At 37.9% G+C, this 72,089-nt stretch overlaps 2 protein-coding genes and 1 long non-coding RNA gene across 4 annotated transcripts; all 3 read left to right on the top strand.

The window, feature by feature from the left end:
* The first annotated feature begins 13,129 nt into the window (after positions 1 to 13,129).
* Positions 13,130 to 43,532, top strand: LOC114287338 (uncharacterized). 2 transcript variants are annotated; one of them, XR_014363196.1, is made up of 4 exons: positions 13,130 to 13,217; positions 26,593 to 26,611; positions 40,640 to 40,674; positions 43,454 to 43,532. It is a non-coding gene; the product is annotated as an uncharacterized LOC114287338 (long non-coding RNA). The 2 variants fall into 2 exon arrangements; XR_014363195.1 differs by lacking the exon at positions 43,454 to 43,532 and adding an exon at positions 42,228 to 42,258.
* A 3,801-nt stretch (positions 43,533 to 47,333) lies between these two features.
* On the top strand, positions 47,334 to 47,888 carry LOC145821945 (uncharacterized). The gene has a single exon (XM_082918515.1). The coding sequence runs from the start codon at positions 47,334 to 47,336 to the stop codon at positions 47,886 to 47,888; it is 555 nt and encodes a 184-aa protein (XP_082774641.1).
* A 542-nt stretch (positions 47,889 to 48,430) lies between these two features.
* LOC114264602 (uncharacterized) lies at positions 48,431 to 50,038 on the top strand. Its single transcript, XM_082918516.1, has 2 exons — positions 48,431 to 49,150; positions 49,271 to 50,038. Exons 1-2 carry the CDS (start codon positions 48,431 to 48,433, stop codon positions 50,036 to 50,038), a joined length of 1,488 nt encoding a protein of 495 aa, XP_082774642.1.
* Positions 50,039 to 72,089: the final 22,051 nt, after the last annotated feature.

Here is a 72,089-nt window from a genome sequence, read left to right on the forward strand (position 1 = left end):
TATGACGGTGGACATCGGTGGGGGGTATTGACCAGCAATGATGCAGAGTGCTTCAATAGCGTCTTGAAAGGTGCAAGGAACTTACCTATCTCAGCTATGGTTGAATTTACATTTCGGCGGCTCGTAAAATATTTTGACGAGATGGGAGCCCAAGCTGAAATAGATGTACGAAATGAGTTTCAATACCCTAGAGATATGCAAAAAACTATTGAGGATGGCATCGCAAGGGCAAATACTTTCAGGTTGATATCATATGACAGGTTAGTTTGTAATATAAACTAAATTGTTGTTATTATGTTGTCAAGTTAAGTACACCTATAAAAACTTGAACTTGATTAATTTCTATTACAATTTTCTGATAGGCCACGCCGCGTGTTTGAGGTGCAAACATCTTTTCGCCATGGACGAGGTCGCAATACACAAATTGTGCGGATGAATCAACCCACGTGCAGTTGTGGGAAATATGAGATACGACACTATCCATGTTCTCATATGCTCGCTGTAATGTCTGAATACGGTGACAATCCATTCAAGTACGTTGATCTAGTATATAGGCTTCCTGTATACATGAGGGTTTGGGAAACTAAATTCAATCCAATACCGCATCAAGATTATTGGGCTGATCCGCAGTGGACCTTAATGCCTAATGTACTGCGTCTGCGAGAAGTTAAACGGGGTCGTGCATCTATGTCTCGTATTCCGAATGAGATGGACATATCAGATAGGCGTTTGACCGCTCGTTGCAGTCAGTGCCAGCAGACAGGTCATGACAAGCGAACATGTCCGGCACAAGTTGGTCGATGAAGACTATGTATGACTTACATATTGTAATAGATCATTTCTTAATTCTTTATTTGTAATAGATAATTTTCTTTTCTTTTGTAATTCATTATTTGTAAACAGGGTCGTACGTTTAAATAGATAATTTTTTTTATTTGTAATAGATCATTTCTATTTTGTAATTCTTTATATATTGTAATTGTTTGATAGGCCCTCCAAAATTTACAACTAACATACTAAACAAATAAATTAAACTAAATGACAATGCAAAAACATTTAACTATACCACATAGGCCTATGTTTTTTATTCTCTACTTGATTGAAAATGTCTATTACAAAATTTTAGTTAAAATCACATAATTCTTCTACCATTTGAAGATTTTAATAGTTTGACTGATGCGAGCATTTTGTACATTTACAATTTCTGAACTAGATGTACGTAATTTACAAATTGTATACTTTATTGAAAAAAAAAACCTTACAAAATCAATAATGAAGTTTTGTCAAATATGCTATATATGTAATGAAGTTTTGTCAAATATGCCATAAATGTAATGAAGTTTTGTCAAATATGCCAAAATCAATAATGAAGGTTTGGAAAAAAAATTCTCATTCTTGTTGTTCGCAATTATTTACGTACGAAAACTATCGACATGTTACTGGTCGTTATTAAGCTTATGTAACTGAGACCGTAAAATGATTTTGTAAAATATTTCTATATTAGTTATAGCGTACATAACGATAGGTTCTGTTGAATTGGTTATCATATTTAATGGCACATAATATGCAAACTTTAGATTTTAGTGAATTGCTTCCATGTTAATGACACACAAATTGATACTTTTAAAATAATCGACCACACAAATTTGATACTTTTTCAAGTCGTTATGTACTGAATAATTAATTGTTTAATTGTTATAGTTAAATTACATGCTCACGAATACAGTTTTTAAAAATGTATTTGTTTTTCAACTGTACAGGCTTCATGGCACATCTACTTGATGAGGTCCCACTTTTTAGTCATCCACATCGGGCTGACAGTATATGGGAGGACCCGGTATGCAATAACGTTTGTTGGACTTTACGCTTATAATGAAAATATCCTGCATTTTGTTTTATATTACGTGATAATGCTATAATTTAAACTACTTATTCTGTTATGCAGGACCAGGCACACGTCGTGGTAGCATGCCGGCGGGGAGATTCCGGCCTGTGGGACCATCCATTGGACCATAGAGTCTTGCAGTGTCTACTACGCGCGGGATTCTATGGTGTATATCGTATAGGCCATATCAGACTGGACCACCCACTCATTACTGCTCTCGTCGAGAGGTGGCGCACAGAGACGCATACATTTCATTTCCTGACTGGTGAGGCCACCGTCACATTGCAGGACGTATCTGTCCTATACGGTCTACGGATTGATGGCCGAGCAGTTACTAGACCTGACCCATCATTGACGAGGGAGCAGTGGATAGCCCTATGTGCTGAGTTATTGGGAGTAGCACCTACACCTGCAGACTTACAGGCAGGTAGAGTGAGGGTGAGGTAGCTGTCCGAGCAGTTTCAGGGCCATCTTCCAGATCATGCTCCAGATGAGTTAGTATATCAGCATGCACGAGCATATATTCTGTGGCTTATTGGAGGGGGTACTTCTCCCTGATAAGTCACAGAACCTGCTCAAGCTGATGTACTTGCCACTATTGAGAGACATTGACGTGATCGGCCAGTACAGTTGGGGCGCCGCGGCTTTGGCATGCTTATATAGGATGCTATGTCGAGCATCTCAAGTGGGTGCGAATCAGATTGGAGGACCCCTTGTCTTGCTACAGGTTAGTAAGAATTTTGTTACATGTCAATTCATATTGTATGGCATATATTAGTATTGTAATTGCGTTCGAACTATTGCAGATTTGGGCGTGGGAGAGATTGATTTGCATTGCGCCGTGTAGGCGGCAACTGGTTGCTCCTGGTGAGGTTCCCATCGGCGAGGGAGACTTGCAGTTGCCGGCCAGACCTCGAGGTAGCCGGTGGAGGGTTGACATGGGCCACGAGGTCGTATCGACCCACATAGTCGTCGTGTATAGAGACCAGCTTGACCGGATGATAGACGGCGAGGTATCAAATTTAAATACCTAAATTTTAATTGTCATATGGAGTGTATATGTTCATGAGCGATTTTTAATAGACTTGTCGTTATTGTAGTTTATCTGGCAGCCTTATGCTGAGGTCCTCGATACGCTCCCAGACTATTGCCGACTAGGTGAGGAGATATGGATGGCGAGCGTGCCACTCATTTGTTTTGACGTGGTTGAGTGGCATCTCCCTGATCGTGTCCTCCGACAGTTTGGTCGGGTCCAGTCCGTACCGGATCGGTGTGACACCGAGTGGCGGTTGCATGCGACTGACAGACGTGGCCGAGCCAGTACTGACTGGAGTGTGCATCACATGCGATACATACAGTTGTGGGATGCCTGTCGCGACACTATTGTACAGGCTGAGTGGAGCGATGGGGTCCTCCCCTCTCCTGACCCTTACATGTTGTGGTATCGGCGACATACACACCTACTTGTCGGTAATCCGAGCCACCTGTCTGAGGCCGGATATCAGGGAGTTGGGCCTTCTCTCGAGGCATTGGTGAGTATCATAGTATGTATCAGATAATTGTTAATATCATAATTGATTGTTAGCCTAATATATCTGATTTTTTGTTCAGGTGGGTCGACTTGGGAGGTCATATCACTTGGCTGAGGACGCCCTTTTCAGACGTGATGGACAGCTTGGTCTGCAGGCCCTTGCAGAGATCCGAGAGTTATTGTACGAGGCGATCCAGCATGCCCATCGGGTAGATCGTCTGCATTTTGGGGACTGCGGTGTACACAGTGCAGCAGCTGCTCCAGACACATCAGTCCTGTCCACGTCAGTGCCTCCCACAGCAGGTCATTGGACTTTAGTGACCCCACTGCATTATACCCCATACATTTCTCCAGATTCCCCACACGTACATCTTACCCAGTATGCTGACCCTGACCCTAACCCTGATTGGACACCACCCCGGTTCATGCATGATGTTGTTACCTTACCCACCCAGTTACGACCTGCTTTTTTGGGGAGTACTTCGACCGCGCCCCGGTTCATGCATGATGTTGTTACCCCACCCACCCAGTTACCACCTGCTTTTCTGGGGACTATTTCGACTGCGCCCATGAGTACACATGATGCAGTTGTCACTGACATCTCCCACGTTGATGATGAGGCCGATATTGAGCCCTCCCCCAGAGCGCGAGGGAGAGGCCGAGGTTATGGTCGTGGGGGACGTCGCGGCCGAGGTCGGGGTGCGGGCAGAGGCAGAGGTCGAGGTCGAGCTGCAGATCGTGACACAGTTACACCAGATGAGGGAGTTTCACAGCTCACAGCAGTGGCCGATCTGCAGACACAGATAGGATCAGGGGCAGCAGATGTAGGAGAGAGGGGGTCACACGCACAGGCGCCACAGGCAGTCACTGGAGGGCCACATGCAGGGGAGGGAGTGCCAGATATTCAGAGAGTCTACCGCAGGAGACCGAGGAGGGAGGTCCACGGTCGGGGTTGTGGGACTGGGGGCAGGTTAGGGCATTAGCGGTTGTGATATGGACTGTATAGTTTTTCTTTTTTTTTTTGGTAATTGTTATAGTTTTTGTAAATCAAACTTGTACAGCTGATGTAAATGTGTCTTCCTTATTTACTCGCAATTATAATTTCACAATTTTTTTTTCTTACTTATATTGATGTAAATGTGTCTTGCTTATAGTAATTTACGATTTTTCCTCAATTTTACAAATTGAGACAACCATTTATAAAATTGATGTTTAAATAAATTTGAAGAATTAAATTATAAATCCTAAACCCTAAAATAAAAATAAATAAGGTAGCGTTTGGTAACGTTTACGTTTTTGGTTTATGTTTACAAAAAAATTAAAAACTGAATTTTGTTTATTTTTAGAAAATCATAAATTACAATTGTTCAAGCCTAAAAACAATTGAAAAATCTCCCTTCATTGATAAGTCGTGGATAAGAATTACAAATTCATTACAACATAAATGGTTTGGTCATTCATCCAAACAATTTCATTCATTATCATCATCATCTGACATCTCAATATCAGATTCATACATAACTTCCATGCTCCACGCGTAGTACTGGTGTGCATCATCCATTAACCCATCTTCAGCACGCTCATTTGCGGTCTTCATTAGTGAGGGCCTTTGCAAACGTTGGGTCATGCGATTAACTTCGTCGCGGATACGATGCAATGCCCTTTGCAACAACTGTGGAGTGTCAGTTGGCATACGCATGGCTAACCGGCGAGGAAATTTAATATTAACTTCACGACATAACTCAACGAGAACGTTTGCTCGAGTTATGCGAAATTCCCACTCAGCTCTCATGGTATTGACGGTGGCACGTGAGTAACGCAAATTTGGATTTAATGGGTATTGAAATTCATCTCCATCTGCAACCCAATAGCGACCCATTGCTGAGTATAGATCAACCACCGTATATGTCATGATAATATCGCTGGAAATAGCTGTAAAACTTTTGTTGTGGTATGATGCGATATTTATATCATATATACACATGGTAGCTGTATGTATGAAATTATTGTAAACAACTATGACAACTATGTATCAGAGTTGTCACGTCAACTTTGATGACCTGAACAACTATGCATCAACTTGATAGGAGTTGTCACTTCGACTTTTATGAATTGCATGCATGCCACTGACCTTATACAGTGCATTCGGCTGGCAGGACTCCACTTTTGTCAAGTTATGAACTTTGAGGTGGGCCTGTAACATTGGCTATTGTGCCGCAGATGGTGTCAGCCTGGCTACTGTAAAAATGTAACTTTACCTTCAAATGGAAGTTCAAAATTAATAGATTGTTTGGGATGATCAAAATAAGTGTATTTTTTCCTCACCTGACAATCTTTTTCTACAATATATTTTTCTACCCATTGTGCAAACCACTTTTTCTACAATATTTTTTACTTTTATGTATTTATTAATTTGTTATTTTTTAACAAATTTTTTTACTTTTTAGGTGTATTGTAATGGTTATTAATTTATTGTTATTTTGTTCTGACACCCCCTCAAAATTTGTATGAATTGCATAATTCCAATGGGCACAGTAGGTAGGTATGTGGCTTTGTGCAGTGATGCATATGACTTTGTACAGTGACACGGTGATGCATGTGACTTTGTGCTGTGATGCAGTGATGCATGTCACTTTATGCAGTGATGCAGTAATGCATGTGACTTTCTGACTTTGCTATGCTTCCTCAGATTAAGTGATGCATGTGACTTTCTGCAGCGCAACTTACATGCTTTGTTTTTTCGTCACATTTCAGAAGTCATCTAAGTCACATTAAAACGACTGTGAAAAGAAGTAGAAAATGCTATTATGTTGGTGAAAAAAAACATGATGGATGGTTGTATAACAACAATGAAAATGGGATGACTGTAAAGTTCATTAACTGTAAATAAGATAAAATATAGGCTGCAAAGTTCCAATCGTGTTTACATATGAGGTGACCATTTTATTTGTTTGGTGCAAAAAATAACGATAGTTTTATAGGTCTAACTGAGTTGGACGGTTGTGTATTTACTTGCACTCTGTTTCATAGTTGTTTATGAACAATATTACTTTAAAGCCGTTGTTTTTATTTTTGATTTAATTTATAATTTTTTTAAAACACCTATATGTACTGAAAACGTCAATTCCAAGTGACTACTTACTGTATTACAAAAGTAAGCATGACAAAATAGTTTCATGTGGCGATGTGACAACTCACTGGATTTAGTTTTATTTGACAACTCACTGCTCGAATATGAAGGGATTGCATTGTGATTCTCTGGCCTACAATCCGAGCAGTTTTATCTGACAACCACGTTCGTGACTACATCATAGGTACAATATATTTTTCTACCCATTGTGCAAACTACTTTTTCTACAATATTTTTTACTTTTATGTATTTATTAATTTGTTATTTTTTATTAATTTGTGCAGTGACACGGTGATGCATGTGACTTTGTGCAGTGATGCAGTGATGCATGTCACTTTATGCAGTGATGCAGTGATACATGTGACTTTCTGACTTTGCCATGCTTGTATACGTTGTGACTTTTTTCCTCACATTATATCAGAGCATGTGACTTTATACAGTGATGCAGTAATGCATTGAAGAATTCATCTAAGTCACATTAATACGATTGTGAAAAAAAGTAGAAAATGCTATTATATTGGTAAAATTGCATGAAATGAATAACATAAAATAATATCACGTGTATCACATATTCCATAGTGCCCCAGGATGCATTATCGTCACCAGATCACCTCTAGTTAACCCCCACTATGATGTCTATAAATACCCCAGTATGATGTTTGTTGAAGTCATAACAATAGTAACATATCTACAATTACTATTATTATTAACTTTTTTATTTTTTGAACAATGTCTTCAAGAGGTGCAGGAAGTTCACGCCGGCAAAGAAATCCAAAAGTGTGGCTGCTACCTCCATTTACGTATGACTACAAGAGCAAAAAGTACTCAAGTCCGAAGGACTATTATGCTGGTATCTGAGTAGAATGGGCGTTCAGGGTAACGGAGCAAGAAGGATTGTATAATGATCTACGTAAATTTGGGGCACCGGTACCTCATCGTCGTTCATTGACCATGGCTAGACGAAATGTGAGTGACTATGAAATAGCAGTTACCAGAATTAAGAAGGAGAACAACAGAATGTTGATGCGGAGATGTCGACATTTCATGCTTCAGCTAGCCACCGAAATGGCAGAAGCAAGCAACCGAGATTTGACAATGACTGAGCGAAATAGTGTCTTAAATAATGAAAAATATTTCTCTGACTACTACATGTCAGATGAGGAATAAGAAATCAAACACCGTTATCTTCCATATATGTTTGTATGTATGTTGTGTCATATGTTCGTTACTAGAGTGTAAGACAATGTTGTTGTTAATCTAACGTATGGATGTATTTCAAGTATTTGTTTTATGAACCTGAACTTCATGACTTTCTTTATTGAATTGCAATGAGTTAATGAATGTTTTGGATTAATAAATGGATTAATGTATGTTCAATTATGTAAATACTTAAAACACATAAAACATAACAGGTAGCTCGGTCAAAAGCTTCCCTTAACTGGGGCTGGTGAAAAAGGGATTAATTAACAAAGAATTTCAATCTCCATTAGGAAAGAAGAAAGAGTCACCTTCCAATTCCTAAAAGTCCAGTACAAATGATGACTCCGGTAATGAATGAGGGGTTGACAAAAAACTAAACTCGGTGAAACAAACTACTGCCTTCAATAACACATAAAACATAACAGGTAGGTCGGTGAAAAGCTTCCCGTAACTGGGCCTCATCAAATAGGGATCCTCAACGTAAAGAATTTCAATCTCCATCAGGAAAGAAGAAAGAGTCGCATTCCAATTCTTGGAAGTCCAGTAAAAATGATGACTCTGGTAAGGAATGGGGGGTTGATAGAAAACTAAACTTCGGGAGCTGGACAAACAAGCTCAAACCCAAGTGGTTGGTCCAGTTGGGGGACTAAGTTTGTGAAGTCATGTGACCTGGTGCACAGGCTTTGGTTTTCTCGATATTTTGATCGATTTTTTTATTACAGTGACAACTCACCTCTACTTGATATATGTGGGATTCTCAATTCAGAAAGTCACATGACAACAGTGAATTCACTGATTTACCTTACAGTGAGCATGCCCTTATTTTGTCTGTATATGCAGATGGATTATCAAGTCATGTGACTTGGTGCACAGGCTTTCATTTTCTCGATTTTTTGCTCGATTTTTTTATTACAGTGACAACTCATCTCTACTTGATATATTTACGATTCTCAATTCAGAAAGTCACATGGCAACAATGAATTCACTGCTTTACCTTATAGTGAGCATGCCCTTATTTTGTCCGTATATGCAGATGGATTGTCAAGTCATGTATTTTTTTATTACAATGACAACTCATCTTTACTTGATATATGTGGGACTCTCAATTCAGAAATTCACATGGTAACAGTGAATTCACTGATTTACCTTACAGTGAGCATGTCCTTATTTTGTCTGTATATGCAGATGGATTGTCAAGTCATGTGACTTGGTGCACAGGCTTTCGTTTTCTCAATTTTTTGCTCGATTTTTTTATTACAGTGACAACTCATCTCTACTTGATATATTTGGGATTCTGAATTCAAAAAGTCACATGGCAACAGTGAATTCACTGTTTTACCTTATAGTGAGCATGCCCTTTTTTTGTCCGTATATGCAGATGGATTGTCAAGTCATGTATTTTTTTATTACAGTGATAACTCATCTCTTATTGATATATGTGGGATTCTCAATTCAGTAAGTCACATGGCAACAGTGAATTCACTGATTTACCTTACAGTCAGCATGCCCTTATTTTGTCCGTATACGTACATGGATTCTCAACTCACGTGACTTCGTACACAGTATTTGCTTTTCTCTGTTTTTTCAGTCTAGTGACAACTCATACCTTGTTCATATATGTCGGATTGTCATGCAGAGGCATCTTTCTAAAGCCGTTCATAACCAACTATATAAACGAGTAAAGGTGAAGACACAACCTTATAACTCATTTCGCCCTACGAAATTATCATTTATTTGCTTTAAAAATTAGCATGGCTACATGGTTCATGGGAGGGAGTGGGAATCGCAGAGGTGGTAGGAACTTGCAAAGGGGTGACAGTTCACGACGAGGAGGGGGAAAGGGAAGTGGCGATGCTGAAGATGAAACACCATTTGCTTCGTTAGATGCCTCTTGTGCTTATCATGATAGGTTTGGGAAGCGACATTTTGTCATGCCCAAGTACTATCGAGATCCATGTGGTTTGGTGGAGGAACCATCAGATAATCAAACAGGATATGGTTTAGCAAACGCTAGACTTTTGAAGTGGCCCGCACTATTTATAGAGCGAGTCCAAATGGAAAGATTATGTCGGGAAAATCGATTGAAAGTGCCAAAAGCACGTTCTGTTGAGATCCAAAAGGAAGATCCTGAAAATGTTGATCGACTATGTGAAAGACTACAACGTGAGATTTCTCAAATGAACCGTAGGTTAGCCCACGATATGCAGCTATACATAGTTAAGAAGGATGCCTAGAAGAACAAAACAGAACCAAATGATGCGGCTATCAAGGGTATCATGGAGGATCCTCAGCTTGTCTCTGATGCTGAGCTTTCGGATTGTTCAGACTCTGAGCCACCTGCCGATTTAAGCGCGAATTAGGTGTTAATGTCTACACTTCGGCAATATAACAACTTGCATTAATATGTAATGTCTGTGTTAGAGTAAGTATAACTGTTATGTTATATTATGTTTATGTTTAAGTTTATGTTTATGTATTGTGTCTGTCAAATGTTACGGCTATTAATATGCAATATTAGGTCATGAATTAGGTGTTTGTCTGTCTAACTGTTATGTTTATGTATTGTGTGTTCAGTTCAAGGTGTCCAGGATATATGTAATGTGTGTTCAGTTCATGGTGTCCAGAATGTCTTTTTGTGGGAGAATTATGTCTGTACTACCTATGTAACTGGAAACTATTACATTTGCAACTTCAGTTATGTTGTTTTCATGCCTGTACGAGTATTTAGTAAATTAGTGACTTCATATATTATGTATTAAGTATTATTACAAAATTGTTGACAAAATTTATTTTAGGAGCTTTCACTGTGGCCTTCGTCTTCTTGGCCTACTCCGCGGTGGTCTTCGCGTCTCACCCTTCGTCGTTGCTTGTCGAGCTGCACAGTGTGTGGGTGTGCTTCGGACTATAGAGCATGCATATCACATTCTAACCCATAACAAAGATGAAACAAAAAAATAAATTTTCTAAATGAAAACGGGTACAAAACGGCTTTACTAAACTGGTTTACTAAACTGGTTTTCTAAATTACATTCTCACCTTCTAACCCAAAACAAAGACAAAAGAATAAATATATGTGTATGTTTAAATGAAAACGGCTTTCGTAAAGCCAAAATAATTTTCTAAATAACACCTTCTAACTCAAAACAAAGACAAAAGAAAAAAAAAAATTTACATGAAAACGACTTTAGTAAAGCCAAAAAAAAAATTATTAATTACATTATCACCTTCTAACCCAAAACAAATACAAAACAATAAACAAAAAAAAAATTACATGACAACAACTTCAGTAAGACGAAAAAAAATTATTAATTACATTTTCTAAATCAAAACAAAGACAAAATAAAAAATAAAAAATTTAACATGAGAATGGCTTCAGTAAAGCCAAATAAATGAACATGATTGGCTTAATAATATTTAAATGAATATGACTTTAAAATTATATATATGAAAAATAGTATGTAAAATTAATATATGAAAAGAGATTTTTCTCATATTAAGTAAAATTTATTGTAAACCTGCATTCAAAAACAAAACAAAAAAAAAACATATTTTAACATGACAATAGCTTTAGTAAAGCCAATTTCAATTTTATGAATCATATTATCACCAAAACAATGACAACAGACAAAAAAAATAAAAAATAAAAAAATAATCTGCTAATGAGGAAAGAAATGAAAGTTGGGTGCGGTGTACAGTGTAAACGCTATTGGAAATAGCATTTTCTTCAGAATAGTACTGCACACTAAAGGCGCTATTCCGAATAGCGTTTTCGTCACATATACAGTGAAGGCGCTATTTGTAATAGCGTTTTCTTCACAAACCTGTATTCCGAAATTTCGTCACATATACAGTGAAGGCGCTATTTGTAATAGCGTTTTCTTCACAAACCTGCATTCCGAAATGAAACTATATTCATAATAGCGTTTTATTTAGAAGCGCTATTTGCAATAGCGTTTTCTTAATCAAACTCGCGAATTGGAATAGCGATTACACTGTTCATCAAATTTTGACCTCCAAACAGTAAAAGCGCGAATCGGAATGGCGCTTCAGCTTAGTTTGGGAATTTCGTCAGAAGTTGGCCTAGTTTGGGAAATAAAATGCAAAAGAGGCTTATTTTGGGAAAAAGCCCCACCAACCCACTGCACTTACCAGGTAAGGTAGTCATCACATCATTTCTTTGCATCATATGTATCATCTGTATCAATGAAGAAGGAAGAAAGCTCTGAAGAAGGAAGAACAAAGCTACGAAGAAAGCAATCTTCTCCACCATCACCAGGTAAGCTCATCCCGTCATCCCCACCTTCAGTTTATGTCAATTCAAACATTCGGAGGGTTTGTTTTTGAAGTAAAAATGTATTTATCAAACATTTGTTTTTTCAAAAAATATTCTGAAGCATTTGTTTTTTCAAAAACATTTGTTTCTTCAAGCAAAAATTCTGAAGCAAAAATTCTGAAGCAAAACATTTGTTTATGGGTCAAGATGATTTGTTTGTTTTAGATTTGTTTGTATCTCTTCACTTACTCTGCCTCTCTTTTCCATGTTAAGAGATGGATTCATCTCTTTCTTTTATTGCACCCATCATTGATTTCATTGAAATGTGTCTAGATTCTGTGTCTATGTGTCTATGAAATGTGTTTTATTCTGTCATGAACTAGATTTTGTTAAGAGATGTATTTTATTCTATCATGAACTAGATTTTGTTTTAGATTTCATTGAAATGTGTCTATGTATTGAAATGTGTCTGTCGATGTATTTCATTGGGTTAGATTGGGTACTGAATTAGATTTTATTCTGTTATGTTTTTTTAAGATTGTTTAATCTCTTTGATTTGTGTTTTGTGCTAAGATTATGAGACAAAAAAAATTTAACAATTCTATAAGTTTGATAAAAATTTAAAATTGTCCCTCCTCTTTGGAGGAGCCATACGAAGCACCTTTCATTTCTTGCCTCCTCGAGGTATGGACAACATTTTGTGCTTTAATCTAAAAGAACAATGCTCCAGTCTTTCCTTGGCAGTAAGTGGGTATGAATTCTGTTAAGGCTCAGTACCTCTTATGATGTTCTTTAATATCCTTATATTTTCCAGCAAAGTAGAGGCAAATAAATTAGACTTTTTCCACTTTTTGGCAGAACAATTAATCATTATGTTCATTATGTATTTGGTTGTTTATGTGTGACATGGTGGCTTGAAAAAAGTTGTGTTGGGGTTTATTCTGCTACCCACTTGATGACTTATTTTATACCAGAATGAACCATATTGAAAAGCTTTTATGGGGAGTTTGTTATTATGAACTATATTAAATGTTGTGTGTAAATTTTCAGATATCTCATCATGGGATTTGTATCATATTAGTTTTGGTGGTCTTATTCTGCATTTTGATTCAGGGTCCTTATCGATTGGTTGCTGAGAAGGGCAAAGCTAAATGTTCATGGGTGAGCCTCGACGACGTCTCAAATATCTTAGTACGAGGTAGTTTTCTCTCTTACTTCTATTGCTTAGATTATTCTTTGGTCCATTTTTTTAACAATTTAGATTATGAGACAAAAAAATTTAACAATTCTATAAGTTTAACAATTTAGATTATGATTTGTGTTTTGTATAAGTTTGATCAAGTTTGATTAAATTGATCACAAAAACAATTTTGTAGAAAAACAATATCACAAAAATAAAGCTAAATTCGATCAAACAATATCACAAAAACAAACAATATCATTATCAGGTGGGTTGGATATGGGTTTTCAATTCTGATTGCTATTTTTTAGTCTCTTTGGAAGTTTCGGAATGAATGTATTTTTAACGGATAAAAGATATGATCAAATTTAAGTCAGTTAAAAGATATGATCAAATTTAAGTCAGTTAAAAGTGGAAGGACTAAATGTACAAGCAAAAGAATGTAGGGACTATAAGTATAAATTTCCTTTTTTGTTTTCTAAGGTAGAAAGAGAGGATAGAGGAACCTAAGCAAAAACAAGAAGGATAGGAAGAAGCTAACATGCATGAGTTTGTAAAAGGAAAAAAGAAACTCACCAATGGATAGTTGTGTTCCTGGCAGCAAGGTTGGTAACCTTAACCACAACATTATCACCTTCATAGACAGCAATGGTTGGCCCTAGATACTTCCCATTCACTGTTAGAAGTGGCTTTCTATGGCATAACCTGCTCACTTCTGTCCACTCTAGCTGGGAAAAAAAGAAAAAAGAAAAAAGAAAAAAGAAAAAAGAATGTATTTTTAGTCTCTTTGGAAGTTTCGGAATGGGTTGGATATCATTATCAGGTGGGTTGGATATGGGTTTTCAATTTTGATTGCTATTTTTTAGTCTCTTTTTAAGTTTCGGAATGAATGTATTTTTAACGGAGCATGTGTAGAGTGGGTAAAGATGTTGGATTTTATCAAGGTCAAGCTTTGTTTGTGATTGAGGGATGGAGATTGTTTGGAGTTTATTTCAATATCTGACTTTGTTATTAATTTTTAAGAAATATTGAGGGGCTCTGTTCTATAGATGGGGTTGGTGATTGTGGCTTTATTTTTGGATCTTTGGGGTGTTCTCAACTTGATCAAACAGTATCACAAAAAAAAACCCAAAAAAGAAAAAAAAATGATTAAACAAGCTAAATTTTATAAGTTTGATTCACCAAGTGGTATAGCGACCCCGGTCTTTTCCCATTTGATCATTGTATCCAGACTTGGGTTCCGTTTATTCTGTCATTGTATATTTGTTGTTGTCGTCCTTTATTTTCTCATTTGGAGTTATAGGATGCAATGGACAGGTTTGTAGCAGGTTGGTTGAGCTTGGGAGCAAAGAGTTGCTGCCCAGATTTTTGACCCTTCGCTCGAACGAGCAGTTCTTCGCTCGAGCGAGCTCTTTGTTTTGGTCCGTCGCTCGAGCCAGGGTTTCTTCGATCGAACGAGGATTGCGTTTTGAAGTAAGACCTGAGAGCAGAGGTTTTTGGCTCGAGCGAGCTTTTCTTTGCTCGAGCGAGTTAGTTCGTTCTTCGCTCGAGCGAGATTTCCTTCGCTCGAGCGTGTGTCTGGTTACAGACCTGAGGGTTTGAGTTCTTCGCTCGAGCGAGATTTCTTTCGCTCGAGCGAGCTTTTAGGTTGTTGGCCCGAGCAAGGCCTCCTTGGCTCGAGCGTAGATTTTCTGTGTCTGGTCGCTAGAGCGACCAAGTCTTCGCTCGAGCGAGCCTGTCCAGCTTATATACGTAGCAGCGGGTTTTGATCAGTCTTTTTCATCTTCTTTTTGATTCCAAACCCTAGGTCCGACTTCTCTCTCTCCCTACTCACCTTCTCTCTTAGGTTTGATCTATTTAGAGTGTGTTTCTACCCTAGTTGCTTTATTAAAAAGATAGAGGGTTCGAGGGCTTTCATTTAATCTGAACATTTGGCGATTTGGAGCACATTGGTATTTGGGTATTCATCTCTGTCTTCTCCATTTGGGTTGTTTTCTTCGAGGTAGGGATTTCCTACTCTATTTTATAAGTTTTGTTCTAAGTTTTGGTATTTTGATAAATTGGGGTTACTTTGATAATTTTGGGAAAAACCCTAGTTGTTTAAATTAATTAATTTGTATAATTAATTTAAGGGAATTGGGAAATTTGGTTAAATTCATGAAATTGGGAAATTTATTGATTAAATGGTGTAGTTGGATAATGTAAATCACTCGCCCATTGAATTGTTGATATATTTATTTCCAGTCTAGAAATAACTGTTTTGGGCTATCGGTGGAGGATAGTCGTGATTGTTGTAGACATTGCATGTGGATTAGGAATAACTGAAACTAATCACATTGGTTAAGTCATTAATTTTGATTATTGCATTGATACAGAAAATACGTGTATTGATTGAGCATTGCATTTGCATACATTGTTTTGTGTGGGAGGAGATAGGGGATGTACTCCACGGTTTAGGGGAAGATAGGGGATGGACCTCTAAATCGGATTTTGTTTGGGAGGAGATAGGGGATGGACTCCATTAGCATCACTTTTATGTGTGCTTATTTATATAGAAGTGTTTTTATTGATACAGCACTAAAATGTGTATCAATCTGGAAGTATGAAGTGTTTTGATTTGAGCTTGAGTCTCATTTGTTTGTTGATATTGGAAGGATGTGAATATGATATATATATAATTCACTGTTGTAAGTTTGGCCAGGTTCTGAGCCATGTTGATAAAGTTGGAAAGTAAAACGTGTCTTAGACAATAGTGTCATGAGACTGTAAAATGAAGTAATTGATTATCTTGGTTAACCATTTGTTGAATGCTATTGCTTTATTCATTGCTTATATGTGGTTTAGTATATTTCTACTGGGCTGTGGCTCACCCTTTATGGGAACATCATTTTCAGGTTCAGGTGATAAGCTACCTCCAAGGACTTAGCTTGGAAGGACTTGGACTTTGAAGACTATTTCTAGTTATTTGTTTTTTTTTTTTCATTGTTAGTACATGTAAACACTTAAGCCTAGGGCTTTATTTATATTTGAGTTAGAACTCATACTTTTGGTGTCCAAGTGTTGGCTTGGAAAGATGTAAGCCGTTAGGGCATTTAATTTGATGTTACATGTAATGTTTTTGTTTAGTAAGACTCTGATGAATATTATAATGAATTATTTAAGTGTTTTCTTTAAATAATGCATGTCATTGATATATATAATGGGTTAATTTTTGAGGGCGTTACAACTTGGTATCAGAGCGTACCGGGTTTGAATACTTTGGGTACGTGAGAAGTGATTAGTATCACATTGGGTTCGTCTCGTTTGATAGAGACTTAAAGTAATATTATATGCTGACGTGATAACATGTTTATGTGATTATGTGGGTATGGAATGTAGTTTCTAGGATGTTGATTGGACCCTTGAGTTTCTAGTAGTCTTGTTGGAAAGGCACTTGATCACTGCTGCTTCCAACCGGAACTATAGTAACGCATTGGGACTATCATTATCCAGGAATGAAATTCATAGGTGCTTATGTGATTATGTGCTTATGTGGAATGAATTATTGTTGTCCAATGCATTAGGACGCGAGTGTTTAGCTTCAGCACATTTATTAATGTGCTAATGTCTTTGTTTCCTTTAATAGGATGTCAGGACGAGGACGAGGACGCGGTAGGCGTGGTAGGCCGGGTAGGCAGGAGGTGCCTGTGCCAGAGGAGATTCCGGTAGTTCAGGAAGGAATTGGCCAGGCCAATGTGGCCGAGCCAGTAGGCCAGCAGGCTATGGGCGCTCTAGCCCGAGAGATAGCAGGGGCATTCAGGGAGTCAGTAGGCATTCTCAGAGCTGAGAATCAAGCTCGGGATGTTGCTGCAGATGCAGGACCTTCCTTTCTGAAGAGGGAGTTTTTCCGGTCTAATCTGGATGAATTTGTGGGTGATCCTAAAGAGCCGCTTAAGGCAGATGAATGGCTCGAACAGACAACGAAGACGAGGGGTTGAAAGTGACCTTGGCATCTTTTCAGTTGAAGGGGGATGCGGGTCTGTGGTGGAAGTTCACTAAGGGTCGTATAGGAGGTACATGGGAGGCTTTTGTGAATGCTTTCCAGGAGAAGTTTTTATGTCCAGCAGTCAGGGAGAAGCTGCGAGACCAGTTTTGTCAGCTTAAGCAGGCGAGTTCTTCAGTGGCCGAGTTTGTGGCTGCATTTACTAGCTTGTCCAGGTTTGCACCTGAGTTGGTGGCGTCTGAGGAATGCCGTTGTATTGAGTTTGAGAAGAAGTTGAGGCGTGGCCTCAAGCTGAGAGTTGGGGGAACTATGATTCGGGATTATGGGCGTATGATTGATGCTGCAGCCCATATGGAGATCATGATGCAGGAGGAGGAGGAAGGGCAGAAGGGCTTCAAGAGGAGTCAGGATGGTCAGAGTGATGGTAAGAGACAGAAGGGTTTTAATCCTCAGCAGTCTCAGGGTAGCTTTTCTAGATCGACTTTCCCTGTGCCGAGTGCTAGTTCGGGGAAAGGCAGTCAGGGAGACATTACCTGTTTCAAGTGTGGCCAGCTGGGCCACAAGTCTCCAATTTGTCCTCAGAGGGGAGGAGTGCAGAGAGCAGCATCATCTTCGGCTCGATCTCAGAGCCAGAGTCAGGGTAGAGGCCAGCCACTCTCGTGTTATCAGTGTGGTCAGCCAGGGCATATGAAGAGGTATTGCCCTCAGTTGGGTGGCACACCTGGTGCATCTGGTTTGAGGCAGATTCAGGGTCAGCAGCCAGCTCAGTCAGGTCAGGCCTCGAGGGCCAATCAGGGGGCTTCATCGTCCCAGTCAGTGCAGCAATCTTATGCTCCTAGGGGTGAGCAGGTTGATCAGAGGTCGTCTGGGCGCGTGTACGCTGTTACCGCGCAGGATCTTGTACCGGCACCATCAGTTGTGAGAGGCACCTTCTTGTTTTGCAACTCGGTTGCTAATGTTTTGATTGATACGGGTGCATCTCATTCCTTTGTGTCTGCTGCATTTGCATCTATTTTAGAGTTGGAGTTAGCACAGTTAGCATCTCCTATTTGTGTAGTGTCACCTCTTGGGGTGAATTGATCTTGAAACAAGGTGTTAGGGGTTGTGATATAGAGGTTGATTACCATAGAATCCCATTTTCATTTGTAGTTATGCCTATGAGGGGTTTCGATGTTATTTTGGGTATGGACTGGTTATCGTCATACCGGGCAGTTATTGATTGCTACCGCCAGAGGGTCACTTGTTGTACTGTGAGCGGAGAGTATTTTCATTTTCTGGGGGACCGGGTTGGTAATGTGTTGCACCGGGGTATGTTCTGCGAGGACGGAGTGAGCTTAGTGGTCTACTTGCTAACCTTTCGATTAGTGAGGATGATGAATCTCAGATTGTGTTGCCAAGGGTGGTTTGTGAGTACTCGGACGTCTTTCCCGAGGATCTTATTGGTTTGCCACCGCATCGGGAGATTGAGTTCTCTATTGACCTAGTGCCCGGCACGGCGCCGATTTCTATGGCACCTTATCGTTTTGCCCCAGCCGAGTTAGTTGAGTTGAAGATTCAGCTCCAGGAGTTACTAGACAAGGGTTTTATACGTCCTAGTGTTTCGCCGTGGGGAGCACCGGCCCTCTTTGTTAAAAAGAAAGGTGGTGCTTTGAGACTTTGCATAGATTACCGGAAATTGAATCGGGCTACGGTTAAGAATAAGTACCCTATGCCTCGTATAGATGATCTGTTCGATCAGTTGAAGGGTTCCCGTTGTTTCTCGAAGATAGACTTGAGATCGGGTTATCATCAGTTGAGAGTCAGGGAGGAGGATATTTCGAAGACGGCATTCCGTACACGGTATGGCCACTATGAGTTTCTGGTGATGCCATTTGGGCTCACCAATGCACCGGCAGTTTTTATGGATTTGATGAACCGGATATTCCGGGAATTTTTAGATCGTTTTGTAGTCGTCTTCGTGGACGATATCCTTATCTATTCACCTTCTGAGGAGAAGCACAAGGAACACTTGAGAGTGGTGCTTGAGTTACTTAGAGCCCATAAGCTTTATGCTAGGTTTGGGAAGTGTGAGTTCTGGTTAGAAGAGGTCAAGTTCTTAGGCCATGTAGTTTCTGGGGAAGGAGTGTCTGTTGATACATCCAAGACTGAGGCGGTGCAAGATTGGGCACAGCCTAAGAGTGTGTTTGAGATTCGCAGTTTTCTGGGGTTAGCTGGGTATTATCGTCGGTTTGTGAAAGATTTCTCCAGATTAGCTTCGCCTTTGACTAGATTGACTCGGAAGGGAGTCAAATTTGTATGGAGTAAGACTTGTGAAAAGTCGTTCCAGGAGTTGAAAGTTAGATTGACCACTGCTCCAGTCTTGATTTTTCCAGAGAGAGGGTTGGGTTATGCAGTCTATTGTGACACCTCACGAGAGGGTCTGGGTTGTGTATTAATGCAAGAAGGGAAAGTAGTTGCCTATGGCTCACGTCAGTTGAAAATTCACGAGCAGAATTACCCTACTCATGATCTAGAGTTAGCAGCTGTGATTTTTGCCTTGAAGATTTGGAGGCATTATCTTTATGGTGAGAGATTCGAGGTATTCTCGGATCATAAGAGTCTGAAATATTTGTTTACACAGAAAGACTTGAACTTGAGGCAGAGGAGGTGGATGGAGTTTATAGAGGATTATGACTTTGAGTTGCATTATCATCCGGGAAAGGCCAATGTGGTGGCCGATGCCCTTAGCAGGAAACCTGTTGGTGACATAGCTAGTATAGCCATCCGAGAATGGGAGATGTTGGGTGCACTTGGGGAGTTTAATTTACTTCTGGGCGAATCCATTGAGGCTGCGACCATGTTTTCTGTTGTTGTACAGCCTACACTCGTGACTCGAGTGTTAGAGGCTCAGAGGGGTGACCTTGAGGTCGGAACCCTCCGTGAGAAGATTTCTGGTGGGAAGGTTGAGAAGGGTTTGACGGTGTATCCCGACCTGAGTGTGAGATACCGAGACCGTCTGTTTGTGCCGGAGTCTTGTCGAGAGGAGGTACTCCGAGAGTTTCATCATTCACGCCTTGCGGTGCATCCGGGAGGCACTAAGATGTATCGGGATTTGGGTCGCCAGTTCTGGTGGCGGGGTATGAAGAGAGATGTGGCAGTTTTCGTATCTAAGTGCCTTACTTGTCAGCAAGTGAAGGCCTATAGCGATCCCGGGTTTTTACCCTTGTTGTACAGTGATCCGGACATGTGTCCGTGGATGTTGGTAGTGGTTTATTATCTTGTTTGCATCCTCTTTACTTTGTTTATTGAGTTTTAGGATGTGTTGGGTAGGTTCGTTACAGGTTGGTTGTGTTTGGGAGCCTAGTGTTGCTGCCCAGATTTTTGGACCTTCGCTCGAGCGAGGAGTTTGTTGCTCGAGCGAGAGTTGAGTTCATGTCTGGTGGGTCGAGCCAGAGTGGCTTCGCTCGAGCGAGCGCTTGCACCTGGTTCTGGACCTGAGAGTTGTGTTTCTTGGCTCGAGCGAGCTTTTCTTGGCTCGAGCGGTCTGGTTTGTTCTTCGCTCGAGCGAGAGGTCTGTCGCTCGAGCGTGTTGCTGGTTACAGACCTGAGGGTTTGAGTTGTTGGCTCGAGCGATCATTCCTTAGCTCGAGCGCACTTTTGAGTTTTTGGCTCGAGCGAGAGTTTTCTGTGTCTGGTCGCTCGAGCGACCAAGTCTTCGCTCGAGCGAGAGTGTTTTATATCAGCGGACAGTAGCGATTTTGAACTTCACTTTTTCACTTCTTTTTTTTGATCAAACCTAGATCTGAGACTCTCTCTCTCTCTACACTTATATTCTCTCTAAGAATTGATCTCCTTAGAATGTGAATCTAGCCTAGGGCCTTTGTTAAAAAGATAGAGGGCGTTGAGAGCTTTGATTTAATCTGAAAAAGTTTGGATTTGGAGCACGTTGGTCTTCGAGTCTTCATCTCCTTTTTGGCTCAAACTTCGAGGTAGGGATACCCTACTCCTCTCTATGGATTTTGTCTTTAAATTTTGGTATTTTGAGATGTTGGGCTTGCCTTGGTAATTTTGTGAAAGTTTGGGGCTTTTGTGTAATTTTACAAAAGTTGGGGTTTTATTCATAATAAACCTAGATGCATGTTTGGCATAGAGAAATGGAATTGATGTTAAATCATTGATGAAAATGGGACCTAAGGGTTGAAATGGTAATTATGGAAAATGGCCTAATTACATTGTTTGATTAATTGGGATAATTAATGGTGAGAAATGAGGAAATGAAATGTTGATTGAATATCCATTTGTGCATTTATTTTCTGTTTAGAAATAACTGCTTTGGGCTATCGGTGGAGGATAGTCGTGATTGTTGTAGACAATGCATGATGATTAGGCAAACTGAAACTAATCAATGAAATGTGTCATGGAACTTGACGGTTGATAGAATACATTAACTGTATGTATTGGGTGATTGTATACAGAACCAATGTGTTTATATACGTTATGTGTAGAGGAGGAGATGGGGGATGTACTCCGCGGTTTAGGGGAAGATAGGGGATGTACCTCTAAACCGGATAGTGTTGGGAGAAGATAAGGGATGAACTCCGTAGATACAGCTCATATGCTTGTCTAGAGAAGTGAAGATAGAGCTTATATGCTTATCTTGGTAAAGTGTGGATATAGCTTATATGCTTATCTGTGAATATTGTTGTCATACATATCTGTTGTAGAATGTGGATATAGCTCATTTGCTTATCTGTGAATGTGGATATTGTTGTTATATATATCTGTTGAGAATGTGGCTAGTGCTTATATGCCTATCCGTTGAAAAAGGGAAAATGAAAGGTACCTTAGACTCATAAGTTGTATGACATAAATGTGTAATTTATGTGAATGTATCTGTGTTAGCCATCTATCAATTGCTAATCTTTTAGTCATTGTTCATGGTTGGTTTAGTGTATTTCTACTGGGCTGTGGCTCACCCTATATGGGAATATCATTTTCAGGTACAGGTAGCATGCCACCTCCAAGGACATAGCTGGGAGGCTAGAGGCGGACATACTTTTGTCGCTTAACTTTTGATGTATTACATGTAACTTCAAGCCAAGGGCTTAATGTGTAAACGAGTTAGTACTCTTTTGTTGTAACCAAGTGTTAACTTGGAAAGCTGTAAGCCCGTAGGGCATTTTGTTTTGATGTTAACATGTAATACTTATGTAACGGAACTTTAATGAATAAAAGAATGTGGTTAGTTTATATGTAAATGCATGTCTTATCTGATGGGTTTAATGTTGTTATTTTGAGGGCGTTACAAGGCCGAACATCAGAGGCCAGCGGGTTTGTTGCAACCCTTACCTATTGCCGAGTGGAAGTGGGAACACGTCACTATGGACTTCGTTGTGGGTCTTCCGAGGACTCAGCGGGGTAGTGATGCTATTTGGGTAGTTGTGGACCGGTTGACTAAGTCGGCGCACTTCATTCCTATGCGCGTGAGAGATTCAGTCGATCATCTTGCCGACTTGTACATTCGGGACATAGTGAGATTACACGGGGTTCCAGTGACGATCGTCTCAGATAGAGATCCTCGTTTTACTGCCAGGCTGTGGCAGAGTTTGCAGAGTGCCTTAGGCACTAAGTTGACCTTTAGCACGGCTTATCATCCTCAGACTGACGGGCAGTCCGAGCGTACTATTCAGATCCTTGAGGATATGCTTCGGGGTTGTGTTCTAGACTTTCGTGGGTCATGGGAGAGGCACTTGCCGTTGGTGGAGTTTGCCTACAACAACAGTTTCCAGTCTAGTATCGGTATGGCACCGTTTGAGGCCTTGTATGGCCGACCGTGTAGATCTCCTATTTGTTGGGCCGAGGTGGGTGATGCACCTCTGTTGGGTCCGGAGTTGGTGAGGGAAACGACGGAGAAAGTTGAGCTTATCCGTAAGAGACTTGTTACAGCACAGAGTCATCAGAAATCTTATGCCGACCATAGGAGGAGATCTTTGGTGTTTGAGGTGGGTGATCATGTCTTTCTGAAGATATCACCTAGACGGGGTTTGATGAGATTTGGGAAGAGCGGGAAGTTGTCCCCTCGGTTCATTGGTCCTTTTGAGATCCTTGAGAGGATTGGCGAGGCTGCCTATCGTCTAGCTTTGCCACCGCAGTTGTCCGGAGTACATGACGTGTTTCATGTGAGTATGCTTCGGAAGTATGAGCCGGATCCATCACATGTGTTGGATTGGACCGATTTAGTGGTTGATGAGGATGTTTCGTATGAGGAGAGACCGGTTCGGGTCTTAGATAGGCGGGATCAAGTTTTGCGAGGCAAAACCATCCCTTTGGTCAAAGTTTTGTGGAAACATCACGGAGTGGAGGAAGCCACTTGGGAACGTGAATTGGAAGTTCGCCAGAAATACCCGGACATGTTTATTGATTTGTAATCTTGTATTTAGATTTTGTAATATTGTTGAACTTAAGAGCTTTTTATATGTCTTAAGTTGTAAAACATTGAGTATGTTTTGGTAAATGGGTGTATCATAGAAGTTTAGTGTAGCATTGCAGATGTTGATTACATTGTTGAATGTGTTGTATATATCTTGCAATTGAATATGATATGGGAATTGCTAACATTGAAAGGAATAATGCATAATGGTGATGCAGGTTGAAATATATGTTGTTTTATATATTGTGAGATGCCTCTTGATAAAGAGCTGAAGTGACTAGTAATGGGCCAAGTTGTTTATTATTGTTATATAATATCTTTGGGAATTGAGAAAAACCTATTTTCAAAAAACTTATGCTTAATTTCGGGGACAAAATTCTTTTAAGGGGGGGAGGTTATAGCGACCCCGGTCTTTTCCCATTTGATCATTGTATCCAGACTTGGGTTCCGTTTATTCTGTCATTGTATATTTGTTGTTGTCGTCCTTTATTTTCTCATTTGGAGTTATAGGATGCAATGGGCAGGTTTGTAGCAGGTTGGTTGAGCTTGGGAGCAAAGAGTTGCTGCCCAGATTTTTCACCCTTCGCTCGAGCGAGCAGTTCTTCGCTCGAGCGAGCTCTTTGTTTTGGTCCGTCGCTCGAGCCAGGGTTTCTTCGATCGAACGAGGATTGCGTTTTGAAGTAAGACCTGAGAGCAGAAGTTTTTGGCTCGAGCGAGCTTTTCTTCGCTCGAGCGAGTTAGTTCGTTCTTCGCTCGAGCGAGATTTCCTTCGCTCGAGCGTGTGTCTGGTTACAGACCTGAGGGTTTGAGTTCTTCGCTCGAGCGAGATTTCTTTCGCTCGAGCGAGCTTTTGGGTTGTTGGCTCGAGCAAGGCCTCCTTGGCTCGAGCGTAGATTTTCTGTGTCTGGTCGCTCGAGCGACCAAGTCTTCGCTCGAGTGAGCCTGTCCAGTTTATATACGTAGCAGCGGGTTTTGATCAGTCTTTTTCATCTTCTTTTTTATTCCAAACCCTAGGTCCGACTTCTCTCTCTCCCTACTCACCTTCTCTCTTAGGTTTGATCTATTTAGAGTGTGTTTCTACCCTAGTTGCTTTATTAAAAAGATAGAGGGAGTCGAGGGCTTTCATTTAATCTGAACATTTGGCGATTTGGAGCACATTGGTATTTGGGTATTCATCTCTGTCTTCTCCATTTGGGTTGTTTTCTTCGAGGTAGGGATTTCCTACTCTATTTTATAAGTTTTATTCTAAGTTTTGGTATTTTGATAAATTGGGGTTACTTTGATAATTTTGGGAAAAACCCTAGTTGTTTAAATTAATTAATTTGTATAATTAATTTAAGGGAATTGGGAAATTTGGTTAAATTCATGAAATTGGGAAATTTATTGATTAAATGGTGTAGTTGGATAATGTAAATCACTCGCCCATTGAATTGTTGATATATTTATTTCCAGTCTAGAAATAACTGTTTTGGGCTATCGGTAGAGGATAGTCGTGATTGTTGTAGACATTGCATGTGGATTAGGAATAACTGAAACTAATCGCATTGGTTAAGTCATTAATTTTGATTATTGCATTGATACAGAAAATACGTGTATTGATTGAGCATTGCATTTGCATACATTGTTTTGTGTGGGAGGAGATAGGGGATGTACTCCACGGTTTAAGGGAAGATAGGGGATGTACTTCTAAACCGGATTTTGTTTGGGAGGAGATAGGGGATGGACTCCATTAGCATCACTTTTATGTGTGCTTATTTATATAGAAGTGTTTTTATTGATACAGCACTAAAATGTGTATCAATCTGGAAGTATGAAGTGTTTTGATTTGAGCTTGAGTCTCATTTGTTTGTTGATATTGGAAGGATGTGAATATGATATATATATAATTCACTGTTGTAAGTTTGGCCAGGTTCTGTGCCATGTTGATAAAGTTGGAAAGTAAAACGTGTCTTAGACAATAGTGTCGTGAGACTGTAAAATGAAGTAATTGATTATCTTGGTTAACCATTTGTTGAATGCTATTGCTTTATTCATTGCTTATATGTGGTTTAGTATATTTCTACTGGGCTGTGGCTCACCCTTTATGGGAACATCATTTTCAGGTTCAGGTGATAAGCTACCTCCAAGGACTTAGCTTGGAAGGACTTGGACTTTGAAGACTATTTCTAGTTATTTGTTTTTTTTTTTTCATTGTTAGTACATGTAAACACTCAAGCCTAGGGCTTTATTTATATTTGAGTTAGAACTCATACTTTTGGTGTCCAAGTGTTGGCTTGGAAAGATGTAAGCCGTTAGGGCATTTAATTTGATGTTACATGTAATGTTTTTGTTTAGTAAGACTCTGATGAATATTATAATGAATTATTGAAGTGTTTTCTTTAAATAATGCATGTCATTGATATATATAATGGGTTAATTTTTGAGGACGTTACAAGTGGGACCCTGTTTGCACCCTGTTTTATTTATAGCAAAAAGATCTGGTGCCAACAAGAGGGGTTTGCATCCAATTTGCACCATGTTTTATTTATAGGGCTGTTTGCACCCTGTTTTATTTTGTTGCTTAATCAAAAGCCCATTTTATTTTGCACCCTGTTTTTGGTGATAAAAATTCTTATAATCTTTAATAGCAAAAATGTTAAAAAATTCTTATCAAATGTTAAACAAAATAGATTGGGTTTCAACAAATGTTAAAATTTTGTATTGCATTTTTTTCTTTAATAATCAATTGGGTTTCAACACCCACTTCTCTCTCTCTCTCTGTGAAATGGGGGTTAAGGAAAAATGGATTTCATGTTAAGAATCATTTTTATTTCATCTTAGTTAAATGGGTTGAGACTCTCTTTAATTATCAATGGTCATAATTATCAGTAGTCATATTTTTACTCACCAAATATGGGTTGACAAAATGACGGTTTGTCAGAATTTTTTATTTTTGTGATTTTTTTTTTGTTCTTTTTCAATTTTTTGTTTAATTTCTGATTGTGTTTTGTTCTTACTTGCAGATTGTTTCTCGATGCTCTGGTTAGTACTTCGATCTCTGTTTTTTTAGATTCTCTCTCTCTCTCTCTCTTTTAAGTTTGGCAGTTGATTGTTGAGAGAAAGAGGAAAATGAAGTTTGAATCTTATGCATTGTTGTTTGGTATGTGAGAAAAAGAAAGGAAAAGGAAATTGAAAGTTTTAACTTTCTTCACCGTTTCATTGTGTATAAAACATATAATTAAAAATAAATAAATAAATAGAACTTTTGAATGGAAAGTATGGAAAAATTTGTTAATGAAAGATATTTTTGATTAAATAAGCTATTGTGTAGTACTCATGAGAGTAAATAAGCTACTGTGTAGTATAATTTTTATGAGTATTGAAAAAGGCATTTGTAATTATATAGATAAGACAAAAGATATTTTTGTAACTTTTTATCAATTTTTATTGTAGTTTTTTACTTATTTTTTTTCACATTTTAAAATGCAAAATTAGTAATTAAATTTCTATATTGAAGTTTTGCTAAAATTTTATTCATAAGTAGTATAATTTATATTTTTTTATAATTTACTTTTTTTTTTTGTTTTTTTGTTTTTGGTCTGGTATACATTAGTTGTTAGTGCAAAAAGTGGGTAATACAATCCATACGAATTTAACTGTTGTCAATGCAAAATTACTAAATAGAATTAACTGCAAAATCATGTATTGCAATAGTTCTACATTTTGGCTAATAGAGAAAAATGATGAAGATTTCTATGATAGTATTCAAATTTTCTTCTATCCTTTTTAATGTATATTGAAGAGAAAAAAAAAAAATAATTTGCCTTCAATCCTGTAGTAGTTCAATTTCTCCATCTGTGATATTCATGCACATACGAACTTCTTAAAGTAGGTTGTTAACTAAAATATGTTATAAGGTTGTTCATTCTGTGTTAATTAATTTTTCTTTATGGCAATTACTAAATCTCATTCTGCTTTCTTACAGTTATATTTCATGTCAACAATCATTTTTATTTCATCTTAATCAAATGGGTTGAGGTTCTCATCAATCATCAATGGTCATATTCTTACTCATCAAACATAAAAATAGATTTTTATACATTTTTAGTGTTGAGGAGTGCTCTTACTAATTGTGTTTTTTTTTTTTAATCCTTTTGTCTCATATTTCTTTAGTTTTGATTCTCAAGCATCCCTACTTTCTTTCTTGAATTGTAGTGGGTTAATTAATGAACTCTCTCAGATTTCTTTAATGCTTTGGAATTTTCATGTTTGGTCTTGGAATTTCCAATAATTATATTAAACATTAAGCTTTTAATGTTTGGTTTAAAAAAAAATCTAATATAGTGTATATTGTTATGTATCTTAGTATATTGCTGTTCAATTTCTAGAGAATACTTATGTGTCTTTTTTTTTTTATTTAAATAATAGGAATGTATGATAAATTATGTGAATACTTACTCTCTCTTTTTTTTTTTTTAATAATGATATACAAGCTCATTTTTCATACCCACTTTATTTTTTTTGGATTCTCTCTCTCTCTCTCTCTCTCTCTCTAGAGGAAAATGAAATTTGAATCGTATGCATTGTTGTTTGGTATCTAAGAAAAGGAAGGAAAAGGAAATTGAAAGTTTTAACTTTCTTCACTGTTTCACTGCTTCTAAAACATATAATTAAAAGTAAATAAATATAACTTTTGAATGGACAATATGGAAAAATGGGTGAAGGAAATATATTTGTGATTAAATAAGTTACTGTGTCGTGTAACTCATTGGAGTAAATAAGCTACTGTGTAGTATAATTTTTATGAGAGTATTGAAAAAAGCATTTGTAATTGTATAGATAAGGCAAAAGATATTTGTACTTATCCAGTTATAGTGTGGTGAGACTTTTTATAAATTTTTATTGTAGTCTTTTACTCTTCTTTTTTTTTTCACATTTTAAAATGCAAAATTAGTAAATAAATTTCTATATTCAAGTTTTGTTTAAATTTTATTTTGCCTTAGTAGTATAATTTATATTTTTTTATAATTTATTTATTTACTTTTTTTTTGTGGTATATATTAGTTGTTAGTACGAAAAGTGGGCAATACAATCCATAAGAATTTAACTCTTGTCAATGCAAAATTACTATATAGAATCAACCACAAAATCATTTATTGCGATAGTTCTACATTTTAGCCAATAGAGAAAAATGATGAAGATTTCTATGACAATATTTAATTTTTCTAAGATCCTTTCTAATGTATATTAAAGACATTAAAAAATTATAATTTATCTTCTATCCTGTAGTAGTTCAATTTTCCCATCTGTGATATTCATGCTGTAACGCCCTCAAAATTAACCCATTATATATATCATTGACATTCATTATTTAAAGAAGACAATCTATTAATTCATTTATCAGAGTATTACAAAATAAAGCATTACATGTATCATCGAATAAAATGCCCTACAGGCTTACATCTTTCCAAGCCAACACTTGTGTCACGCCCTCAAAACAAACCCATAATAACCATAACATTAACATGCATTTATAAAAGAAACTGAATCATTTGAGTTATTCATCATAGTATTCTTATTGAAAGACATCACATGTAACATCCTGCAACATCAAAATAAATGCCCTAAGGGCTTACATCTTTCCAAGCTAACACTTGGACACAAAAAGGATGAGTACTAACTCATTTGCAAGTTAAGCCCTAGGCTTGAATGTTTACATGAAATCTCAAAAATAACAAAATAAAACATATAACTAAAGACAAGTCTTCAAAATCCAAATCCTTCCAAGCTACGTCCTGGGAGGTAGCTTATCACCTGGACCTGAAAATGATGTTCCCATAAGGGTGAGCCACAGCCCAGTAGAAATATACTAAACCGAATATAAGCATTGAATAAAGCATTAGTATTTAATAGATGGTTAACCAAGATAATCAATTACATTACTATCCAGTCTCATGACACTAATGTCTAAAACACGTTTTACCTTCCAACAATATCAATCTGGCTCATAACCTGGCCAAACTTACAACAGTGAACTATATATATCATATTCACATTCTTCCAATGTCAACAAACAATTGAGACTCAGGCTCAAATCAAAACACTTCATACTTCCAGTTTGATACACATTTTAGTGCTGTATCAATTAAACACTTCAATAAAAATAAGCACACATAAAAGTGATGCAAATGGAGTCCATCCCCTATCTCCTCCCAAACAAAATCCGGTTTAGAGGTCCATCCCCTATCTTCCCCTAAACCGTGGAGTACATCCCCTATCTCCTCCCACACAAAACAATGTATGCATACACATAACATATACAACACACAATCAATACACATAATGTCTGTATTAATTCAGCAGTCAATATTGATGACTTAATCAATGATTAGTTTCAGTTATCCCTAATCCACATGCAGTGTCTACAACAAGCATGACTATCCTCCACCGATAGCCCACAACAGTTATTTCTAGATTTGGAAATAAATATACCATCAATTCAATAGGCGAGTGATTTACATTATCCAGCTACACCATTTAACCAATAACTTTCCCAATTTCATGAATTTAACCAAAGTCCCCAATTCCCTTAAATTAATTATACAAATTAATTAATTAACACAACTAGGGTTTCTCCCAAAATTATCAAAGTAACCCCAACATATCATTATACCAAAACTTAGAACAAAACTTATAAATTGGAGTAGGAAATCCCTACCTCGAAGAAAATAACCCAAATGGAGAAGACGGAGATGAAGACCAAAGACCCACGTGCTCCAAATCCCAAGTTTCTCAGATTAAAACAAAGCTCTCGCGAAGCTCTACCTTTCTTCCAAAGGAACTAGGGTAGAAGACCACCGGAAATAGATCAAATCTTGGAGAGAAGGTAAGAGTAGAGAGAGAAACTCTCAAGGGGCGGTTTTTAAAAGTTAAAAGATGAAAAGTAGGTCAAAAAGTGATCAGAAAAGTGAAATCACGGACTGATGTAGTCGACTCTACGCTCGAGCGTAGAAAGCCCCGCTCGAGCGTAAGTCACAGAATCATGCTCGAGCGTGAAGAAAGCCGCTCTAGCGTCGATTGCACCCTTCCAGAAGTTTTGCAGGCGCTGACACCCGCTCGAGCGTCAAACTCCCCGCTCGAGCGGAGGAGCAAAAACAAGGGATCACGCTCGAGCGTAAAAACTACCGCTCGAGCGGAAGAACTGCAGAGCAAAATACTGGGAGATGGAAAATCACGCTCGAGCGTCAAAATTCCCGCTCGAGCGTAGAAGCAACAACGAAGGGACCGCTCGAGCGTTAAAACTTCCGCTCGAGCGTAAAGGCCAAAATCTGGGCATCACCTATTGGCATCTAAAATCAACCAACCTGTAACAGACCCGCCCAACACAACCTATACTTCAAATACAAAGAGATTAAAGGACAACAACAACTAATAAGTACTGACAGGATCCTCAGAACCTAAGTCCGGATACAATAATCTAAAGAGAAAAGACCGGGGTCGCTATAACCTCCCCCCCTTAAAAGAATTTCGTCCCCGAAATTAAGCACAAGGTTTTAAAAATAAGTTTTCTCAAATTCCAACAATATGTTAACTCAATAATAAACAACTTGACCCAACACCGGCCATTCCATCTCTTAACTAAGAGGCATGCCACAATATGCAAAACAAACATATATTTCAACCTGCATTAACACTATGCAATTTTCTTTCAATTTCAAGGATTTTCAATATATTCAACATATACAATGTTCCATTAAACTTCCATTTCGAGACAAGTTCCAAAATATTTCCATTAACCAAAACATTCACAATGTTTTACAGCTTAAGACATATATATATATATAAAGCTCTAAAGTTCGACAATATTACAAAATCTACATACAAGATTACAAATCGATAAGCATGTCCGGATATTTTTCGCGGACTTCCAACTCACGTTCCCAAGTGGCTTCCTCCACACCATGATGTTTCCACAAAACTTTAACCAAAGGAATGGTCTTGCCTCGGAAGACTTGATCCCGCTTATCCAAAACTCTAACCGGTCTCTCCTCATACGAGACATCCTCGTCAACTACTAAATCGGTCCAATCCAATACATGTGATGGATCCGGTTCATACTTCCGAAGCATACTCACATGAAACACGTCATGTACTCCGGACAACTGCGGTGGTAAAGCTAAACGATAAGCAGTCTCGCCAATCCTCTCAAGGATCTCAAAAGGACCAATGAATCGAGGGGACAACTTCCCGCTCTTCCCAAACCTCATCAATCCACGCCTTGGTGATATCTTCAGAAAAACATGATCACTCACTTCAAACATCAAAGGTCTCCTCCTACGGTCGGCATAAGATTTCTGACGACTCTGGGCTGTAACAAGTCTCTCACGGATAAGCTCAACTTTCTCCGTCGTTTCCCTCACCAATTCTGGACCCAACAAAGGTGCATCACCCACCTCGGCCCAGCAAACAGGAGATCTACATGGTCGGCCATACAAGGCCTCAAATGGTGCCATACCGATACTAGACTGGAAACTATTGTTATAGGCAAACTCCACCAAAGGCAAGTGCCTCTCCCACGACCCACCAAAGTCAAGAACACAACCCCGAAGCATATCCTCAAGGATCTGAATAGTACGCTCGGACTGCCCGTCAGTCTGAGGATGATAAGCTGTGCTAAAGGTCAACTTAGTGCCTAAGGCACTCTGCAAGCTCTGCCACAACCTGGCAGTAAAACGAGGATCTCTATCTGAAACGATCGTCACTGGAACCCCGTGTAACCTCACTATGTCCCGAATATAAAAATCGGCCAGATGATCAACTGAATCTCTAACACGTATAGGAATAAAGTGCACCGACTTAGTCAACCGGTCCACAACTACCCAAATAGGATCACTACCACGTTGAGTCCTCGGAAGACCCACAACGAAGTCCATAGTGACATGTTCCCACTTCCACTCGGCAATAGGCAAGGGTTGCAACAAACCCGCTGGCCTCTGATGTTCGGCCTTCACTTGCTGACAAGTAAGGCACTTAGATACGAAAACTGCCACATCTTTCTTCATACCCCGCCACCAGAATTGGCGACCCAAATCCCGATACATCTTAGTGCCTCCCGGATGCACCGCAAGGCGTGAATGATGGAACTCTCGGAGTACTTCCTCTCGACAAGACTCCGGCACAAACAGACGGTCTCGGTATCTCACACTCAGGTCGGGATACACCGTCAAACCTTTCTCAACCTTCCCACCAGAAATCTTCTCACGGAGGGATTCTACCTCAAGGTCGCCCCTCTGAGCCTCTAACACTCGAGTCACAAGTGTAGGCTGTGCAACAACAGAAAACAAGGCCGCAGCCTCAACAGATTCGCCCAGAAGGAAATTAAACTCTCCAAGTGCACCCAACATCTCCCATTCCCGGATGGCTATACTAGCTATGTCACCAACAGGTTTCCTGCTAAGGGCGTCGGCCACCACATTGGCCTTTCCCGGATGATAATGCAATTCAAAGTCATAATCCTCAATAAATTCCATCCACCTCCTCTGCCTCAAGTTCAAGTCTTTCTGTGTGAACAGATATTTCAGACTCTTATGATCCGAGAATACCTCGAACCTCTCACCATAAAGATAATGTCTCCAAATCTTCAAGGCAAATATCACAGCTGCTAACTCTAAATCATGCGTAGGGTAATTTTTCTCGTGAACTTTCAACTGACGTGAGCCATAGGCAACCACTTTCCCCTCTTGCATCAACACACAACCAAGACCCTCTCGTGAGGCGTCACAATAGACTGCATAACCCAACCCTCTCTCCGGAATAATCAAGACTGGAGCAGTGGTCAGTCTAACTTTCAACTCCTGAAACGACTTTTCACAAGTCTCACTCCAAGCAAATTTGACTCCCTTCCGAGTCAATCTAGTCAAAGGCGAAGCTAATCTGGAGAAATCTCTTACAAACCGGCGATAATACCCAGCTAATCCCAGAAAACTGCGGATCTCAAACACACTCTTAGGCTGTACCCAATCTTGCACTGCCTCTGTCTTGGATGTATCAACCGACACCCCTTCCCTAGAAACTACATGGCCTAAGAACTTCACCTCCTCTAGCCAGAACTCACACTTCCCAAACTTAGCATAAAGCTGATGGGCTCTAAGTAAATCAAGCACCACCCTCAAGTGTTCCTCGTGCTCTTCCTCTGAAGGTGAATAGATAAGGATGTCGTCCACGAAAACGACTACAAAACGATCTAAAAATTCCCGGAATATCCGGTTCATCAAATCCATAAATACTGCCGGTGCATTGGTGAGCCCAAATGGCATCACCAAAAACTCATAGTGGCCATACCGCGTACGGAATGCCGTCTTCGGAATATCCTTGGCCCTGACTCTCAACTGATGATAACCCGATCTCAAGTCTATCTTCGAGAAACAACGGGAACCCTTTAATTGATCGAACAGATCATCTATACGAGGCATAGGGTACTTATTCTTAACTGTAGCCCGATTCAATTTCCGATAATCTATACAAAGTCTCAAAGCACCACCTTTCTTTTTAACAAAGAGAGCCGGTGCCCCCCACGGTGAAACACTAGGACGTATAAAGCCCTTATCTAGCAACTCCTGGAGCTGAATCTTCAACTCAACTAACTCGGCTGGGGCAAAACGATAAGGTGACATAGAAATCGGCGCCGTGCCGGGCATTAGGTCAATAGAGAATTCAATCTCTCGATGCGGTGGCAAACCAACAAGATCCTCGGGAAAGACGTCCGAGTACTCACAAACCACCCTTGGCAACACAACCTGGGTCTCATCATCCTCACTAATCGAAAGGTTGGCAAGTAGACCACTAAGCTCACTCCGTCCTCGCGGAACATACCCTGATGGCAACACATTACCAACCCGGTCCCCCAGAAAATGAAAATACTCTCCGCTCACGGTACAACAAGTGACCCTCTGGCGGTAGCAATCAATAACTGCCCGGTATGACGATAGCCAGTCCATACCCAAAATAACATCGAAACCTCTCATAGGCATAACTACAAAGGAAAATGGGATTCTATGGTAATCAACTTCTATATCACAACCCCTAACACCGTGTTTCAAAATCAATTCACCCCCAAGAGGCGACACTACACAAATAGGAGATGCTAACTGTGCTAACTCCAACTCCAAAACAGATGCAAATGCAGCAGACACAAAGGAATGAGATGCACCCGTATCAATCAAAACATTAGCAACCGAGTTGCAAAACAAGAAAGTACCTCTCACAACAGATGGAGCCGGTACAAGATCCTGCGCGGTAACAGCATACACGCGCCCAGATGACCTCTGATCAACCTGCTCACCCCTAGGAGCATAAGATTGTTGCACCGACTGGGACGATGAAGCCCCCTGATTGGCCCTCGAGGCCTGACCCGACTGAGCTGGCTGCTGACCCTGAGTCTGCCTCAAACCAGATGCACCAGGTGTGCCACCCAACTGCGGGCAATACCTCTTCATATGCCCTGGCTGACCACACTGATAACACGAGAGTGGCTGGCCTCTCCCCTGACTCTGGCTCTGAGATCGAGCCGAAGATGATGTTGCTCTCTGCACTCCTCCCCTCTGAGGACAAACTGGAGACTTGTGGCCCAGCTGGCCACACTTGAAACAGGTAATGTCTCCCTGACTGCCTTTCCCCGAACTAGCACTCGGCACAGGAAAAGTCGATCTAGAAAAGCTACTCTGAGACTGCTGAAGATTAAAACTCTTCTGTCTCCTACCATCACTCTGACCATCCTGACTCCTCTTGAAGCCCTTCTGTCCTTCCTCCTCCTCCTGCATCATGATCTCCATATGGGCTGCAGCATCAACCATACGCCCATAATCCCGAATCATAGTTCCCCCAACTCGCAGCTTGAGGCCACGCCTCAACTTCCTCTCAAACTCAATACAACGGCGTTCCTCAGACGCCACCAATTCAGGTGCAAACCTGGATAAACTAGTAAATGCAGCCTCAAACTCGGCCACTGAAGAACTCGACTGCTTAAGCTGGCAGAACTGGTCTCTCAGCTTCTCCCTAACTGCTGGAGATAAGAACTTCTCCTGGAAAGCATTCACAAAAGCCTCCCATGTACCTCCTATACGACCTTTAGTGAACTTCCACCACTGACCCGCATCCCCCTTCAACTGGAAAGATGCCAAGGTCACCTTCAACCCCTCGTCTTCGATGCCAAGCATCTCAAACGTCTTCGTTGTCTGTTCGAGCCATTCATCTGCCTTAAGCGGCTCTTTAGGATCACCCACAAATTCATCCGGATTAGACCGGAAGAACTCCCTCTTCAGAAAGGAGGGTCCTGCATCTGCAACGACATCCCGAGCTTGATTCTCAGCTCTGAGAATGCCTACTGACTCCCTGAATGCCCCTGCTATCTCGCGGGCTAGAGCGCCCATAGCCTGCTGGCCTACTGGCTCGGCCACATTGACCTGGCCAACTCCCTCCTAAACTGCTGGAATCTCCTCTGGCACAGGCACCTCCTGCCTACCCGGCCTACCACGCCTACCGCGTCCTCGTCCTCGTCCTGACATACTAATAAAGGAAACAAAGACGTTAGCACATTATCAAATGTGCCGAAACTAAACACTCGCGTCCTAATGCATGGGACAGCAATAATTCATTCCACGTAAGCACATAATCACATAAGCACCTACGAATTTCATTCCTGGATAATGATAGTCCCAATGCGTTGCTATAGTTCCGGTTGGAAGCAGCAGTGATCAGGTGCCTTTCCAACAAGACTACTAGAAACTCAAGGGTCAAATCACCATCCTAGAAACTACATTCCATACCCACATAGTCACATAAACATGTTATCACGTAAGCATATAACATTACACTAAGTCTCTATCAAACGAGACGAACCCATTGTGATACTAATCACTTCCCACGTACCCAAAGTATTCAAACCCGGTACGCTCTGATACCAAGTTGTCACGCCCTCAAAACAAACCCATAATAACCATAACATTAACATGCATTTATAAAAGAAACTGAATCATTTGAGTTATTCATCATAGTATTCTTATTGAAAGACATCACATGTAACATCCTGCAACATCAAAATAAATGCCCTAAGGGCTTACATCTTTCCAAGCTAACACTTGGACACAAAAAGGATGAGTACTAACTCATTTGCAAGTTAAGCCCTAGGCTTGAATGTTTACATGAAATCTCAAAAATAACAAAATAAAACATATAACTAAAGACAAGTCTTCAAAATCCAAATCCTTCCAAGCTACGTCCTGGGAGGTAGCTTATCACCTGGACCTGAAAATGATGTTCCCATAAGGGTGAGCCACAGCCCAGTAGAAATATACTAAACCGAATATAAGCATTGAATAAAGCATTAGTATTTAATAGATGGTTAACCAAGATAATCAATTACATTACTATCCAGTCTCATGACACTAATGTCTAAAACACGTTTTACCTTCCAACAATATCAATCTGGCTCATAACCTGGCCAAACTTACAACAGTGAACTATATATATCATATTCACATTCTTCCAATGTCAACAAACAATTGAGACTCAGGCTCAAATCAAAACACTTCATACTTCCAGTTTGATACACATTTTAGTGCTGTATCAATTAAACACTTCAATAAAAATAAGCACACATAAAAGTGATGCAAATGGAGTCCATCCCCTATCTCCTCCCAAACAAAATCCGGTTTAGAGGTCCATCCCCTATCTTCCCCTAAACCGTGGAGTACATCCCCTATCTCCTCCCACACAAAACAATGTATGCATACACATAACATATACAACACACAATCAATACACATAATGTCTGTATTAATTCAGCAGTCAATATTGATGACTTAATCAATGATTAGTTTCAGTTATCCCTAATCCACATGCAGTGTCTACAACAAGCATGACTATCCTCCACCGATAGCCCACAACAGTTATTTCTAGATTTGGAAATAAATATACCATCAATTCAATAGGCGAGTGATTTACATTATCCAGCTACACCATTTAACCAATAACTTTCCCAATTTCATGAATTTAACCAAAGTCCCTAATTCCCTTAAATTAATTATACAAATTAATTAATTAACACAACTAGGGTTTCTCCCAAAATTATCAAAGTAACCCCAACATATCATTATACCAAAACTTAGAACAAAACTTATAAATTGGAGTAGGAAATCCCTACCTCGAAGAAAATAACCCGAATGGAGAAGACGGAGATGAAGACCAAAGACCCACGTGCTCCAAATCCCAAGTTTCTCAGATTAAAACAAAGCTCTCGCGAAGCTCTACCTTTCTTCCCAAGGAACTAGGGTAGAAGACCACCGGAAATAGATCAAATCTTGGAGAGAAGGTAAGAGTAGAGAGAGAAACCCTCAAGGGGCGGTTTTTAAAAGTTAAAAGATGAAAAGTAGGTCAAAAAGTGATCAGAAAAGTGAAATCACGGACTGATGTAGTCGACTCTACGCTCGAGCGTAGAAAGCCCCGCTCGAGCGTAAGTCACAGAATCATGCTCGAGCGTGAAGAAAGCCGCTCTAGCGTCGATTGCACCCTTCCAGAAGTTTTGCAGGCGCTGACACCCGCTCGAGCGTCAAACTCCCCGCTCGAGCGGAGGAGCAAAAACAAGGGATCACGCTCGAGCGTAAAAACTACCGCTCGAGCGGAAGAACTGCAGAGCAAAATACTGGGAGATGGAAAATCACGCTCGAGCGTCAAAATTCCCGCTCGAGCGTAGAAGCAACAACGAAGGGACCGCTCGAGCGTTAAAACTTCCGCTCGAGCGTAAAGGCCAAAATCTGGGCATCACCTATTGGCATCTAAAATCAACCAACCTGTAACAGACCCGCCCAACACAACCTATACTTCAAATACAAAGAGATTAAAGGACAACAACAACTAATAAGTAATGACAGGATCCTCAGAACCTAAGTCCGGATACAATAATCTAAAGAGAAAAGACCGGGGTCGCTATAACTTGGATACAAAAATATGAGTTCTAACTCAATACAAGAAAAGCCCTAGGCTTGAATGTTTACATGTACTAATAATTTAAGACAGTTAACTAAAAGTAGTCTTCTTCAATCCAGAAGCCAAACCCCCCAAGCTAATTCCTTGGAGGTAGTTTATCACCTGAACCTGAAAATGATGTTCCCATAAAGGGTGAGCCACAGCCCAGTAGAAATATACTAAACCACATATAAGCAATGAATAAAGCAATAGCATTCAACAGATGGTTAACCAAGATAATCAATTACTTTATTTTACAGTCTCATGACACTATTGTCTAAGATACGTTTTATTTTCCAATTTTATCAACATGGCTCAGAACCTGGCCAAACTTACAACAGTGAATCACATATATCATATTCACATCCTTCCAATATCAACAAACAAATGAGACTCAAGCTCAAATCAAACACTTCATACTTCCAGATTGATACACATTTTAGTGCTGTATCAATAAAACACTTCTATATAAATAAGCACACATAAAAGTGATGCTAATGGAGTCCATCCCCTATCTCCTCCCAAACAAAATCCGGTTTAGAGGTCCATCCCCTATCTTCTCCTAAACCGTGGAGTACATCCCCTATCTCCTCCCACACACAAACAATGTATGCAAATGCAATGCTCAATCAATACACGTATTTTCTGTATCAATGCCACAGTCAAAATTAATGACTTAACCAATGTGATTAGTTCCAGTTATTCCTAATCCACATGCAATGTCTACAACAATCATGACTATCCTCCACCGATAGCCCAAAACAGTTATTTCTAAACTGAAAATAACTATGTCCACAATTCAATAGACAAATGATTCAAATTATCCAATTATGCCATTTAATCAATGAATTCCCCAATTCCATGAATTACTTATACAAATCAATTCAATAATTCAACTAAGGTTTTTCCCAAAATTTACCAAAGTATTCCCAACATATTAAAATACCAAAACTTAGAACATAACCTATAAAATGGAGTAGGAAATCCCTACCTCAAAGAAAACAACCCAAAAGGTGAAGAAAGAGATGAGTGCCCAAATACCAAACTGCTCCAAATCGCCAAATGCTCAGATTAAATGGTAGCCCTTGCCTCACTCTATCTTTTTAATGAAGGATCTAGGGTAGAAACACACCCTAAGTGGATCAAATCTAAGAAAGAAGGTGAGTAGGGAGAGAGAGAAGTCGGACCTAGGGTTTGGAATCAAAAGAAAATGAAAAAGACTGATCAAATCCCACTGCTGTGTATATAAACTGGACAGGCTCGCTCGAGCGAAGACTTGGTCGCTCGAGCGACCAGACACAGAGAAACTACGCTCGAGCCAAGGAAGCCTTGCTCGAGCCAACAACTCAAATGCTCGCTCGAGCGAAAGAAAGCTCGGTCGAGCGAAGAACTCAAACCCTCAGGTCTGAACCCAGACACACGCTCGAGCGAAGGAACTATAGCTCGAGCGAAGGATGAACTAACTCGCTCGAGCGAAGAAAATCTCGCTCGAGCCAAGAATGCACAGCTACAGGTCCAAATCAAACACTACCTCTCGCTCGAGCGAACAACTCCTCGCTCGAGCGAAGAACCAAAAACCTGGACAACAACTCTTGGTTTCTAAACCCAACCAACCTGAAACAAACCTACCCAACACATCCTATAATTCCAAATGAGAAAATAAGGAATAACAACAACAACCATTATACAATGACAGAATCTACGGAACAGTCCGGATACAATAATTAAATGGGAAAAGACCGGGGTCGCTATACATGCAATGATGAACTTCTTAAAATAGGTTGTTAACTAAAATATGTTATGAGGTTGTTAATTCTGTGTTGATTAATTTTTCTTTATGGCAATTATTAAACCTCATTATGCCTTCTTACAATTATATTTCGTGTCAACAATCATTTTTATTTCATCTTAATCAAATGGGTTGAGGTTTTCATTAATCATTAATGGTCATATTCTTATTCGTCAAATATGAAAATATATTCATGTACATTTTTAGTGTTGAGGAGTACTCTTACTAATTGTGTTTTTCTTTTTATTCTTCTGTCTCAGATTCCTTTAATTTTGATTCTCAAGCAGATACTCAGGTTAGGAAGTCACTCCCTTGCAATTCTTTATTAGTTCCTTCCTTTCTTTTTCGAATTGCAGTGGGTTAATGAATGTTCTGGATTAAAGAATGAACTCTCTTAGATTTCTTTAATGCCCTGGAATTTTCATGTTTGGTCTTCGAATTTTCAATAATTAGATTACACATGAAGCTTTTAATGTTTGGTTTAGAAAGAAGTCTAATATAAGTGTGTATAGTTATGTATCTTGGTATATAGCTGTTCAATTTCTGGAGAATACTTTTTTTTTTGGAATGTATGATGAATTATGTGAATACTTATGTCTTTTTTTTAATAATGATATACAAGTTCATTTTTTATACCCATTTTATAGACCTAGTGATGTGTTAAGAAGATGATTGGTTGATAATTAGATAATATTTAATTATCAACCAATCCTCTTTTTAACATATCACTGGACCTATAAAATAAGTTTAACTTCTGGGCTTGAATAATTATTCTTTTTTTTTTTTAATTTTTACAAAAATTTTGTTACAGTTTAATTTTGTAATATGATAGGTCTTTTCTTTTTTTTTTCTTAGGCTGTATTTGGATTTAGGATTTGAAGGGAATTTGTTGATTGAAAGGAAAAGGGAACATTAAAAAGTTAACCATTTTTATTTGATAACCCTTTTTTTTTTTTTTTTTGCTTTTAGTGAATTGTTTTTAATTTGGTTTTTTATTGAACTGCTATTTTAAAATGTTTAGGCTTCTCTCTCTTTAAAAAGAGTCCAGTTTATTTAGCTTTTTCAATTTTATTTTTGGAATTTTTCAAACAAAAAAAAAAGACTTTTTAGATGTTTATTAGGACTTTTAAAAAAACTTAAACTTATTTTAAAATTTTGTTTTAATAATTTTTTAATAATTTTTATGAAAGTATTACTCCTTGAAGTAAATAAGCTACTGTGTAGTATACTTTTTTGAAAAAGGCATTTGCAATTATACAGATAATACAAAAGGTATTTGTAATTTTTCAGTTACAGTGTGGTGAGCCCTTTTATAAATTTTTATTGTAGTTTTTTACTTATTTTGTTTTCACATTTTAAAATGCAAATTTAGTAATAAAATTTCTGTAATTAAGTTTTGCTAAAATTTTATTCATTAGTATAATATATATTTTTTTATAATTTACTTAGTTGTTAGTAAGAAAAATGGGCAATACAATCCATAAGAATTAACCTTTGTCAGTGCAAAGTTACTATATAGAATCAACCACAAAATCATGTATTGCAATAGTTCTACATTTTGGCCAATAGAGAAAAATTATGAAGATTTCTCTGAGAGTTTCTTCCATCAATTTTAATGTATATTGAAGACATAAAAAAATTATAATTTTTCTTCTATCCTGTAGTAGGTCAATTTCTCTATCTGTGATATTCATGCACAAACGAACTTCTTAAACTAGGTTGTTAACTAAAATATGTTAGGAGGTTGTTAATTTTGTAGCGATTAATTTTTCTTTATGGCAATTATTAAACCTCATTTTGCCTTCATATAGTTATCTTTGTCAAATTGACATAACCAAGCACTTTCAGGTTGAGACACCATTGACCTTCAACCGCTAATCTATGAAGCACGGATACTTCAAAAAGGGTGACGTATCCGTATCGGATACTTATCGGATACCGATACTCCTCGGATACTCGTGGATACATATCGGATACTTCTTAATTAATTTTTTATTAATTTTAAAGTATCGGATACTCGAAGTTACATATTACTTATAATATTTTGTTTAGTTCTTTGATAAGAGGAATATAGTGAGAGTTAAAGTAATAGAATTTGTCAAATTGATGTATCCTTGTTGTCTCTCTCACTTCTCTCTCGCTTTCTCACTCTCTCACGTTTCTTTTTTCTGCTCTCATTCTTTTTTCATGTTGGCACGTAAGGATGATTTTTAATTTGCATTTGCTTTTGCTTTTAGTTTTGGATGTTTTATGAATGTTTGAGTACTTTTAGGTTAATAGGAATCCCTCTATTTATTTATTAATTTACATTAAGTTTTATTTTCATGCATATTATATTATTAAAATTATAATTTTTTTTTTTTTACGAATGTATCCCCGCTATACCCGTATCATACTTTTTCAAGTTTTGACATATCACCATATCCACATCCCCATATCACCATATCCGTATTCGTGCTTCCTAGGCTATCATTGATGACTTAAAAAAGTATATTCGCTGAAATTTTTATTTAAGAATGGTTTTTTGGCTTTAGCTAAGGTATTGTGATATTCACTGATGAAGGAGAACAAGTTGAACCAATTGATCTTGAAGACTCTTAGTTTTATAGGAATCTTTCTTTTTATCAAGTTGTCTTTTGCTTTAGGTTTTATTTTTATGCATATTGCATTACTAAAAATTGTTAAAATAATAATTTTTACGAATGTATCCCTGCCGTACCCGTATCCTAGTTTTTCAAATTTTGTCGTATCGCCGTATCCGTATCGTGTCGTATCCGTATCTCGTATCTGTATCCGTGCTTCCTAGCCGCTAATTATGGACAACATTACTATTTTTGGTCAAGTAAGTTGTTTTCTTTTTTATTAAAAAAAACATTTTTCTTATAAGCAAAAGTCAGTTTTCTTTTCTTTTCATAATTTTTTTAATCTAATTCCTTATAACAAAATGCTCTTTTCTTATAATTTACAGATGGATGGAGACCTACGTCGAACTGTAATACTGGCTCCTCTTACTCATTTTCTTACATGTATAATTTTTTTATTTTTTTTTACCTCTAATTCTTTTGTATTTTTAGGTCCAATTTCTTCAAGAAAGAAATGTTAATGTTGTTATCCGTGATGAGCGTGACCCTAATGTCATCCGTATTCGAGAGGTAGGCCCAATTTAATGATATAGATTTTTTTTATTCAAAACACCGTATACACCGTATATTCTTATTTATATATTTTTTAAAAACTTTATACATATATATATTTTCTTTATTCTTTAAAAATTTTCTTTATTTTTTGTAGGCAAAAGAAAAGGAAATTGCCAAGGCATTGTTGAAGAAAAATGAAAAGACCATCGTTTCGGGCAAGGGAAAGGAAAATACATGTTCAGTAGTATGGCTCTTCAACATTTCCATTTAAAGTTCTTTTTTTGAAATATTTATTTTGGACCATGAACCTTGATTATTTATTTTTATTTTTTTAAATGTAAAATTGACATATTACTTGCACAGTGACATATACTGTTTTTTATAGTAAACAGTTTCACATAAATTTGTGAAATGTTTTTTTTTTAAGCATGCTAAAATAACATTTGTACAAAAACATTATATTTGTTTTAAATTATTATTATTCTTTTTTGGCTTTTTGCTATTGACATTAACATCTACAAGAGAAGAAAAAATGAATAGAACAAAAAAGGAATGAGGGGAGGAGGGATACAGAATGAAAAAGTTTTCAATTTTTTTACAAAATATCAGAAGGAAAGGGAATTAAGATAAAGTAAATTAATGGAAATGAAAAATGAAGAGAAAAGTATAAAACAGTAGATGATAATATTCATATTTTAGGCATCTTATGAAATTAATCTTCATGTTTTAGGCACATAACAATAATGTTATATCGAAAGCTGCATTGGCTCAACGTGCATGGTGAGAACGCGAAAGAAATGATAAGGCAAGCCCTTCATATCAATTGGGACAACGTTCGCGACGTGAACGAGAGAGATCGAGAGAATTGATTCCACCAAGCACAACTAATACTCCACCGGCTCAGAAAGGAGTAATGTTTACAAATCTTACTTCGCCAAGCACATCTTTAGCTTCACAAAGGAATTGGTAAAACATTGTATTTAATTCTACAAATACATATTCTTATTGTTAAGATTTTATTTTATAAATTTTATTTTGTACACAACAAATATTTGTAGGCCTACCCATGCAAGCCCATTCCTCTATGAGACTAGGAATATCGGTGTTGTTATTCGTGATGAGTGCAATCTTAATATTATCCGCAATTCTAAGGTAAGTATAAATATGAAGTTCAACATATTCTTTTTTCATAATCTTAATAAATTCTATAAATACATGTTCTTTTTTGTATTCTGAATAAATTTTATTTAATTTTGGTAGGCAAAGGAAAAGGAAAATGCCAAGGCAATGTCTAAAGGAAAAGAAAAGGCAACTTCTTTTGACAAAGGAAAGGAAAATGCATGTCTAATGGTATATATTCAACATATTTAAAAAAATATTTATCAAGTAAAACAAAGCCAATCATATTGTTTAAGTGAACATTGATCATGTATATTTTTAAAAATGTAAACTGTGTTGTCAATTTTTTTTGTGTGTTCTTTGTTTTCTGTACACTCAAACAAAGTATTTTTAGCTCTCTTTTATATTTCCTAAAAAATAATTGTAACATTTATCAATTCCAAGAAAAACTTTATAACATCTAAGCAAAGGAACAGAGGAACATAGGCATAGAAAATATTTTTAATTTTCTTGAAATCATCATGAGGCAAGAAGAAAGGGAAGACAATAATTAAAAAATATATTGTTATATCACAAGGCGTGAAGAGGGAAAATGAAGCAAAATGGAAAAGGAAGTAGGACAAAGAAAATGTAAAAATATTCTTAAAATTATCACAAGGCATGAAGAAAAAGAAATAAAATAGTATACGATAATATTTGTATTTTAGGTATCAATGATGTAATGTTCACATTTTAGGCACACGATAACAATTTTATATCAAAAGCTACATTGGCCGAACGTGCACGGCGAGAACGGGAAAAATCAAGAGAATATATTCAACCGAGACAAACTTCTTTAATACCGTGTCGTCGTAGTCGTGCTTTCTTGGAACTAGGAACAGAGGCAACTGAGGATACTCAATCGGCGCAAAAACGAACAATGGTTGCACATCCTTCCACTTGTTTGTCCTTAATGCCAAGCACATTTTTAGCTCCACAAAGGAATTGGTAAAAAACTGTGTTTAATTCTTCAAATACATACTCTTACTATTACCATTCTATTTTAATTTACACAGAACCAATATTTGTAGGCCTACTCTTACAACTCCTTCCCTTCAAGAGGATCTATGTACTAATGAGGAATTAGAGGATATGCCTATGAGTCTAAAGGTTGGTATTCGAGCACATATAAATTCATGTCGTCATTCTCTTGGCAAGATGGATGTATTATGTCCTTTCTGTTCAGCATTACATTGGATGGATGAAAAATTAGTAAAATCATCTCCAAACCGTCCTCTATTCGGAACATGTTGTTGAAAAGGGAAGGTTAAGCTTCCTCTACTTATTACACCCCCTTTACTTCTTCAAGCACTATATGATGGGAATGATAATAAATCAAAATCGTTTCGACGTTATACTTGAGTGTACAATGCAACCAATGCTTTTACAAGTCTTGGTGCTACATTAGATCCAAGAGTACTTACTGGAAGAGGCCCTACATCATTCACTATCCATGGGGAATTGCGACATCGAACAGGATCACTACTACCACAATCAAGGCAAGATGCAGCTTATGCACAATTGTACATTTATGACCCTGATTCAGCTTTAGAAGTTCGCAATCGTAGAAATCCTCAATTAAGAAGAGATGTTCTAAAAACTATTCAAGATAGTTTGTTACAGGTTAATGCATTCGTTGCTAAATTTCGCCATGCTCATGCAATTTTGAATCAATTAGCCTTGACAGGACGAAATTTGCCTGCTCATCTCCACTACAGTTCATCGACAAATCGACGACGGTATAACCTACCAACTATAGATGAGATTGCAGTTGTAATACCAGGTGATGGAACCAAGGTCAGTGGAATGAGAGATGTTATCTTACATCTAAATGGAAATAATAAGCTAATGCAAATCAATGAATGTCACCCAGCATATTTGCTATTACATTATGTTTTATTATTTTCACATGGTGAGCTTGGATGGGAACCTGAGATGAAACTGTGGGATGTTGAACGTGATCGGCCTTCAACTGATCGGCTTACTTAAATGGATTTTTATAGTTATCGTTTATTTGAACAACCCATAGAGTATTCAACAATTTTGAGAGTTGGAAAATTGTTCCAAGAGTTTATGGTTAATGCTTGGGCTGCAACTGAACAAAATAGGTTGACTTACTACAAGCTTAATCAAGGGAAGATCCGTGCTGAACTTTACCAAGATTTGACAGATATTGATCCAAATGACTTTTAACCCAATCAAATTGGTCAAAGGTTTGTTTTGCCACCTTCATTTCCTGGAGGTCCTAGACATATGTTTGAAATCTTTCAAGACTCAATGGCTATCACACGATACAACCAACTTCCAGACATTTTTCTCACCATGACTGCAAATCCTAATTGGCCATAAATTACTTCAGCATTATTACCGCACCAAAAGCCTATTGATCGTCCTGATTTAATTGCCCGTGTTTTTGAGTTAAAGAGAAAGTGCTTGATGAAGGAGATAGAAACAAACCGAGTGTTTGGTAATAAAGTTGCGCATGTTTTTACAATTGAATTCCAAAAGCGAGGCCTTCCTCATATGCATGCACTTCTATTTCTTAAGGGTCCAGACAAAATTCGGACATGTGCTCAAGTAGACAAATTGGTTTGTGCAGAATTTCCAGATCCAAAAGATGAACCTATGCTTTTTGAAACTATCAAGTGTTGTATGGTACATGGACCATGTGGTGCTCGAAATCCACAAGCACCATGTATGGAAAATGGTAAATGCACTAAGAGATACTCTCGAGCGTTCGCAGAAACAACTACTATGGATCAAGATGGATATCCTATCTATCGTCAATAATGGTCAAGCTCATATTGTGAGGGGGAAAGAAGTTGATAACAGAGACATCGTACCATACAATGCATATCTTTCTAAACGTTTCAACTGTCACATAAATGTGGAAGTTTGTGCCGGAATGAGATGTGTCAAGTATATACGCAAGTACATTTATAAGGGTTATGATCGTACAACGATGGTGTTGGGATTGATAAATGAGATCCAACAATATCTCGATGCGAGGTATATTGGACCTCCAGAAGCTGCTTGGCGAATATTTGGTTATCCATTGCATGCAGAAATACCAACAGTTGTACGCTTAGCACTTCATTTACCTGGAATGCACCGCGTTCTTTTTAATCCTGATGAATCATTAGAAGCAATTGTTTCTAGAGCTGGCCAACAAATGTCAACTCTTACTGTTTTTTTGCATGTTGCGCTTTTATGAAAGATGAATGTCCATTTACTTACTAAGAATTTCCACAACATTTTGTTTGGCTTAATTCAGAAAAGAGATGGAAACCAAGGCAGCAGGGCTATGCAATCGGTAGAATGTACTTTGCTAGCCCTAATTGTGGTGAGAGATTTTATTTGCGTTTGCTATTAACTGTTGTCAAAGGACCAAAATCGTTTCAATGTTTACGCACGGTTAACAATGTTTTGCATGATACGTTTAAATCAGCATGTGTTGCAAGAGGACTTTTAGAAGATGATGAAGAATGTATACAATGCCTTAAAGAGGCTGCAGTTATGAAAACTGGTTATCAATTAAGGAGATTGTTTACTATTATTCTTACTCAGTGCTCTCCACTGCAACCATATGCGTTATGGAATCAATTTTCAATGCATATATGTGATGATCTTGCACATAAGATTCGAACATTGTTTGCCATTTCTGAACCAACTGAGGCTCAAATTGAAGACTATGGTCTATATCTTTTGAATCAAATGCTCCAAGAATCAGGAAAAAGTTTAATTTACTTCCCGCCAATGCCACAACCTTCTACAAATTGGAGTGCAGTAGTTGGTAATAGGTTGATATTCGAACATCAACAATTGCATAGTGAAGCACAACAGGCAGATGCTGAAATTATTATTGATCGCCTCAACAATGATCAACGAACAGCTTATGATGTAATCACTTCCTCAGTCTTTGAAAATAAAGGAACTATTTTCTTTTTGAATGGAGGTGCCGGAACAGGGAAAACGTTTTTGTACAATGCGATTGCATTAAAGTGTCGCAGCCTTGGCCATATTGTTATTACTGTAGCTTCATCTAGAATTGCATCATTGTTATTGGTAGGAGGTCATACTGCTCATTCAACATTTTTCATTTCGCTGGATGTATTGGAAAATTCAATTTGTGGATTTAGCAAGCAATCATTACAAGCAGAATTGTTTAGAGAAACAAAACTTATAATCTGGGATGAAGTTCTTATGCAGCATAGACATTGTGTTGAGGCAGTTGATCGTACACTTCGGGACACTTGTGATAGTGAAAAGCCATTTGGGGGTATCACCGTTGTTCCTGGAGGAGATTTTCGACAAATCTTACCAGTTATAACCAAAGGAGTCCGTGAGCAAATTGTGAATGCATTATTAAGATACTCTTTTATATGGAAAGATACACATGTTCTGTCTTTAAATTTGAACATGCACTTGAATCATGCAAATCTTGGAAATGCTAATTTTGCAAAATTCTTGATGGAGGTAATATTTCTTCAAACTTTTTCTCTATTATATGGTTCTTTTAAATTGACGAAATACATTTACGTTTATGTACTTTAATTGATTTTACTTACTATTTTATTTATTTATTTTTATAAATAGATTGGGACCAATCCTCAGGAAATTGTTAAACTTCCATCAACAATACACAAATGCCAAGATCTAAAAGACTTAATCTCAGTAGTTTATCCGCAACTGGATGTGGCAATGACATCGACTGCAACATTTTTAACTGAACGTACAATTCTTTCTGCACGGAATGATGATGTCAGTGCTATCAATACTGCAGCATTGAATATTTTTCCCGGCAACATACATACTTATTTGGAAGCAAACAAGATGTCTGAAGATGATGAAATTGATCGTACTATAATAAATAGATATCCTAATGAATATTTAAATTCATTAGATCCTCCTGGGCTACCGGCTTTTAAGGTAGAGTTGAAAGTGGGTTGTCCTATAATGTTGTTAAGAAATATTGCACCAAAAGATGGACTGTGCAATGGCACAAGATTGATGGTTTCTAGATGCAATACTCGCATAATTGAAGCTCAAATTTTAACTGGAGAAAAATGTGGCAATTTGGTATTCATACCAAGGATATCCTTGACACCGTCTTCTTCAGAAATGCCTTTCCGAATGACAAGACGTCAATTTCCAGTTCGATTGGCATATGCCCTGACCATTAATAAATCTCAAGGGCAATCCGTGAAATTTGTTGGAGTTGATTTGCGCACACCAGTGTTTAGTCATGGGCAATTGTACGTGGCCCTATCTAGATGCACATCCTTTGATCGTATAAGTGTCCTCCTTCCCAATGATGAGCCAGATTATACTACAAACATTGTTTATCCTGAAATTTTGTTATAGTGTTACTTATGGATCAAACCACTTTTGTCAAAAGGTACAATTTATTTATTGATAAATTTGTTTCTATTGATTACAAATTATTATTTTTAAAATATTTTACTATATGTGTCGACTTTTGTAGAATTGGGTTAAAAAATATATAGAGCTCAAAAATATAAATACAACTAGATTGCTTCGATGGGGATGTAACAAGGTAATTTCAATTTGAAAGTGTTTTGATATATATATATATATATAAATTTTCTTTTGCTAATATACTAACTTTTTTTTTTATTTTCATAAATTAGTAGATTGTCGTGCATGCTCCTCACTGGGGATACATACAAGTTGATACGAAAACTTTTTAGAAAGTGATGAGGCGCTCCTAGGATTTCTAAAAAAGAACAAGTTTGAATCTCATATTTATTTTTGTGAAAAGCGTACATATGCTAGCTACGATCCATATTTTGTAAAGTTTCTGATCAATGTGAAATTTATAACTAAGTTTAGATGTATGTTAGATAATATTCATTTGAATTATTGATTTATGCTATGAGTTTGTTTTTGTAATTGTAACACACTATGTGATATATATATTTTTGTTTTTTTGTTTTTTCTTCCTAATATGCTCTTGAATTAGGTTAAACAAAACGAATCATATTTTTATTTGGTTATCTTTTTATCAGGAAGGGTGTTGCATTTTCTTTGTATTACAGAACATTGCCTGGTGTGCTTAATTTGTTATTTGGCATTTTTTTTGTATTGCAGAGCACTGGCTGGTGTGCTTAATTTGTTATTTGGCATTTTTTTTTGTATTGCAGAGCATTGACTAGTGTGCTTAATTTGTTGTTTATTTTTTTCTATTGCATAGCATTGGCTAGCGTATTTCGTTTGATTTTTATATAGATGTTTCTGTGTTGTGGGATTTACATTTTGTTGTTTGTTTAAAATCTTATGCTTTTGTTGTGCTTGAATGTTACGTAGCATTTATGTGTTTACTTTTCACTATTTCGTTTACCTATAAATTTGGAAAATTTATGTTTAAATTGATTTATTCACCAAGTAGCATACAATTTATTTATTTTTCATTTATTTAATCTTCTGCACAATAACTGACCACCAAACCATCAAAATTGGTAGATTTTAACCATTACATTAAAATTGATGCAAAACTATAGCTTTGAGATCTCTCTTCTTTACTTCAACCAAAACTCACTATCTAAAAAAATGCGGATATAGAAATTTATTTGGGTACTGTTATTGGCTAGGATAATAAAATGCTTATTTTCTATTATAAATTGCAAGTGGGTTACATAAACAAAAATACTACTATAGTAAATATTTGATGATATGATCTTTGTTTGCATTTGTGTTATCATACTACAATACTCCAAACTCTTTTCAAAAATCTAATTATAAAATTCATTTGAAAATTCAAAACCATACGGATCATCTATTTATATTTTCACCTCAAATTTTTTTTCCCAACAAATTAAATAAATTACATTTTAACCCAATAATTTTATATTCAATTACATTTTCATATATTAGTGGTCACCGTGCCTTCAGGCACGGGTATACCCTAGTAACTAAATAAATAAAAGGCCCGAGGATTATAAAAAGCAATCAACCCATAAAAAAAGAGAGGATTAATTAAATTCTTTGGGGTGTCCATGTATGACATAGCATAGTTTAAAAAAAAAAATACAAAACTTGAAAACTGGCCGAAAGGGACCAAGGCCAAGAAATAATCTCATCCAAAATCTAAAGAGGTAGATAAAAGTGCCAAATTGTCGTGAATCACACAATTAAGAAAATTCACTTGTGCAAGTCACGAGGAGACATTTATTTGCACATAAATTTCAACCAAATTTATGTTTAAATTTCAATTATAGTCAATTAGTTAATGACACACATAAGCTTGTGATAGGATTGTTGTAAGTAATCACTTCCTAAAATGATCAACTTGATCCATTGAAGTGCACAAATAAAATGACGTCGTATCTCAGTGACATTATTCAAGATACTCAAATGACACATGGAGCCTACGAAATTTGTACTTATGCTGATTAACCATATCTAATTAATCAGATATGCATATTTGATTAATCGTATATCTGATTCATCGTATTGTTCCTTTGGACTTCATCTCGTGTAGTGTCCTTACTGTAGGCTCTACAAGTGTCATCTTTCATAGGGTCCACGTGTCATTTTGGTATCTTGAATAACGTTGCTGAGACGTTGTTTTATTTGTGCACTTCAATGGATCAAGTTGATCATTTTGGAAAGTGATTACCTACAACAATCCTATCATAGGCTCTATGCGTGTCATTAATTGATTGACCATATTTGAAATTTGAACATAAATTTGGTTGAAATTTATGTGCCAAGAACGTGTGGTGCCAAACTTTGTTTACGTTTTATTGATAATAGATGTTTGGTGCACTTATGATGGCCTTAGAATTGGACATTTCCTTTTAAAAACTAAGATACTGTAATTTTGATTATAGAGGAATATGTATAAATTTACATTGTTTTTATTTTGTCATTGAATTCTAAGTTATTTTATTCAAACTTGTAATGTATTTATTGTGTGTAGTGTTGGGAAGTGTTTGATGAGCATCATGCAATGTTAGTGTCGGACATGGTGTTGGACATGACACTTTACCTTATTAGAAGTATCCATGTTACAATGCATAGCTCTAAATGAAATCGTGTTAACTATCATTCTACAATTAAATAGAACAATGATATTTGAGCACAACATACCTTCACATATGGATATTTATCTATGATTTGAGGCACGAGATGCGATGATTTATGATGGATTAATCAAATGTAAATTGAAATGAAATATAAAGAAAATGGTTAATTAAAGTAATGAAATGAGAAAAGATTAGGATAATTAGAACATTGGCTTTGTGATACTTATGCTCTATTAGATTTGGATCTCAACGGTTTCCCTGCGTTTTGTTTTTATTTTATTTTTGATTCTTCTTGCAAAGGATCTTGGGCATTCTCTGGCTTGGAGATAAGGTGTTGTAGATAATTTTTTCATCAATATGGGATTTATATTTATTTATTTTATTTAAGGAAAGTGTTTTCTGATTTGAAACCATATGAAGAGTAGTCGTGGAATGTTGGTAGCATAATATAATTGATTATGCTTTAGAAACTTGAGTCTCTTTTTTTTTTTCATTAGTAGCTGTTGTTTGTTTAATGAATAATTCTCTATAAGATAATCAAGAAAAGAAAATGGTAATAAGATTTTTTCCTAGTTTAAAACATTGGGATGCATGATAGTATGACTGTTTATAATTTTTATTGAACAATTGATTAATATTGTTCAATCCATCCGATTGGATGGATTAATTTTTTCATTAGTAGCTGTTGTTTGATTAATATTGCACAATCGATTGGAGTGGCCAATTCTTCCAATCAATTAGTTAATCGATGCTTTTGAAATCTGATATCTAATATTTGAAATGTGTATGAATTCCAGATATGAAGTTTTGTTAAGTACTTGGTATATTGTGGGATGAATGGTGATGCTAAACTCATGTGAGCACATTATAGCTCTGTAACTCATATTATCACATATGCAAGCAGTGGTGATTTGCAGAATGGTGGTGAGTTGTGGTGCATAGCTAGTGTGAGTAGTGGTTTGCACAGTAGTTTTTTTTTTTTTTCTTTTTCTTTCTTTTTATTTATTTATTTATCTTTTTTATTTTTTTTACTTCAAATGAGTTTTGTTATGGGGTAATGCTCTTCTTTGTCAAAAGTTGAGTATTATTTTTTATAGATTACCCATGGAAAGTTAGTTTTCTTTTACATTTTTTAAGTGATCTCAGTAATGAGAATTGCCACTTTATCTTGCTATCCTTGAGAAGTGCTCTGACTATCGTGGATTTGGTGCTCCTTCATTTCTAAAGGACATATTTTGTGCTGGTGATTCTTTTGTTTTTGACTTCTTTTGGACATAGGAATTAACATTAAATGGGAATCTTTGGTTATGTAGAAATTAGTTTTTAAGTCATGTAGTAATTAATTGGCAAATTTGTAGCTAGCATCGACATTTGAAGAATGTCCTCATTATGCCTAGCTTTTTGTCCTTCTGCCTTTAGGTGATTCTTAGCAACTCAAGTTCTCTTTAATTTTCCTTCTCAAGCAAACACCTAGGTTAGGAACTCTCTCCCTTACAATTGTTTATTAGCTCATCACTTTCTTTCTTGAAATGCAATGGGTTAATGAATATTAACAATGAACGGGCTAATGTTTTGAAAATTTCAGGAATATTTGTTTTCTAGATGAGCTTGGTACTATAAGTGGTTGGGCACAAAATGTATCCATATTGCAAGAGTACAGAGCAACTGATTGCACAATTGGTTGTGTACCATTATCAGCCAAGTCTAAACTATACAAATCTGCTCCTAATCGATTGCACAATTGATTGTGAAATTGTAGTGTGAAAGGTATTGAATAATAGCATTTTTAGGATATAAAAATTTAATGTCTGGGATTTATCTATTGGCCATGATTGAATTATAAATAGAGGTTAAATTCCATGGTAGAAAGAGATAAAGTTTTTGTGTGGGTGAAAATCTGACCACACTGCCCGTTTAGTGATCAGCTGGAGAGCACAAGCAGAATAGATGGCTAAAGTAACCTGAAACAGAAAGAAAAGGCTCCGGCGGTGGTTCTTCCACCCGGGGGCACTCCGACGATCAAGTCAGTATATCTCTCAAAGATAATCAAGTACTAAATTGAATATTCAAAGTATAAGTTACATACCTTAGACCCATGGGGGTGCCTCTCTTTTATAATATACTCAATCCAAGTCCCACTAGAAGTATGACTTCTATGGATTCTAGTTCACTGTTTACTCTGGACTCTTTTAAATGATATAGATAAACTCCTTGAGAGTTTTATCTTTATCTTGGTTCAATCCTCTTTGTGCCTTAGGACTCTTGCCCCATATCTCGGATTCCGATATCTTCGGAGATGACCTCGGCTTCTCCGAGATTACCTCGGCTTAACTACCAGGGCACGTGGCACCTCGGCTGACACGTCGGCGTCACCATGCCACGTGTTGGTATACAGAAAATATATCCCCACAACTGCCCCCTAGGTTCTATTACCTCGGCATTCTGAGGTGATGGAACCTATTCCGAAATTTTATCGCTTCTTTCCTGAGTAATGGCTTAAAAACTATTTTGCCAAGTTTATCTACTTTCAGCCGACGTGTTCTCTTCGGAGAACAAGGCTTTGATCGTATTCTCCCATGCGCATGAGCTGTCATGCATCTCTAACTGTTTCCCTTACGTGTTTCGTCTTTATTGAAGCGTGTTAGTGACGCGCCTGAAGCTGTCTGTTCATTTCGTCTGCGCCGTCTGACGCGTGCGTTACCCTAGGCGTAATGATTGCCCTAATTTTGCCGCCGTTTCATATTTTTGACAAAACTTTTCTTTTGCCTCTATCTTTTCTTCACTTTTGCATTCCATCTTCTCGCTCCCTCTCTCTCTGAAAAGCTCATTCGTCTTTGAATCTGCCATTGCCTTATTCTTCCTTCTGGAACCGTTCTTAATTCTTGCAAAACCCTCTTTGCTGTTTGCAATCAATTTCTGAGTTCGGTGAGCACAGCCTTGGCTTCATTTGTCCTGGTAAGATCTTCTTCTTTAATTTTTCCGTTCTCTTTATGTGCTTTTGTCTGTCTGTTGCCATTACCGATCTTGTTCGAGGTCTTGGATTTATTTGTATCTTGAATTTGTGGCTTTTACCTTGAACTTCTATGCTGTTTCATCATTCTCTTTGCCGCTGTCCTTGATTTTTTCTGTATTTCTATTGTTTCTGAGAACTATACCTCTGTTCTTGAATCTGAAACTTCATCTTTGTTTTCTCTTTTTTGTATCTGCCCCAGATCTGTGCCCTCGATTTTTATCTTCATACCTTATAGATTTGGGATTTGTCTATAAAACCCTTAATCTTTAGGGGAACCTGAAAAACGCCCATCTCCTGAAACATATTCCTCTTAGTTTAATCCAACATAATGGGTATGTGGAGGCATAGGGTAAATACCCTGACAAAACTTGAATACTTTAGGCAAGAATTCTCGATCCCAGCCGACGTTCATCTTAAATTGGCTGGGGATGATGATACCATCGTGCCCACAGATCATTCAATGCCCTTTCCAATAGTTGCTTTTACCGAATGTGGACTTCGGCTTCCCCTCGATCCCCTTTTTCGTCAAGTTCTCCATTTCTATAAGCTGAACCCTATGCAACTTACTATCAATTCCTATAGGGTAATTAACGGTATTATTGCCTTAGCTAGGCAAGAAAACCTTAGAATCACCCTAGCCGACCTTCAATATTGTTATACCATGTGCCCTCTCGATCTGAAGGATAGGGGTTTTGTCTATTACCTTAAGCCGAGATCCACTCAGTACAAAATTATAGCCGACCTCCCAGACTCCAACAAGGGGGCTGGAGATGATTTTCTCATTACTTCTGGAAATTGGGAATTTGGCCCAGATGAAGATGTCCACCTCTACCCTCTTCCTCGAACACTTACAGAGGGCAAGAGTAAGAGCCCTGAGTCAACACTTAGTTGTTTTTATTTAAGATTTTAATATTTTATTTCTGACGCCCGTTTCTTTGCAGATCTTCATCAGCCACCGAAAAATTTTCGCCAATCCTTCTTCCCAGGAACAGATTTGAAAACACTTCTTGGCCTCCCAATCCATAAACGAAAAGCCCCAGTATTACTAAACTTCATCCCTACATACAAATCCACCTTACCCGACGTCCCAAGAAAAAGGAAAAAGAGCCTTTCTCCACCTACAGCCACAACCTTAACTGCTTCTACATCCTGAATAGATCAAGAATCCACATCTGACCCAGCCGATCTTCCATCAACTTTGGCCCCCTACTTAATACCAATTCCAGAACGTAAACGCCGAAGAAAGCTTGTAAAAACAGCCGAAATGGTTCGTCCAAGGCCTGTCGTCCAAGATCTTCTCGCCGACATTCCAACTGACGCCGAAGCCGCACCAACGCAAACAATGCTTCCACCCAAACCGAAGAGGGTAAAAAAGGCTCAGCCTAAGGCCAAGGCTACAGATGCCGAGGCTGAGGATGCTCTGCCGATTTCGAAGCTAGCTGAAAGCAAAAAATCAGCCTCTACTTCAACCAAAAGGTCTGCTGAGGGCCAACCCTCAGGGTCTACACAAACAAAGAGGCCAAGGTCATCGTCTGCGACGACCTCGGCTTCGAAGAAGTCCGACGTCCCCTGGGCCCCTGATCTATCCCTGGAGGATAGGCCTATCATGGCTAGTGAAAGTGCTGATGATATCAACGTTGCTGTCGCCCTTAGCACCGCTCTTCTTCTACCAAATGACTTGGAGCGAAATGCCAAGTTCAGCGAGTATGAAAATTACGCTCTAATGCTCCAACACTCTGCTCAAGTAAGTATTTCTGTCTGTACTTGTGATTCTTCCTTCCGTTCTTCACTGAGAGTACTGTCTCACATTTCTGTTCTTTTTGCAGGCCATTCAGCATGCCCACTCATTTTCCATGCAAGCCTTTGAAAATCGTCAAAGGTTGGTTGATATGAAGAGGGAAACATTTTCTATGAAGAGAGAGATCAGGTCTCTTGAAGCAAAAATGAAAAAATTGGAGGATCAAGCTGAGGCTGCAACTAAGGTTCAAACTCTAGCTCTTGAGAAAGCCGAAGCTGCTGAGGCCGTTAGAAAGGTTGCTGAGGCAGAGAAAAGAGAGGCCGAGGTTCAGAAGGCCCAAGCGGAGAAAGAACTACAGCAAGCCTTGGCCACCAAAGAGGCCGAAATCAAGGAGGCCGATGAAAAGGCCTATGCTCAAGGTATGGCCGACGTCGCAGAAGACTACAAGTTTCAAGTCAGGCAGGCATGCAACAGGGGATTTTCCCTTGGTTGGATGTCCTTGATAAAGAAGCTTGACCTTCCTGCTGACTCGCCATTGCGTCAGGCCGACGCTATTCCGTTACCATTTCCTCCACCTCCTCCTGAAGGTGAATCAGAGTCTGAGGCTGAGGCCGTGGAGGAGGATGAAGAAAAAGATGATGGCGAGGCCTTGGTGAGAAAACCCAAGAATGCTGCCGAAGTCAAGTCCCCTCCTCCTGCTGAGCTGGTTATGGACTTAACTCAAGATGAGGGGGGTGATGATGCTGAGGAAGTGCCCAGGGAGTCTGTTGAAGGGTATCTATCATCTGACCTCCTTCTGACTGAAAGAAGTCTTGTCACAACATTGGCAGAGATAGATGCCGAGATACAAGCAGAGAAAGTGGCCGAGGAGATTCCACCTGAGTCGTCCGAGGTCCCCGTTCCTGCAGTGGCTGATATTGAAGAATCTTGAAAATGTTTTTTGTACTTTTTTCCTTCTTTTTTCTGTACTTTGCACTTTGTACTTTCTGGGCAATGCAAAACTCTTTCTTTTGGCCGACGTGGTTTCTTCAACATGTAACTGTAACAGTTCTTTCTTTTGGATGTTTTGATCTTGCGATATTCTGTTGACTGCTTAATCTTTTGCATGTTGCTTCCTTTGTGCAATCTTCTCGGGGTTATATACCTCGGGTATAACCATGAGACTTTTACTTCGGCAAGATACTGTCCTGCAATCTTTTCATAGATTTCAACAAGTATTTAAATGGTAATCTTAGTCCTACCTACTTGTAAATTGCTACAAATTTTAACAAGTAATGAACAATATACTTAGCCTTTATTTTAACCTGTAACTTACTGTATACCTCGGCGGGTGATCATATGTCGGCTTAACATAAACTTGTAAATTGCTACAAATTTCAACAAGTGTTAAGCATCTTCCCTTGGGTTTAAACGACCCACATATTGCTATGAGAATTTAAGCAATAACCTCGGCCTATCTTCAACTTGTAAATTGATACAAATTTCAACAAGTGAAGATAAGGAATCAGCTTAATTCCAACTTGTAAATTGCTACAAATTTCAACAAGTGGATTAAGGAATAACATCGGCTTAACTTCAACTTGTAAATTGCTACAAATTTCAACAAGTGAAGATAAGGAATCAGCTTAATTCCAACTTGTAAATTGCTACAAATTTCAACAAGTGGATTAAGGAATAACATCGGCTTAACTTCGACTTGTAAATTGCTACAAATTTCAACAAGTGAAGATAAGGAATCAGCTTAATTCCAACTTGTAAATTGCTACAAATTTCAACAAGTGGATTAAGGAATAACATCGGCTTAACTTCAACTTGTAAATTGCTACAAATTTCAACAAGTGAAGATAAGGAATCAGCTTAATTCCAACTTGTAAATTGCTACAAATTTCAACAAGTGGATTAAGGAATAACATCGGCTTAACTTCGACTTGTAAATTGCTACAAATTTCAACAAGTGAAGATAAGGAATCAGCTTAATTCCAACTTGTAAATTGTTACAAATTTCAACAAGTGGATTAAGGAATAACATCGGCTTAACTTTGAGTTTGATATGTCTTCAAAAACATCCATGCATAACTTTATCAATCGATCATGTTGAAAGGATTCTGAAAAGATTTTATTGATAACATCGGCCAAACAATGATGTTTTTCTAATGATAGAAAAATTTCAAATTACAAGTATTCCAAGGTCTGGGCAATGCTTTGCCCTCGTTGTCTTCAAGCCGATATGCTCCATTCCCAAGTACTGAGGTAACTCTGTAGGGTCCTTCCCAGTTTGGGCCAAGCTTGCCCTCCCTGGGATCCCTCTTGTTCCCGACGACTTTTCTTAGGACTAAGTCGCCAACTTGAAAATCTCTTGGATTGACTCTCTTGTTGTAAGCTCTGGCAAGCTGTTGTTGGTATACTGCGAGCTGAATTGCAGCCTTCTCTCTTCGTTCTTCCAATAAATCCAGGTTTTGGGCTAAGAGTATGTCATTGGTGCCATTCTCTACTCCCTGGGTTCTGATCCCTGGGATGCCGATCTCCAATGGGATGACTGCTTCTGTGCCATATGCCATGGCGAATGGGGATTCTCCTGTTGATCTTCTCGGCGTAGTTCGATATGCCCAAAGTACGTTGGGCAATTCGTCCACCCACTTTCCCTTTGCTGCCTGGAGCCTCTTCTTTATTCCATCCAGGATTACTTTGTTGGATGCCTCTGCTTGCCCATTGCTTTGAGGAAAACTTGGTGTTGAGAAATAATTCTTGATCTTGAATTTTGCACAAAAGTTTTTGATGAGTTTGCTGTCGAACTGTGTCCCGTTGTCGGCAACTATTGCTCTTGGAATCCCAAATCTTGTGATTATGTTTCTCCAAATAAAATTCTTGACATCCACATCTCGGATTTTGGCAAGAGGTTCTGCCTCTATCCATTTTGTGAAGTAGTCTGTTGCTACCAGCAAGTATTTTCTTTGCCCAGTTGCTTGGGGAAGTTGTCCAACCAGATCCATGCCCCATTGGGCAAACGGCCAAGGGCTGGATACTGGGTTTAGGTCGGCAGCTGGTTGATGTATCAAAGGTGCAAACCTTTGACATTGTTCGCACTTCTTTACATAGGCTTCGGCGTCCTTTTGCATGTAGGGCCACCAATACCCCTGGGTAATGGCCCTGTGGGCTAACGATCTGCCCTCTGCATGGCTTCCGCAAATTCCTTCATGAATTTCGTAAAGGAAATCTTCAACCTGCAAAGGGTGTACGCACCTTAAAAGTGGTCCAGTGAAGGATCTCCTGTAGAGTTGGCCTTCCGCTGTTAGACTGAATCTGGCCGATTTCAGCCTAATTTTATGTGCTTCTTTATGGTCTTCTGGCAGCTTCCCCTCTTTTAGGAATGCAATGATTGCATCCATCCAACTTGGTCCAAGGCCCACGCACATTGCTTCTTGTTCGATGCTTTGTTTACCTATGCTCGGGGCCGACATGTAGTCGATCATAATTGTCCTTGTTTTTCCAGTTTGAATTGAGCTGGCCAAGTTGGCTAACGCGTCGGCGTGGGTGTTGTCATCTCGGCTTACTTGGAGTAATCTGCAGTTCTGGAATAGGGCTGCCAGTCGGATGACTTCCTTTGCATATGCCGACATTCTTTCGTCTCTGGCTGCAAATTCCCCTGTTGACTGGTTAACAATCAATTGTGAATCACAAAAAACAATTACCTCGTCTGCCTCTGCTGCTGCTGCTAGCTTTAGCCCTGCAATTAATGCTTCATATTCTGCTTCATTATTGGAGGCTTTGAACCCCAGACGGATGGACTGTTCTACAATTTCTCCATCTGGAGATATCAGCAGTACTCCTGCTCCTGCTCCCTGGCGGTTTGAACTTCCATCGACGAATAGTCTGAATGAATCGCCGATGTAGATGCTGCATGGTCTGAGCTTTTCTTCTCTTGCTTTTTTGTCTTTGACTGGGATTCTTTCTGCTTGTCGGGGCAATGTTCCTCTTGGCTCGACGGAGCCCGAGGTGTGATGGCTTCAGGTGTGAGTTCTGCGACGAAGTCGGCCAAAACTTGGCCCTTTATTGCTGTTCTTGGCCTAAATTCTAGGTCAAACTGGCCTAGTGTTACTGCCCATTTTGCTATTCTTCCTGTTAAGTCTCCTTGATGTAATAAGGACTTCAGTGGGTGCTCTGTTAGAACCACAATCTTGTGTGCCTGAAAGTAATGGCTCAATTTCTTTGAGGCCATTACCAAGGCTAGCATCAATTTTTCCAGTGGTAGGTACCTTGTTTCCGCGTTAGCCAGAGTTTTGCTTACGTAATAGACAGCCTTTTGCTCCCCTTTTTCCTCTCGGACTAGCACTGCACTGACTGCGTGTTCAGAGACTGCTAAGTACAAAAACAATTCCTCCCCTGGGATTGGGTTAGAAAGGACAGGGGTTGTGGTCAAGTACTTTTTTAGGTCGGCTAAGGCAGCTTCACATTCTTCTGTCCACAGGAAGTCATTTTTGTTTGCTGTCTATCTCTTGCTATGAAGCTGGTGAAGTATCATTGACATTTCTTTTTTAATTTTATCTGATTTGATTGTCACTTGGGATCTTTGGCTTCGAAGAAGTATTTTTGGTTGCTGGCTATCTCTTGCAATAAAGCTGGTAAATATTAAAATTGAGGCATTGAAACATTATCATTGACATTTCTTTTTTAATTGTATCTGATTTGATTGGCACTTGGGATTTTTGGCTTCGAAGCAGTTGTTTTCGTGTTTCTACTCTTTCAATAAGTACAATTTGTTTAACTATAAAAATTCATTGTCGTAGGCAGTTCGATGACTTGTGTTTCTTGAGTTCAATTTGTTATTTATTTTTTTTATTTTGTTTTTTCCTCTTTAATCAAAGAGGAAGAGTAATCCCAATTCAAAGATTTATTATTATTATTTTTTGCGATTGCAGTTAAAAAAAATTAAAAATTGTACATGCATAAGTTTTTTATAATCTGGGTCCCATTAGGAACTGATTATACATTTGGATTTTATCTTTTCAATGTTTGGTTGTTGAGTAAAGTTGGAAAATGAGTCCCAACTGATGTATAGTGGCTAAAATAGTGGTTTAAGGTCCTCAAAACAAATATTACAAATCTGAGTTTTATTTAAATGTTGAAACAAAGTGACTAATATCTGAAAGTTATTTACAAAATGGTAGAAGAATTGATGAAAGTTGCTGGGCATGGATATTCTAAGACCTATGGAGGAGGAGTGCCTTGGAGTGCAATACATACGCAAAAGGCGAACAGTAGTCGTGGAATGTTGGTAACAGAATATAATTGATTATACTTTAGAAAATTAAGTCTTTTTATTTATTTTTTCGTTAGTAGCTATTGTTTGTTCAATGAATAATTTGTCATCTAAGATAATGGAGAAAGGAAAATAGTAATAATATTTTTTTCCTGGTTTTAGAACATTGGGAGGCATGATAGCATGCTTGTTTACAATTTTTATTGAACAATTGATTAGTGTTAGCCAATCCATCCAATCAATAGCACAATTGATTGGTGGTGGACAATCCTTCCAATCGATTGGTGAATGGATTAGTGGTGGCAAAACCATCCAATCAATTGGACAATCGATTGCAGTGGCCAATTCTTCCAATTGACTAGTTAATCGATGCTTTTGAAAAATTTTAGATGTGCAATCGATTAGTAAACTAATTTTGCTAACTTGTAGAAAAGTGATCTTGGATCTTTATAGTGCCTGTGGCTGCCAATATTATGATAAGATACATGACATTAGAATCCATGCATCATCTCCAATTCATGTATCATTACTTAACTAAGGTATATATTATGCCTTTTAAGCAGATTTTTATGAAAATTGTTAATCACAATTTACTAATTATCTAAGTGTTAACGTTGATTTTAATTAAAATTTGTCTTAAATGTAATAAGTATTAATTATTAAATATAAACTATTAGGAACATAGTAATCGTTATTTTAAAAGATAATTATTGAATTAAAAAAAAAATCATTGGTTAAATTAGTGTGTTATCAAATATTAATATAATTTGTGTTAGTTTGAGAATTTTGGTTGTTCGTTATATGCTATTATTTTAGCTTCCAATTACAGTAGAGAATGAGCAAGCTCTTGTAGTTTCATTGTACGGGAGATAATGTGAATCAATGAAGGTCCTGGTTTCTCTTCTTGTACATTTCTCATGAATAATAAATTAAATTGCATCTTTGGGATGTAAAGAATTCAATTATAGTTCTTCAAAAATGTCGTGATTTATATTATCATTGGTTAATTTACTTGTAGAATATGCTAGAATTTATGTTGGTATCTAACATAAATACTTTTTCAGTAGCTTTGAATTTAATTAGATGCATTTGATATGTTTTGTTCAGCCACTCTGGGCTTGAATGAACTGGGTTTGGAGACTGAACATGTTGAGATGTCAATTGGCAAATGGTGGATTATCATGGTATTATACATTTAGCTCTTTCGTACTTGTACATGGAACCAGTATATTTAGCTATTAGTTTCTTCAATTCCCATATCTACTCCTGTACTTGTATAATAAGTGAGGCCTTAACTTGTCTCATTTAGGCAGGATTCAGACTACATATATGAAATGTGATATTTGGTGATGGGGATGAGAGACTAGCTTGCTTAGAGAAATTTCAATGTAAACAGATACTCACATGCATGCATGTATAAATGTGCCTATAGATACACAAAGATAAAGAAATTAGTAGAATATTGATTGTTTGAAAAGCCATGCAAAGTTAGTAATTGAGTTAATCAGAAATTTAGGAAGTTTTCTCTTCAGAGCTTGCATGGATACAGTTCCAATAATGATATGGAAGGCAACTCTCCTCACTTCGTATGCAGGTGGGCAACTAAGGTAAAAGCAGCATGAATACCAATTCAAGGTCACAAAAGCTCCTTGATTAAATTGTGTTGTTTCAGAGCTTGCATGGATATATTGCTGTTTTCTTTGCTCATTTTTCATGACAATGGCTCTCATTTGAACTTTGAAAGCTCACCCCAGATAAAAAAGACAACCACATAGTGCAGGATTTTTCTTTAAGTAATAGGTCATTTGTCGTATGATCAATTGACATGGCATCAACTTTTATTATTCATCAAATTGGTTGGTTTGTTCTGTTATAAACTACATCATCAGACCTTAGAAAGTCAACCAAAGCTTCATGACGTTTTTCTAGATTCAAAATCAAATATTTGTTTTTAGATAATTTTTCATTTCTACTTGCATATCAAGTTCCTAAGATATTCAGGTCTTATTTTGATGACAGGACCTCCCTGATTATATCCCATCTGTGCCCAATCCACTTCAGAAATTTCAGAGGTATTTGATTTGACTTTCTAATTTTTTGGCTCACCTTTATATTTCAATTGGCGCAATCAAGCGTGCATTAGAATTTAGCATGAACTTTATTCAACTGGATAAGTATTAATGCCATGTGTGGGCGTTGAATTGATGGGTGACAAATTATAGTGATGGTGAACAAGGTTTACAGACCTTGCTAATTTTAGTTGTTGCATTATGTTGGTACTACATTTCAAGTGTTGCTATACTAGAAGATTGTTTCTGGCATTATGTTTTTGATGCATTATAAGTCATTACTATTGTTGTATCATGGAGTTCTGGGTTTCAGTTGATGAATTAGAATAGGAGTGGCTTGCTTCCTTATGTCTCACTCTTGAATTAGAATATGTATTTCTTGGATGGCCCATCCAATCAGTCGACCAATGGATTGGTGATGGCCAATGAAATGGTCATTTGATTCCATTGCTCATTGTTATTTTGTATAGGATGCGGCCAATCAATTGTGTAATTGTTTATAATGCGCATTTTGTATAATTGATTATTTATTGATGTTAATAGAATGAGTATGAGTAACTTGGTAAAGTGACTTGAAGGTTAATCCTTTTGATATCTCGTTTGAATTTCTAAGAGTGGTAAGGAACTGAATTTTACTTCAAAAATTTGCTCAATTTATTTGTTGGTGAAAAATCTAGAAAACCCCTAGATGTTGATTTGTGATTATGTATCAATTTTAAGCAGAATATAACAATCCCAATCAAACAATCAAACAATCAAGACAAAGAGACACAGCGATTTAACGTGGAAAAAACCACAATTGGACACCTCCAACTGTGATCAAAAAACCACGGGCAACAGCCACAAGAACAATCCACTAAGAAGAATTAAAGGAATTACACAGGTATACTCTCAATTACCTAGCGAATCCACAACGCCTAATTGAACCAACCTCTATGTGCCTCTTCCAACCCCATCTTCACCACGGAATTGTCTTTCTGATGAGCCACTCCGGATTCCACCAAAGCTTCAGGCTCGAATTCTTCAGAATCCACAACTGAAGAACAACACTCTCTTTTATAAAAAAAAACACAACCTTTGATGTACTCTCTTTAGAACATGAGTTGAATACTCAATAAAACATCAAAGAAAACTCCCAAAGTATCCCCAGATATAAACCCTAGAAACCAAAAAGAAGATCTGGAGAAGTCCATTCTAAAATCTGACCCAACACGCGAATTTATAGAATCTGTCCCGCGATCTCCGCTCGAGCTCAACACAGCCCGCTCGAGCGGACTGACCAAAAACTGCGTGCGAACAAACTGAGATGCGCTCGAGCGTAGGATCATCCGCTCGAGCGTAAAATCACACATTCCAGTATTTTTACAGGCGACTGCAGAGATGCTGAGAGCTTCCAATCCCCGCTCGAGCGCCTGTTTCTCCGCTCGAGCGGACAGGCCAAAACTGGAAAATCTGGAAAAATAAAACATGATCGGACAGGCAACTTTGAATGCATTTTTGCATTTTGCTTCGGGGGCGCTGCCCCTCAACCCCGCCGTGGCGCTGCCCCGGACCCGTCATAATCAGCGAAGTGGCAATCTTGAAAGCTTTATCATCACAAACTTCTCTGAAATGCTTGATTCGGGTTGGATTCGCACCTAACAACTCATAGCCTCACTGAAATAAAAGTGCGAATAAAATTACAACTCAAAGGAGTTTTGTCAAACGGGATTGCCAAGAAATAAAACCTAACAATCTCCCCCTTTGGCAATGCCGTGACAAAACACACCTAACAAGTAAAATCCTAAACACCCCAACCCATTACAGCCATCAAAAGCCAACTTCTTTTTCAAGATTAAGATCTGCAAAACAGGTGTTAGTGCCACAATCTCCAAAACAACTATTAGTCCCACAAGAGTATATGAAAGAGTATATGACACGATTAACTTGAAACATGAGATGGAAAACATGAATAGATGAAGACTAAGACTCATGATAAACAACTCTCAAACAACAAAAGCAAGATCATAGACCACCCCAAGCAATGATATGACGATGTAAAAATCAGGGGCATGCAAGAAGGGCAAATAGTGCATAGCAACAGCAAAACATATAGCCAATCTCAGAAGCCAACATATCAAAGTGTTCATGCTAAACAACTCTTGCAATGAGAAACCAAACTCCCTTACCAACCCAAATCAAGATGAACCAAACTCCCCCTCACTAAAAGCAACCACAAACACTGAAAACAGTGAACAAGAAGAAAACGACAAAAAATAATATGGTGGAGCAAGCAAGGCATTTCAGATTTGTACCTTAAAACACACAAGATTATCCAAGAAGCACAATTACTAGTAAACACAATGTGCACAGTCTGTAGAAAATTCCTCATGAAAGAAAGTGATGCATTATGTGAAAAGCATAGATCCCATGATAAAAAGTGTGTGTGTGACTCTCGGAGTTCGACAAACACTAGATTCAATCCAAGTAGTGATATGAAAGCTGGACCTCCGACAAGAGAATCTTAAGCACGACAAAGGAAAGTCAAACCACTAGGAATCAAGGGGTATTTGGTGAGTAAAGGCGGAGGCTCCCCCTCAATCAATGAATCTTTTTCCTCTTTTTTTTCTTTCTTTCTTATGCACATTTTTTCCTTCTTTTGCATATTTTGTCTTCTTCTCTTTCTTGTTCTTTTTCTTTTTCTTTTTCTTTTTCTTTTTCTTTTTCTTTTGCACAATCATTGGTGGCTGACACGCTCAAGAGTATGGAAACCGAACCAGAGAAGCATGGATATAATAATGATGGCCTGGTTGGTGACTCTGAGGTAGCCTTTTCCTCATGGCTGGACTGCAAAGAATAGAGGGGAAAGCCATGGAGGTGCAAAAACGATGGTAGGTGGTTAAGAGACTCAACATCACCCATGATATGCTAGTATAGGTCAATTCCTCTAGAAACGCAAAAGATCAATGACAGAAGTCCATAAAAAATAATCACTAAGGCGGAAGACTCCAAAATTTGCTAATCCAAGAATGTGTACAGAATGAGACATACTAATCAAAAAACACACACTCCAAAACGAGTAATGACCACAGAAAGTACACATATATTAACAAGTAATGGATATTCTCATCAATTCCAATATGCACCAAGGACCACTAAAAAATTTCAAGCTTGCAAAACCATACTAAGAAAATCTTTTTGGAATTTTTCTTTTTATATTTTTTTTCAATTTTTTCTTAACCAAAGCAAGACAAAAAACAAACAAGCACACATTAAAAGACCCGAAAAAAAAAACACACAAAAACCTATAAACTAAAACGACCAAACTAATTAACACAAGTCAACTTTTCTCACCCAAATCTTTTTGGTCTTAACAAAATCAGGTCTAGCGGTCTTGGTAAGTGTCGTGGTGTAGTGAACACCCTCATGAATCTTGGTATTCCGCCTAGACATGTAAGTCGAATTTCTACCCTTTTGAGGCACTCTCCCATGCAACTTATAACAATAAGGGCGAATATGACCATGCATACCACAATGATGACAAATAAAAACAGGGTGTACCTTCTTTTCTTTTACTTTACCAACTCTAGGGAGTTTGAGAAGTCTTTCATCTTGTTGAATCTTTTGTCCTCCCTTTCCTTGAGTTCTTGTATCATAAGATGAGGAAGCAATCTGTTTTTGCTCTTTCTTACCACCAAAGCCAATGCCACTCTTGTCACAACTCATTTGTTGAGATCCAATGATATCCTTCAAAGTCTTTGATCCTCTGTTCCAAAGACCAATGGTAGCCATAGCACACTTGAGCTCTTCCTCTTTCTTGACCATTAGTTCTTCCAAAGCAACTTGTGACATCTCGAGAGATTCAATCTTTTCTTCATACATGACATGGGTTTGCAGTAGCTCATTCCTTTCCGTCTCACAAGTCAACAATTTTGCACAAAGAACTTGTCGATCATCAGCTACCTTGATGGCATTAATCCTGGCCTCGGAAATCTCCTCCTTAAGTTTGACATTCTCACTTTCACATGCTTTGAGTTTCTTTGTGAGTTTGTCATTCAATTTGAATAACTTAAGAGACTCCTTATACAACTTTTCATAAGCTTGCTCAAGTTCTTCATGATCGCTCTCCGAGGATTCATCATCAGTGATATTCTCAACTGACCTCTTTGGAGAATCTATTTGTCCTTCAGCTTCAGAAGCCGCCATGAAAGCAAGAAATTGTTTATGACCCTATTCGCCTTGACCTTCATTGTCACTTTCATCTTCATCAGATTCAGATTCATCATCCCAAGTGATGGCAAGGGCTTTCTTCTTCTTCAAACGAGTGGGGCATTCTTGAGCAAAATGGCCAAATCCTTGGCATTCATAGCATTGGAGTCTTTCAGAGTTTCCTTGTATCATTCCTTTCTCCTTCTTGGCTATAGAATTAATTTTGAGTTTATCTTTGCCTTTAGATTTATGAGAATGAGTAGATTCCAAAAGATTAGGATTCTTTTTCAAAAAGGATTTTTTAAATTGTTTAACAAAAGCAGCCATAATCTTGGAATCTATATCACAATCCTCATCAGAATCCTCTCTAACTTTATGAGCACTACTAAAAGCAATATCTTTTTGTTTCTGTTTGAAATTCCTGTGTGCCTCATAAGTTTGGAGATTTCCAACCAACTGATCCAGCTTGAGGTTGTCAACATCTTGAGCCTCCTCAATAGCCGTAACTTTTGGTTGGAACCGATCGGGCAAGGATCTCAAAATTTTTCCCACAACTTTGGATTCTGGAATTTTTTCACCTAAATTGAAGCTGGAATTTACAATGTCACTCAACTTCGCATAAAATTCATCAAAGGTCTCACTATCTTTCATTGAAAGGTTTTCGAAACTAGATGTGAGCCTTTGAAGTTTTGAGCGTTTAACAGAAGGAGTGCCCTCATGAATAGTTTGTAAGATATCCCAAGCCTCTTTTGCGACTTCACAATTACAAATACGACTAAATTCTTCAGGTGTGACAGCGCAAAAGAGAGAATTGATAGCTTTACTATTCCAGCTACTATTTTGGTAATCAGTTGTGTCCCACTGATCAATTGGTTTGGGGATTGTAATTCCATCAACAGTAATTGTTGGTTCAGTCCACCCATTCATGACGGATTGCCAAACTTTTTCATCAATAGATTTTAAAAAAGATCTCATCCGAGCTTTCCAAAAAGGATAATTGGATCCGTCAAGTAGGGGTGGTCGAACCATAGAATTTCCTTCACGAATTGTATCCATTATCACAAATCAAACAAGATCTCGTTCTGAAAGAAAATATTTTTTTTTAAAAAAAAATAGAACGACCCGCTCTGATACCAATTGAAAAATCTAGAAAACCCCTAGATGTTGATTTGTGATTATGTATCAATTTTAAGCAGAATATAACAATCCCAATCAAACAATCAAACAATCAAGACAAAGAGACACAGCGATTTAACGTGGAAAAAACCACAATTGGACACCTCCAACTGTGATCAAAAAACCACGGGCAACAGCCACAAGAACAATCCACTAAGAAGAATTAAAGGAATTACACAGGTATACTCTCAATTACCTAGCGAATCCACAACGCCTAATTGAACCAACCTCTATGTGCCTCTTCCAACCCCATCTTCACCACGGAATTGTCTTTCTGATGAGCCACTCCGGATTCCACCAAAGCTTCAGGCTCGAATTCTTCAGAATCCACAACTGAAGAACAACACACTCTTTTATAAAAAAAAAACACAACCTTTGATGTACTCTCTTTAGAACATGAGTTGAATACTCAATAAAACATCAAAGAAAACTCCCAAAGTATCCCCAGATATAAACCCTAGAAACCAAAAAGAAGATCTGGAGAAGTCCATTCTAAAATCTGACCCAACACGCGAATTTATAGAATCTGTCCCGCGATCTCCGCTCGAGCTCAACACAGCCCGCTCGAGCGGACTGACCAAAAATCTAGAAAAATAAAACATGATCGGAAAGCTTTATCATCACAAACTGCCCCGGACCCGCCAAGGGGCGCTGCCCCCTGGACCCCCGCGAGCTGACCGGGCAGCTCGATCCCCGTCATAATCAGCGAAGTGGCAATCTTGAAAGCTTTATCATCACAAACTTCTCTGAAATGCTTGATTCGGGTTGGATTCGCACCTAACAACTCATAGCCTCACTGAAATAAAAGTGCGAATAAAATTACAACTCAAAGGAGTTTTGTCAAACGGGATTGCCAAGAAATAAAACCTAACAGTTGGGTATCGAAATACTGTTGGGAGGTGTAGGGATTACCACTGGGAGGAGAGCAGGCCAGGGAGTGCTGGGTATCGGAGGGAGAGATAACAATTCAAAAATCTTAGATAATGATTGGTTCGAGAAACCATATTTGGAATAGGGAGATGTGAATCTTGATGATATACCAGTTGTTTTTACTTACTAGAGATATGGCATTCACATTTTAATAAAGTTTATCTATGAATATCATTTGAATGCATAACTTTTTAACTTTAATGGGAGCATTTGATTTTGTTTTAGTGGTAATGAGTTACAGTTTTTTTTTTTTTTTTTAATTACAATTCACATTGACATATTTCCTTTGGTTGGAATATAGGTTTCTGATGGATTCTGTCGAAGCCTATTTTTGATCGATGATGGTGTTATTGATTATTTAAGGAAGTGGAGTTGGGTGGAAACTTGGAAATGTTGGAATTACGTAAAGTCTGGATTTCATATAAAATTATTGTTGATGATGAGGAAGATTTTGAGTAATGGAAATATGAATGTTTCATTACGTATTAAATTGTTGATTCCTTATATAATTGAATTGAACCTTAGGCGAATTATAATATTTGTACACTCATGCATTGCGTTGCATTGCATCCTCATGGTCTTGGAACATGTGTCGGATATTTTAATGAGGTATTTGCATAGATTTGAAAATGTAGTGTATATTCACTGAGGTGCCCAATTGCCTTTCCGTGCTTGATGCCGGGAAATGTGGGGGGATATTGTTGAATATGTTTTGAGGTGCCCAATTGCCCTTCTGTGCTTGGTGGCCCGTAAAAGTGGGAAAGTTGTTGGAAACTTTTTGGGTGTTTAATTGCCCCTCCATGCTTGGTGGCTAGAAAATGTGGAAAGGTTTTGAAAAGTAATGGGCATCCAATCGCCCCTCCGTGCTTGGTGGCCGATAAATGTGGAAGTGTTGTTTTAAAATACGATAAGTGCCCCAATTGCACTTCCGTACTTGGTGACCGGTAAATGTGGGAGTATTTTAAATACGTACTGCAACTGTTAGAGTCAAACATG

Source organism: Camellia sinensis, chromosome 3 (assembly GCF_055761805.1).
Source record: "Camellia sinensis isolate YWXY chromosome 3, ASM5576180v1, whole genome shotgun sequence".
In the NCBI taxonomy this organism is placed as follows: domain Eukaryota; kingdom Viridiplantae; phylum Streptophyta; class Magnoliopsida; order Ericales; family Theaceae; genus Camellia; species Camellia sinensis.

Coding starts and splice junctions, on each gene's coding strand:
- LOC145821945 (XM_082918515.1), top strand. CDS start 47,334: ATGGACCATGTGGTGCTCGAAATCCACAAGCACCATGTATGGAAAATG.
- LOC114264602 (XM_082918516.1), top strand. CDS start 48,431: ATGCCACAACCTTCTACAAATTGGAGTGCAGTAGTTGGTAATAGGTTG. Junction 49,151..49,270: donor TTGCAAAATTCTTGATGGAG/GTAATATTTCTT, acceptor TTTTATAAATAG/ATTGGGACCAATCCTCAGGA.